At 41.9% G+C, this 72,089-nt stretch overlaps 4 protein-coding genes across 8 annotated transcripts in view; all 4 read left to right on the top strand.

Annotated features, from left to right (window-relative positions):
- The window catches only part of LOC142159811 (uncharacterized), a 316,766-nt gene extending 312,401 nt beyond the window's left edge, over window positions 1-4,365 (top strand). For 4 of the 5 annotated variants that reach the window (XM_075214576.1, XM_075214575.1, XM_075214573.1 and 1 more), the window contains one exon: window positions 2,089-4,365. In XM_075214576.1, coding sequence (XP_075070677.1) covers window positions 2,095-3,867 — 1,773 coding nt within the window. In that variant the 5' untranslated portion in view covers window positions 2,089-2,094 and the 3' untranslated portion in view covers window positions 3,868-4,365. The remainder of the gene's footprint in view (window positions 1-2,088) is intronic. The other variant, XM_075214577.1, reaches the window with a different exon arrangement.
- A 7,735-nt stretch (window positions 4,366-12,100) lies between these two features.
- Window positions 12,101-14,018, top strand: CENPM (centromere protein M). Its single transcript, XM_075214894.1, has one exon. The coding sequence runs from the start codon at window positions 12,332-12,334 to the stop codon at window positions 12,860-12,862; it is 531 nt and encodes a 176-aa protein (XP_075070995.1). The 5' UTR covers window positions 12,101-12,331; the 3' UTR covers window positions 12,863-14,018.
- Window positions 14,019-32,073: 18,055 nt separating this feature from the next.
- On the top strand, window positions 32,074-71,626 carry LOC142095471 (uncharacterized). Its single transcript, XM_075178415.1, has 12 exons — window positions 32,074-32,181; window positions 35,368-35,525; window positions 35,703-35,894; window positions 36,019-36,091; window positions 42,796-43,008; window positions 45,811-47,045; window positions 57,615-57,750; window positions 58,027-59,708; window positions 61,167-61,295; window positions 62,698-62,770; window positions 68,336-70,468; window positions 70,648-71,626. The coding sequence occupies exons 2-11, from the start codon at window positions 35,457-35,459 to the stop codon at window positions 70,063-70,065; spliced, it is 5,532 nt and encodes a 1,843-aa protein (XP_075034516.1). The 5' UTR covers window positions 32,074-32,181; window positions 35,368-35,456; the 3' UTR covers window positions 70,066-70,468; window positions 70,648-71,626.
- Window positions 53,683-57,614, top strand: LOC142160011 (oocyte zinc finger protein XlCOF29-like). Its single transcript, XM_075214929.1, has 4 exons — window positions 53,683-53,725; window positions 55,297-55,451; window positions 55,570-55,718; window positions 57,356-57,614. Exons 3-4 carry the CDS (start codon window positions 55,641-55,643, stop codon window positions 57,572-57,574), a joined length of 297 nt encoding a protein of 98 aa, XP_075071030.1. The 5' UTR covers window positions 53,683-53,725; window positions 55,297-55,451; window positions 55,570-55,640; the 3' UTR covers window positions 57,575-57,614.
- Window positions 71,627-72,089: the final 463 nt, after the last annotated feature.

The following is a 72,089-nucleotide window of genomic DNA, read 5'->3' as shown; positions in this document are numbered from 1 at the left end:
TCCTCCTACACTCCAAAAACATACTAGTAGGTTGTCAGCTACCAAATTGACTCTAGTGTGTCTGTGTGTGTGTGTGTTAGGGAATTTAGGACTGTAGGCTCTAATGGGGCGGGAACTGATGTGAGTGACTTCTCTGTACAGCCTTGCGGAATTAGTGGCGCTATATAGATTGTCCTTAACATAACAAAGGGGACCAGCTCGAGCTGCCTGTTATCGTCCTTTAGTTTTTGCAGTGGTTATCGAGCCCCTGGCAAGTCACATAAGGCTTGCATGGTGCTAGTAGTTGCAGGGAAGAATAAGAAATAACACTTTTTTCAGACAAAGTCTTGCTGACCTTGACTTCTCCCTGCACCTCACTTCCCAGTATACAAAAATCAAATAGGTATGCTTAATCTCAGAGTAAGATCCAAAAGGTAGGCTCTCCCCCTCCCGTCCTTATTAGCATCTTATAGTCTTGGAATTTACATCACAAGTTCTTATGAGACCCTCTACAAGGAAAGCTATCCTCAAGTCCCTGGAGGAAATTGATAATATGGTATGGGAAGATTACGAAGAAAACGTCCTTGCTCCCATAACTTGTTTTTTTCCAACTGAAGTTCTACAATGGGTTGACCTGGAAGCATTGAACTATGGGGTAGTTTCATGGTCTCCGTTCTGGAAACCTAACACCTTGTGAGGTGATCTATTCTAGTGGTTCTTTAAATAAAAACATATCTCTGCTTTAATTGTGTCATTCTGACTGCAACATAATCCCAGACAACTAAACATGATGATAAATGGTATGCCAATTTGGGCATGCCACCGTATGAAGAGGCCTGATCCACAATTGGGGTCTTTAAATCTTCAATCTTAATCCTAATAAAAGATAATTCTTATAAAATCAACCATAGATGATAAAGTCTATGGCTTGGCCTCCCTGGAAATAAATAGCTTATATGCATTCCTCTAACAGCTTAAGCTTCAGCTGCAGTGTGTATAGTGTACTTGGTAGAACAGGATGGAGGGAAGAGTAGTAGCCTAAGATCACATAACAGCACCCTGGGGCCGGTGCTAGGGTCCACGGCGCCCTAGGCATTTTTAAAAATGCGGCGCCCCCCCGCAAAACCCGCCTCCCTCCTCCCTCCTCTCCTTACCTTGTCTCACCACCGCCGCCTCTCTGCTCCGTCTCCTCCCCTCCACTCACTGACACTAGTAAGTGGAGGGGCGGAGACGGAGCAGAGAGGCGGCGGTGACAAAATAGCCTCTTCTCCCCCCCCCCCCCCCCCCCCCCCCCCTCCCCGTGCATCTGAATGCTGTGCGGCGACCGTGACAGGTATGGTCAGCGGTCGCCGCACAGTTTTAAAGTCTTTTAGTATTCTGTGGCGCCCGGCGCCCTAGGCAAGTGCCTAACCTTGCCTAATGGGAGCACCGGGCCTGCCTGTAGAGCAGTGATGGCTAACCTGTGACACTCCAGGTGTTGTGAAACTACAAGCCCCAGCATGCTTTGCCAGTAGTTAACTAGCTGATAGCTGGCAAAGCATGCTGGGGCTTGTAGTTTCCCAACACCTGGAGTGTCACAGGTTAGCCATCACTGCGTAGAGGAAGAGTGCAGGAGGAGTAAGTGTTATTATTGGGTGTTGGTGGTATTAGGAGAGAACAAAATATATAGATGTTTTTTTCTTGACATTATAGAATAGTGATGCAGGCACATGAAAAGAAAAATGCAAACAGGGCCACCACATAGCATAGAGCCTTGGGGTTGATGCAAGTTGCAATATTGAATTAGGTTGATAGTCCTATTTAATGTTTAATTACCATTTGCAGCTCATACGTACTGGTCAGCAGTATTTAATTGGAACTAGATAAGAACAGCATGCAGCAATTAGATGATTTGTAGTACAAAGTCAATCTATTTGTTATAGACATATATAACACAGTTTTCCCTGTATATTATCTGCTTCTTCAGCTATGCTGTATTAGTGCACCAGCAAAACTTCTACGTCTGTATTTCGTATAATTGGCAGTTTCTGTAGTTTGTGATAGTTTTTAATAATACTAGGTTATCTCAGCATTTATATCGTCTAACCACAATGTATTTCTCTCCCTCAGATTTCAATGAGGATACAAAAAATGTCTGGAGGATCTCACACCTCCATTTCTTCACCGTATTGTATGACTGAGGATCAAAGTATTGCCATAAATATCCATACTGGAAATTCTTCACCCACAGATGAACAAAACCTGATCAACTCTCTGGAGAATGTTATTGAGAAACCAACTTCATGTGAAGAAGGAAATCACAGAGACGCCGACAGTTATAGACCCACAGAGAGTACACAGTATACATCTACTCATATTAAGGAGGAACCCGTCTTGTGTGAAGGAGGAACTCTCACTAAAACTGACATTTATACACCCACAGATTATACATCTACTCATATTAAGGAGGAACCAGTCGTATATGAAGAAGGAAATCTCACACACACTGACAATTATATACCCACAGACCATACACCGTATACATCTACTCATATTAAGGAGGAATCGGTCTTGTGTGATGGAAGAAACTTTATTGACACCAGCATTTATACAAGCGCTAACTATACACAATACTTATCTACTCAGATTAAAGAGGAACCAGTCTCATGTGAAGAAGGAAATCTTACCGATACTGACCTTTATACACCGACAGATCATACGCAATATACATCTATTCATATTAAGGAGGAATCAACTTCGTGTGACGAAGACAATCTCACTGACACCGACATTTATACACCCACAGATCATACACAATATACATATACTCATATTAAAGAGGAATCGGTCTCGTGTGAAGAAGGTAATTTCCAGCACACTGACATTTATACACCTACAGATTATACACCATATACATTTACTTATATTAAAGAGAATTCAGTCACATGTGAAGATGGAAATCCTACGGACACTGATATTTATACACCCACAGATCATACACAGTATACTACTCTATCTACATATACTGAGGAGTATGGTAGAAATGATCAAAACCATCAGACGGTAGAGGAACCGTTGTTATGTTCTGCATGCGGCGAATGTTTTAAAACAGTGACACTTCTTACTAGACATCATCAAATTCACACTGGAAAACCCCCATATTCTTGCCCTGAATGTGACAAATGTTTTACCAATAGCTCAAATCTTGTTGCACATAAAAGGATTCACACAGGAGAGAAACCGTATTCTTGTCCTAAATGTGGGAAATGTTTCAGTACTAACTCAAATCTTGTTGCACATCAGAAAATTCACACAGGAGAGAAACAATATCCCTGCTATGAATGTGGGAAATGTTTTAGCAGCAATTCATATCTTGTTATACATCATAGGATTCACACAGGAGAGAAACCGTATTCTTGCTCTGAATGTGGGAAATGTTTTACCAGTTTCTCAGAACGTAATAGACATCAGAGAATTCACACAGGAGAGAAGCCATATTCTTGCTCTGTATGCGGCAAATGTTTTCTTAGTAGTTCAGAGCGTAATAGTCATCAGAGAATTCATACAGAAGAGAAACCATTTTCTTGCTTTGAATGTGGAAAATGTTTTATTAGGAATTCAGATTTTATTAAACATCAGAGAATACACACAGGAGAGAGACCATATCCTTGCTCTGAATGTGGGAAATGTTTTCGCAGTTCATCTGAGCTTAATAGGCATCACAGATTGCACACGGGTGAGAAACCATATTCTTGCCCTGAATGTGAGAAATGTTTTCTCAATAACTCAAAACTTATTAGGCATCAAAGAAGTCACACAGGGGAGAAACCATATTCTTGTTCTGAATGTGGGAAATGTTTTACCAGTAACTCACATCTTGTTAGACACCAGAGAATTCACACAAGGTAGAAAGCATGCTAAAATTAATCTTGTTTTATATTAAATTAAATTTTCACTTTTGGAGAGGTTTTGACAAAACTCAACCCCCTTGCTAGCAACTTGTCAAAGGTGCAAAGAAAGGGTGGGCAAAAATACATTACATAATTGCCCATGATGTTAAAATATATGTACTGGTGTACACTAAACAGAGAGCATGTATGTCACCCTGAAAACACATAAACCAACATAATGTTGAACAATAGCCATTACACTTATGTCAAAATTTAATGTATGAGTAATCTGTTTGTAGATGTGATGATAGATGGGTGTTATATACAGGCTGACGTCAGTTTTACAAACTCAGATTTGGCAAACTGGGGCTGTCATATATGTGTCTTTCAAAGCTGCCTGTACTGTGCTGTATAAAATGAGATGAAATATAAAGTTTATTGCTACAGAATGGTTTCCTGTGTATGTCTATATTAAATGAGTGTGATATGTTATCAGCATTAAAGGTGAATAGTAAAAGTCTGCTGTAGCTTTACTTTATTCATGAATGGATGTTGTGAATGTGTCAGTCTTCTGTGCTTCATGTTTTCGAAAGAGCAGAAGTTGGGGGAGCGAGGGCGTTCCCTCTAAAGTAGACACACCGGTTCACCTTCTTATGTGGAGCAGTGCAGAGATGAGATTTCCTTTTGCAGAGTCAAATTATTGAAAAGAGATAATGGGACCTGTTCACTGCCTTCATGATGCACTGAATAGGTCATTGGTACGGCCTCGTCTAGAATAATGTGCTCAGTTCTGGAGGCCATATCTCCAGAAGGATATAAATACATTAGAGACTGTACAAAGAATGGCAACTAAAATGGTGCATGGCCTACAGCACAAAACTTACTTGGAAAGACTAAAAGATCTTAATATGTATAATTTGGAGCAGAGAAGGGAAAAGGAGGACATGATAGAAACTTTTAAATATATCAAGGCTTTGAACAAGGTACAGGAGGGAAACATTCTTAAAAGGAAGAGAAGTATTAGAACATGAGGACTTGCATTGAAACTGGAGGGAAGTAGGTTCAGAGGAAATTTGAGGAAAAAGTACTTCACAGAAAGGGTAGTGGATAAGTGGAATAGCCTCTCATCAGAAGTGGTAGAGGCTAATACAGTAGAGCAATTTAAACCTGCTTGGGAGAGACATAAGGATATCCTTACAACAAACTAAGTATCAAATGTGATTTGAGGTTACCATAAGTTAAAAAAATGGGCAGACTGGATGGGCCAAGTGGTTCTTATCTGCCGTCACAGTCTATGGGGTAAATTTATCAAGCTGCGAGTTTGAAAAAGTGGAGCTGTTGCCTATAGCAACCAATCAGATTCTAGCTGTCATTGTGTAGAATGTACTAAATAAATGATAATTAGAATCTAAATGGTTGCTATAGGCAACATCTCCACTTTTTCAAACCCGCCCCTTGATAAATTTATCCCTATGTTTCTATACACATTACAAGCAATGTAATAAAGAGCTCCACACGCACAAAATTACCGCGTAATAAACATGGTCTTGGTGTTCCCTCACTCCCATGATTAATTTAAGCCATAAATAAGAATAAGACAGCAGTGTTTTAAGTGAAAAACAGAAAAGTGTATTTTAATGCAATGCATTTTGCAGTGAAAATCAAGTATTCTAAATGACCACTGCGGGTAAACCATACTTGCCAACATTTTGTTTTCTTTTTCCGGGAGATGCCGGCTGGGACGTGGGCGTGCAGGGGGCGGGGCTGCGAAATCGCGTCATTTTGGCCCCGCCCCCGTGACGAAATGACGCAAATCGCGTCATTTTACAGTGGGGGCGGGGCTAAACGCCGCGATTCCGGGTGAATCGCGGCGTTTAAACTAAATTTTTCCCCCTTCCTATCAGGGAGATTGCCACACTCGTCCGGGAGACTCTCGCAAAATGCGGGAGTCTCCCGGACAATCCGGGAGAGTTGGCAAGTATGGGGTAAACACATATCTGACCAGTCAGTTCATCAACCAACTTTAACATAGAATGACCATATTTAACAATGATAGAATTCTTGAGTAAATTCAATTTGTATTGTGTTTTTCAAACAGTTTTAAAAGGGGGTGAGTAATCTGAAAATTAAACATGTATGCTTCTCCAAATGGTATGGTTCACACTATAGTCCCACATCCATGGGTGGTGCTATGTGAAAAAGTGGACAATGGGTAGAGGTAGTAGAGTAGAGGAATGGGGAGACTTGAAATTGTCCACCTTGTTGTCCACTCATCTTACAAGGATTAAGGCTGAAAAAATGAAGAAGGAACGATTGAAGAAGGAAGAAAATGACAGCTAAAAAGAAGCCACATTTATGGAACCCAAATTAACCTCATGTATTCCAGCGAGAACAAGAAGCTTACAGTAGTTAAGGAGTCATTCAATGGTATTGGACACGTGTATATAATCCAAGTTCTCCATACCATCAGAAGTTTATTATAGGAGTTGTTCGGAATGCTTGTTAACATTTCCTTAGCCATTAATTAAATCTTGGTTTTCCAGTGTCCGCTATAGATGACTTCCCAGCTCTAAGAATGGTTTGGGTAATTGGCAGGAAAATAAATATCAACTGTTTGTAATTATTTGTTCTCAGAATCTTTATTGTCTATCATATATCAAACCCCAACACAAGGGGTTTGATACTCTCACCTGCCAAATGTGGGGATCCCCGCCGGCGCCAGCCGTCTTGTGCGTCCGATGCCATTGGCCATCTTGATTCCAGGTCTGCACCTGCGCAGACCCGTCCTGTCAGATAGAACTCCTCCTCTCTGCTCCCATTCGGCCAGCCTATCATCACCTCACTATTTAAGACACCTGGGCCAACACCCAGTTGCCTGTTCTTTGTTTGTCTACCCTGACTGTGTGAAGACTTGGTTCCCTGGCTCCAGCTTACCTGTTCCTGTATCTCTGCATGACTGCCTGAGCCCTGCTCATTCCTGGATATCTACTCACAGAGTTACCATCATTTCCAGCACCTCAGCTCAGCTCTGCTCATTCCTGGATATCAACTCACAGAGTTACCATCCTCTCCGGCACTTCAGCTCAGCTGCACCTGTGTGTCTAACCTACAGTTCTCAGCTCACAGAGCTCTCCTAAAGGTTCCTGTATTTCTGCACGTCTGATTCAGCTCTACTCATTCCTGGATATCAGCTCACAGACTTTACCATCCTTTCCAGCATCTCAGCTCTGCTGTTCAGTGTGACTAATCTACAAGATCTCTGCTCACTGAGTCCCCCTACCTGTACCTGTATTTCTGCATGACAAACCCAGGAACCATATTCCCTGCCGTGAATCGTGACATTGTCGATTAGGTCCTCCTAAGGATTGTGTCAAACATTTAAGCTAAAAATGGAGTAAGTAGATGATTGCTACATTTATGGTAGGGATGGTAGTGAGTGACCTTCAGCTAAGGTACCTGGTACATTCATTGCATGGGAAATAGCACACCCTTTCTACCCTAGAGTGCTGAGGTAATTTTGAGTGATGGGAATTAGCCAGCTTAGACAGAAATGACTATTTCCTTACTTCCAGAGTGACCTTTTCCATTTATATTTTATCTATTTTACACCAGAGTGCTGATGTCATTTTGTGTTAAAAGAATTTAGCCAGCCAATATTAAAATGGCTATTTTATTACCTCCATAATCATCATCACCATTTATATAGCACCACTAGTTCTGCAGCGCTGTACAGAGAACTCATTCACATCAGTCCCTGCCCCATTGGAGCTTACAGTCTAAATTCCCTAACACACACAGACACAGACACAGACAGAGAGACTAGAGTCAATTTTGTTAGCAGCCAAAATTAACCTACTAGTATGTTTTTTGGGTTTTTTTGGGAGTGCGGGAGGAAATCAGAGCACCCGGAGGAAACCCACACAAACACGGGGAAAACATACAAACTCCTCACAGATAAGGCCATGGTCGGGAATTGAACTCATGACCCCAGCGCTATAAGGCAGAAGTGCTAACCACTTAGCCACCGTGCTGCCCATTATGACCTTTCCCATTATAATTGCACTATTTTACAACAGAGAGCTGAGGCCTTTCTTTCAATGCCACAGCTTTTGTCTCTCGGGACTTAATTGTGGTGGGCACCGCGTGCAATGAAAATTAGAATGCACCATATTTGTGTACCGCAAATTTAGAATCAGACACACACCTAACTTAAAATTACCTGCACTGAAAAAAGATGTAGTTAGTGGCACACTGTACAATAAAGTGCCAGTGGGATTATTATGGATCGATTGAAATTTGCATTACAAGTTACTTCTTCTTGATATAGGTGAAAAATTAAGTTTATTATGCAGTGACCCTTCTTATAATCAGATGTGCTGTAATAGATGTGGTGCTAGGTGCATTTTTTTCCCCAATTTGGACATTTTTTAATCATAACTGTGATTATGTAATAAATGTCACGCTAAAAGAAATGTAGGCATTCAATAAAACAATCCTAATATGTGGTACATGGTTCTCATAATATATTGGCAAATTATGTTATTAAAAAAAAAAAAAAAAAAGATAATTAAGCAGATAGAAGTATATTATTTGTTTTACAATGCTTGGTTAAGTGGAGGCACCTTGGTTGGCATAGCAATTACAGTACAGGCTTGATATACTAAAAATTGAGATGTTTTTAAGAAAGTATAGCAGGCAAAACAACAATAAAGATGTAGTAATTTTAATGGTGAAAAAAAGAACTAGTTTATAACAACCCTTACCTCTCAAATATACAAAAAAAGCTGCTTTCAGTAGGTTTTGTTTATATCACATTATATATTTCTTACAAAATATTCAAATATAGAGTATATTACAAAGTTCAGCTGTCTGTATATGTAACAGCACACACAAATGTCTGATAACGTCCATTTACAATATTCGATAATATATTCCACTTGCTGGTCCTCATCATAACAAGCAACAACATAACTATCACTCTTCGCTTTAAATTCATCAGGCATTATCTGGTGGGCTAACAACATGAAGTTCGAGAGTAGAAATAAAATAATTAATAAACTGTCTATATTAAGTTTCTTGCTTTCTCCTTCGTTAATATCGCTTGATCAACGGACACTGTAAAAAAGAAAACCCATAACAGTCCGCTCCAGAACATGTCCTTTTACCCTCTGGAGCGCAGCTCTGGGATAAGTAAGTCACAAGCACTATTTGTACTGTTCGTTAAACCGGTGAGCTTTCAGCAGGATCCTGCAGTTAGAGACGATACTTGACAGACAGACAGACAGACATACTGTTGAAGATTTCCAGGGGCAGCATTCAAGAAGGGTCATAGTCTTGAGAGCGGAGGTAACCTGGGAAAAATAAAAAAGTGTCAGCGTGAGCAGAGGGTTGGTATGTACAGAGATTGTGATAATAGATATAAGAGGAAAATGATTGGACAGCATTGTAGTGAAGATAATTAAAATGCAAGACAAGATGATTTCAGTAGAAGAACAGTAATTAATGATGGAGAGTAGAGAGGTTATTCTTACAGCAGCTATTTGAATGGATTGTAGGGGACCAAGATATCACTGCAGCAAAATGAAGATTGCAACAGTTTGGACAGTATGTAACAAAAATTGCTTTGTAGTACAAGAAAAAATATTATACTTCTGAAAGAGTAATCAGGGAAAGAAAACACAGAAGAACGAATGGATTTTTATACATCCGATAAATCCTTTTATCTTAGTCCACTGGGAAACATTGGGGTATAGACCAGTGAAGTTAGAGACCAGTCAAGCATGCACTTTAAGACATCCTAGAAGGTCACCGTAGCTCTAGCCCCTCTATACCACTCACCTGATAGGCCTTCAACTTATGTTTAACCCTGGAGAAGAGTAGAGAGGCTCAAAAGTCAGCTTTTGTGGGTGGGCAGAACACCATCATGCCAATTTCTTATCAGCAGACTTGGCGCCTAGTAGATCAGACTTGCAGTCCACACTGCAAACTACGCCTGGGTGCAGACAAGAGAAACAAAAAGGACAGAAACCTGGGCACCTTAGCTTTTGGTACATTAACAGGAAGGAAAGCACATTTTTCCTCATGTCGCCTAACTATTAATATTGTCGAGCTACGGCCCAAACAGGACACCCGCAGAAAATCAATGTGACTCAAAAGTCTTCTTAGACTCCATATCAGCCTCCCAGTTCTAAAGCCAGAGAGTCCAACAAGCCAAAATCACAGAGGCAGATATCCATGTTCCAATCAATCCATTGTCCAGGTCCAGCTCTCCCAAACACTCCGTAGCTCTCTGAATCTGCTCCACCAACAGGAGCAGATTCACATCACAATTCAGATCACAGATTGCTAGCTAAGAAGCCCTCAGTAAGCGGCTCGGACCAGCATTTTACAATCTTGGTTACCCAAATAGAGGCCAAAGTCGGCCTAAAGGAGGCTCCTACTGTCCCAAAAAATGAGACTGCTATCTCTGGGATGTCCAACACCTGGTGCACACCACGTATCAGCTCCTCCACCCCTGACGGTAAGTGGTGACTTCCTGCCCAAAGCAGGAGTCCTCCATATCTAGCACTGTACCCTACTCCAGGGAAGAATAGCCAGAGTCGCATTCATTCTCAAGTTGGGGTGGTACCGCCCTCCTGCAATTACAACATCCACTCCAAAAAGGAGGAAATCAAAACCAGGCTCCCGCCACAAGACCCGCAGGACCTTGACCCAACAAACGAACAAGCGAACAAGCCAAAACTGCCTGAAGAGCCAAAGGGAACTGACTGAGTAATCTAAGCCATAGAGTTGGCTGGTGACCTATCCCAGGCATTTTGTTTCAGCTAGGACAGGTAAACTTTGTCATATAAGTTAACCCAGCCATAGCCCTTGAGGATCAACCCCCAATCTCAAATGATAAGCACAGATAGAAGAAAAAATACAAGAACAGACAGTAGCAGCACACAATCACTAAAAAGAAAAGAAAAGTGAGCCTGCAAGGTAGCCCTAGAGTCCAATAAATCTTTGGGTTTGGGGCACCACAGTGACTTAGTGGTTAGCACTTCTGCCTTACAGCACTGAGGTCATGAATTCTCGACCATGGACTTATGTGTGTGGAGTTTGTATATTCTCCCCGTGTTTGCGTGGGTTTCCTCTGGGTGCTCCGGTTCCTTCCACACTCCAAAAACATACTGGTAGGTTAATGGCAGCAGAGGGAGAGATGAAGACGACGGCAGCAGAGGAGAAGATCACAGAAAGGTATGTAAAGAACGGAGGGCACAGTAATAAAGAGGAAGCAGTGTGATTATGAAGGAGCAAAGTGTAATGATGAAGGGGCTGTGGGTACAGTGTGAACAATTTCTTAGCTTTAAATGCCTTATATCAGACAAATTGCAAACGTATCATTGTTTGCACTTCGTCTGATATAAGGCATTTAAAGCTAAGCAATAATTGTGTACAACCCATGAGGTCTAAATCCGGATCTGGGGCAGGGGGCTTGTGATGGAAAACATAATGAGCACGTGTCATGGGGAATATCAGAGAAAAGCTGGTGAGTGTTGTCAGGGTATTGTTGGTTGAGGAGGGGCCGTGTGGAGAAGAGGCTTCTCCCTCACATGTCCCCCTCTCTGCCCACATGCTTTACTGACACATGCCTCCCTCTACCCACATGCTTTACTGATACGTGCCTCCCTCTACCCACATGCTTTACTGACCCTTTCCCCCCTCTACCCACATGCTTTACTGACACGTGCCTCCCTCTACCCACATGCTTTACTCACACATGTCACCCCTCTGCCTACATGCTTTACTGACACATGCCCCCCTCTGCCCACATGCTTTACTCACACATGTCCCCCCTCTACCCACATGCTTTACTCACACATGTCCCCCCTCTACCCACATGCTTTATTGACCCTTTCCCCCCCTCTACCCACATGCTTTACTGACCCTTTCCCCCCTCTACCCACATGCTTTACTGACACGTGCCTCCCTCTACCCACATGCTTTACATGTCCCTCTCTGCCCAGCTGTTTTAAAAACACATGTCCCCTTCTGCCCAGCAGCTTTAATCACACATTCCCCCATCTGTCCAGCCGCTTTAAAAACGCATGTCCCCTCTCTGCCCAGCACCTTTAGCCACACATGCTCCCTCTTCAACATCCCTTCTACTTATCTTATTCTCCACTGAACAGGAAGATTTCCAATAGTCTGCTTGCACTGTGACCTGCTGATGTCACCGTGACATCTGAAGGTACCGTACCTGAAAGGGATTTAGCCACTACCCATTTATGGCTAAAGACTAGGAAAGCCGCCATATTTCCTAAGACCAACAATTCCAATGGCTCCAGCAAAATGTCTCCTGTGCCGGAGACGTCACAGTACAACATCACTCTCTTCCCTTGCACACGGAGGATACAGAAGACGTACGTCGTGTTTACGTTCAGGGTTTGAATGTTCCTGGGATTATTTGGCGCGCAGGTCCGCGGTGTTCCAGGCTGGATATGGCGACACTGCGGCCGTACGACAAGATGCCCATGGTGAACGCTGCCGCCATCTTGTTGGTGGGCTCGGAGGAGAGCCACCTGGAGCTGATGGCCGGTGCGATGCTGAAGGAACCGAAGACTTTCGAGGTGAAGATCCACACGGCCCCGGCCCTGCCTCTGCCGTATGAGAGGGACCCCGTCCGGCCACGGTTTGACATGGTTGTCTTCATCATCAACCGGCACAGCCAGCGCAGCCTGGCCAGAGCGCTGTCCTCCATCACCCATCTGGATGCCCATTACTTCCACGGGAGAGTGTGTTTTGTGGCCACTAAAGGTGGACAGGGGCAGATGCAGCACTGTGTGGTGGATACCAGCACCGTCAGAGACCTGGCAGACAGTCACCTCAGTGTCCTGGTCCACTCCGAGCTGGACCATGCAGAGGATGTGGTCTATACAGCTCGTCGGCTGCTGAACATGCTGAAGGTCTGTGCAGGGCTGGTGCCTGGCTTCTCCTCACTCTATATGGGGACAATAGCCAAAAGATTTTAGCACTTGGAACTCAATGACTGTTACATTAAATTCACTGCTGCTTAAGGGCATATCCTTGGTTTGTGTCTAAAGCAAACAGTGAATTATACTTATTCCATAAAGGTGTGGATGGGGACATTTTTAATCCTAATTTATGAGTGTATAAAATGGAGGAAAGAGATGGATTTGTTTTATGTGCAACTTTTTTTTTTTTGCTTGGTTGTGCAACAGATATTGCTCCAAAATGCAAAAAAAGATTTTGTTTTGCAGGACAAGACAAATGAAATAATCCTAAAAGGCAGTAGTACATCTTGACATGAATATGTCCTCAGAGGTTCAGAGACTGCTTTTACTTCCAGTGGGATGCATGCTAATAAATAGCCCTTCCAGCTATTAACTGGTTGTCTACCAGCAAAGCATGCTGGGATTTGTAGTTTCACAACACCTGGAGGGCCGCAGGTTGGACAGGCCTGGCCTAAACTATCCTGTATAGGTAGTGTCAAAAATGATGCTCCTGTAACCCTAGCTGAAATGACACCACAGGGGCCAGTGACTGTGGGAAATGGAATCCTGTCCTTGATGTGATTGGAGGAATGTTGATTGAATCGGCGCAAAAAAGCCAGTTCATGGATATATGTATTCAATAAATGAATTATGATTTTATTAGAATAAAAGCAGTAAATAAGTGGAATAAGTAATTTGATAAATGTGAGACCTAAACCTTGGGAGACTATCAAATGACAACCAAGTATCCTAAAACTAAAATCTGAACAGTACTATGTAGGCTGAACCAACACCAGTATAGTAATTGAATATTTAGCAGTTTACATCAAAATTTTGATAAAAACCCTTTTCTTCTGCAAAAGATTGCACCAACAGCAGTTGTCATGTTATTTGCTACATATCAACAGGCTAAAATGGTACTGATAGCTGCTGGTCCGATACAATAGCATCGTTCCCAAGGCATGCCGTTTGGATCGAAGCAGCAGCTGTCAATATCATTTCATCCTGTTGGTATGTAACAAATAAGTGCTGGTTGCTCCTATTACAAGTATATACTTTTTGTCTCTCTCCCGTGCACCAGATTCCAGCTATAAGTGAGTGTATATGTATGTATATATAGTGTGTGTGTGTGTGTGTGTGTATGTGTATGTGTATATATATATATATATATATATATATATATATATATATATATATATATGAGCATAAATCTGATATGATGAAATAGAATATTAACTGTCAGGGCCCAAATAAATATTGCATTGATACATAGAAGTGAAACCTGATTTTTAAAATGTTTTTTTAAAAGGAAACAATTTGCCCAATAGGGGGTAATTATGTTGAGCAAACCATTTTGTGAGGAGACCTGCTTAAGATATGCAGATCACAGACATACATTGTTTTTAATCATGTATTCCACTTCCTAATTGACTTCCTTTCAATAGGTAGTGTAAACAAAAAGAACCACTGAATGTAAATGAGAGCCAGATGCCTAGGTGAGAATCTTGGCGACAAATGCCACATTTGAAAGTCTATACAGGTATATAGAAATATGGGCTTCAAAGGAAAATGTCTTCATAGTTCATATTTTGGGAAATCTGGGTGGCACTCTATACTGAGGAGCAGATATCACACCAGGGTTGTGAATGACAGGTACGGGCGCTATCCGGAAACAGCTATAATCACATACCTGTGGGAAAGGTATGTCATAATCACATCGTATTTGGTATTTATTGACAAAGTTATTGAAGGGGAAGTTATGTCTCTGGGATATATCTGAGAGAAGTTACCAAAGGTCAAAACTTTAGGAATCGTTTTAAACAAATCCTAAGTGACTTCCAGGGGACATCCCCCTCCCCCATTAGCATTTAACACTGCTCCTGTGAAGACCATCCCATTTCATTTTGCTTAAAAACCTGTGTTGTGAAAGGACAAGTTGTTAAGAGTTTTTGGGAAATCAATTCACATTGTTAAGCTGTCCATCTTCCAAGCCAATTTCCCTTGGCCAGAATTTGCAACTCACGTAAGTGCTACTCTGAATATAACCCCTTTTATTTTAAACTGCTTTGCTTGTGTATGTCCATCTATTAATTGTTCATTATTTTTCTTTATATCTGAATGCCCTGTACTTTTGTATATTAAATCTATAATTTAATATGTGGCGTCCTTGATACTCTAATGAATCCATTAGTCTGTTAAGAATATAGCTCAACCAAGTTAACTATTTGAATGCCAGTGTGTGATTTGTTGATATATTTGATTAACAAGCTTAGTGTCTGCTTGCATTTACATTTGTGTAACAGTCTGGAGGTGTGAAGAGTTAACCCTTTGCTCATGTGGTTCTTCCTAGTCTGAGCAGCTAGAAGCTGTGTGGGACAGTATATTGGGGGTCTTATTGCCCGTATTCAATAGATGGTGGCTGTACTTGAAGTGTCTGGGGGTGTGAGAGCGTGTGTTTGGGGGGCGATTCAGTAGCTCTATAACCTGTGTGATGGGTAGAGAGGGACTGCGGGCTGGAATCGTGTGTGACCTCATACAGCAATCACCCCAAAGTCACGGCAGCTGGGAGTGTGTTTGTGACAATATATATACACACAAACACGCACACTATGAGCCTGATTCATTAAGGAAAGTAAAGCAAAAAAATTTGTTACTTTGCAAAACCATATTGCACTGGAGGGGGAGGTAAATTTAAAATGTGATGGCAGATTTATAGTTGGGGTAAGGAATGTTTTAGATCAACATTAAATTTAATTGTACAAATAACGCTAACAAGTATTGTGTGCTACATGAAGAAACAGCCAGGGTTTATCTTATGTGCAAAATAATAAACTCATTTGCACCACTTGCATTGGAACATGGTTTTGTCCAGGAGAAAATTTACTTTTTTTTTTTTGCTTTCCTTTCCTTAATTAGTCAGGCCCTATATGGACAAAAGTATTCAGACGCTTGACCATTACACCAGCAGGGACTGTAATGAAATTGAATTCAAATACATGTACTTTAATATGGAGTTGGTCCCCCAGTTGCAGTGATAACAGCTTCCATTCTTCTTGGAAGGATTTCCACAAGATGTTGGTGTTTCTGTGGGAATTTGTGCCTATTCATTTCGTAGAGCATTTATGAGGTCAGGCACTGATATTGGACGAGAAGGCCTGGCTCAAATTCTCTGTTCCAGTTCATCCCAAAGGTGTTTTATGAGGTCAGGGCTCTGTGCGAGCCAATCAAGTTCTTCTACACCAAATTCATTAAACCATGTTTTGTGCACTGTGGCACAGTCATGGTGGAATAGAAAAGGGCTTCCCCAAAATGTTGTCACAAAGTTGGAAGCATAGCATTGTCCAAAATGAGTTGGTATGCTGAAACATTAAGATTGCAATTCACTGGAGATTAGGGGCATAGCCCAAACCCTGAAAGACAGCCCCATGCCATTATCCCTTGTCCACCAAACTTCACAGTTGCCATAATGCAGTCAGACAGGTAACATTCTTCCAACATCCTCCAAACCCAGACTTGCCCATCTGACTGCCAAACAGAGAAGCATGATTCGTCACTCCACAGAACACGTTTCCACTGCTCCACAGTCCAGTGTCTGTGTGCTTTACACCTCTCCATCCAATGCTTGGCATTGGTCTTGGTGTTGTGAGGCTTGCATGCAGCAGCTCAGCCATATAAACCCATTCCATTAAGCTCCCACTACACAGTTTGTGTGCTTATATTAATGCCAGTGGAAGTTCAGAACTCTTTAGCGATGGCATCAGCAGAGCGTTGGCTACTTTTACGCACCATGCACCTTAGCAGTTGTTGACCCCGCTCTGTGATTTTACGTGGTCATCCGCTTCGTGGCTGAGTTGCTGCTGTTCCTAAACGCTTCCACTTTCTAGTAATATGTTGACCGCGGAATATCCAGCAGTGATGAAATTTCACGAACCATCTTATTTCAATGCTGGCATTATATTACAGTACCACGCGTTAAGTCACAGTTCTTCAGAACGACCCATTTTGTATCACAAATATTTGCAAATGGAGACGGCACGGCTAGGTGCTTAACTTTATACACCGCTGGCAAAGGGTCTTATTGAAACACCTCAATTCAATAATTAACAGGTGTGGCCAAATACTTTTGTCCATATATTGTGTGTGTGTATAAAATATATAAATATGCCATTTTTTTAAAAAAAAATTACGAACAAATTAGAAGGACTAGTAGTAAGTGGACCACACTCTTGATTTCACGACAAGCACCAGTGAGGATGTATGGATTTACAGAATGTCCCCACACAATGGCCTCAAGTATAGAACAAGATAAATTGTAATTCAGGCACCAGCAAAGTGGGCACACTTTGTGAATAAAATAAGCATGTTCTCGATTTAATCTAATATTATAAATGGTACCAGATACAAGCCAATATCATTGACATATGTATATATGCGCTGTCAACTGTCTTTTTGTTTTGTATGCCTATAGGGCATTTATATTGCCATGCAGCTGGAACCATGTGTAATATGTGACTTACTGAGCCTCAGTTTATGTCTTCTCTGGTTTTGTTTCAAAATATTGTCTTGTGTTGTCTTAGCAGCAGTCTATCAGGACTATTTAAGGCTCTTTAGGGTGTGGCTCACAAGCCAGCCCTTGCTAGATGTAAACTCCTATCCCTGGGAGGTGAGTGCATCACATTTTTACTGCATTTTAAGTGTGTTTGAAACATACAGGTCAGAATAGGACCTGCCTACACTGAAGGTACCCTTGGTGCTGGGATCCTGGCTTAAAAGTTTTGATCAAACTATGAACCAATACCTCACATTTATATTTTGCTAGTTACACACAGATATGCAGTGTTAAAGACAAGCGCCAACAACAATTGTCTTTTTGTTTTATATACACCTTGTAAATCCCTGTCTGTGCCAAAATAGGTTGGAAAGCACCCAATATGGTGCCAGATCCAGGGCAGAGTTTGTCCCCAAAACAGCTTAGCAGTACATAACAGATATTCCTGTTATCCAGAATGCATTGCCTTCTGTAAAATAATAAAAGGAGTATGATAGATTTGTTATATTTTTCTAATGCATATACAGTCTGTTTACTTGACCCAGGGTCTAATTTTAACCCTGCTTGAATCAACCCATATGTTACTGTTAATCAAGGAACTGAGGGCAATGTTTACTAGCCAAGATATTTGCCAGGAATTTGACTTCCATATGGAAAATCCACTCCACATGGACTTCAGAGTAATGCCTTTTATGTGCCCGTCCTTTGAGTCAATGATTTGCCCACAGGGAAAAACATTTACTGAAAAGGCTGACATGTAAATGCCATTACCCAGAACCTTATTCTTTTGGAGAAGCATATTTGCATTGCAGAGTATGCCTAGGGAGTGTAGCATGCATAATGGGTACTTTTAAACAAAATAAATGTATTCTCATCTTATATCCCACAGTGGGCCATTGGATCTTCCTTCTCCCAATTCACAGAGGACTGTTCATTTCAAACCTCTTTTGAGGGACACACAGGAATACTTCTCTGTAAAGGGCTTAGACCAAATTCAAAGTTCTGTGGCTGTCAGGCAAACCACATACACAGAAGTCACTGCTCCTTGCCAAATTCTAAGCACTTTCTAGTATAACCTGTGTTTTCGAAAGTTGGTGGTACATAGACAAATCCTGCAGCTTGGCCTGAGCACTGAATGAGAAGGTCACTTTCCAATTTGGACACACAAGGGTGAATAAGACTCCTCAGATCTACAAACTTTCAAGCATTCTCTGAAAACCCACCTCTTCAGACAATCTTATAATCAACCACCCTCTTAACCTCACTACATTACCCTATTACCACCCGTTACACAATTTCACACAAGACAACTATCCCTTGACCAACATTGTTGTGTGACAGAATAATTTAGATTGAGTCACTTTTACCTTTACAGCCTGGATGGGCCGAAATGCAAAATGTAGACTTAGCCTTAGCCTCATGTGTCAAACTCCCATTGTCCCATAGATTGTAAGCTTGAGAGCAGGGCCTTCTCACCTCTTTGTCTGTGTCACGAACAGCACTCACCTGAATCTGCGTGATGCAGGTTTGACACAGGGTTAACCAAACAACAACCACCTGGTCTGTCTAAAATGATTAAATCCTTCCATATCTATGCCACACACTAGCTTTGCGATACTAATTACCACCACCAAGGTTTTTCGGACAAGAGCTGACACTCTTATTTAGGAAGCCTTCGGTTCTCCCTAGCATTAATCTAGCACAAGTTACTTTAATCAGAGTTCACATAAACCACAAGGTTTGCACAGTTTCAATTAGGTAGCGTCTGGACCAAACTCGCGTGAATTCGTAAGAACACAGAGACTTGAACTTATTAAGTGTAATTTAATATGGAAAATACATCCACAATGCTTAAGATAAAAAGATAATAAAAGACAGACAAATATAGTGCAATTGTTTCTTATAAAATAAAAAGGATAAAACAGAATTGATACCTCACTTAGAATCAAGGTTCTGTTGCTGGGAGAAGCAGGAAAAATGTGACCTCTTCAATATCGAATTGACTCCCTCAGAGTGCACACGAGTTACATTTTCAATACAGTTTTAAAACCAAACTACAGGGCCCACAGCTTCCTGTGACCTTATTCAGCTTGAATCTGTCATTACCATACAACCCTGTCTCTGCAGTCGGCATGTCTGGGGCCTCCCAAACGTGTCAGATTTCATTGTCTTGCAAGAGATATTCTCAAAGGCTTTCACATTTGCTTCCTGCCATAAATGGTATAAGGTGCTACTCTTATCTCCCAGCCCCCTCTGGGTGGTTTAACGTACACAAAACCCCTTGATCTAACAGCTTCTAAGAGAACCATGTCACACTAACTTATCAATGGATTCATTTGATACAACCTATTTACACTGCAGTTATGAATTATCCCTTATAAATAACTGCAAGCTCTCTATGTTCACGACAGTCTGTTTTACCCAGTTTGTTTATTAGTTTACTAGGTTTGTCCCCAATTGTAAAGCGCTACGAAGTATGTTGGCGCTATTTAAATAAATGATGATGAAGTAGGACCCAAATCTGGCTGGGTGTTGAGGGGCTCACAGAGCACAGAATAGATGTCCAGTGATGTCCAGCAACAGAAATGTTCAAGAGAGAAAGCACAGAATCAGAGTACAGCAATGTAAAAAGGTCAGAGTAGGCAGCACAGAATCAGTGTCTAGAAATGTAGAAGGGGTCAGCACATGATATGTCCTGTAATGTAGGAGTGGTCAGAGTAGGCAGAAAATAATAGGTGTCCTGTAATGTATGAAGGGTTAGGGAAGGGAGCGTAGAATCACTGTCCAATAATTTAGTAGTGGTTAGGTCAGAGAAGTTAACGCATAATAGGGGTCTAGTAATGTAAAAAGGATCCGAGTAGGCAGCACAGAATCTGTTCCCAGCAATGTAAATGGGGTCAGTATAAGAAGCACAGAATAGGTGTCCAATATTTGGAGTCAGACTATGCACTACAGAATCAGAGACCTGTAATGTACAAGAGGTCAGAGTAAGAAGCACAGTATCAGTCTGCAGAAATATATGTGATTATGAGAAGCAGCACAAAATCAGTGCCCAGCAATGTAGGAAGGGTCAGAGTAGACAGCACAGAATAGATGTCCACTAATGTAGGAGAGTTCAGACTAGGCAGCACACAGTATGTGTCCAGTATAGTAGGAGAGTTATCAGGAGGAAGCACAGTATCAGTCTAGCAACATAGAAGGGGTCAGAGTAAGTAGCACATAATCACTGTCCAGTAATGTAAGATTGTAAGCTAATACAGAATCCCTGTCTAATAATGTAATAAGGGTCAGTTTAGGTAGCACAAAATAGGTAACCTGAAATGTCAGTGGAGACAGAGTCCTTCAATGTAAGAATCGTCAGCGGATGGTCAGGGAAAAAGTTGGCAGCACATAACCAATGTGTAATGTTATGTAGTAGTGGTCAGAGTAGGAAAACAGAGAAACAATAGGCATAATTTAATGTAGGAGGGGTCAGGGCAGGGAGCCTAGGACCACTGTCCTGTAAGGTGGTAGTAGTTAAGGCAAGCAGCACACAATGAGTGAGTCCATCAATGTAAGGGAGGTCAGAGTAGGCAGCACAGAATCAATGCCCAGTAATGGAAGAGGCAGCAGAGAATCAGTGTCCAGGAACATAAGGTGGGTCAAAGTAGGCAGCACAGAATAGGTGTCCAGGAACATAAGGTGGGTCAGAGTAGGCAGCAGAGAATAGGTGTCCAGGAACATAAGGTGGGTCAAAGTAGGCAGCACAGAATAGGTGTCCAGGAACATAAGGTGGGTCAGAGTAGGCAGCAGAGAATCGGTGTCCAGGAACATAAGGTGGGTCAGAGTAGGCAGCAGAGAATCGGTGTCCAGGAACATAAGGTGGGTCAGAGTAGGCAGCAGAGAATCGGTGTCCAGGAACATAAGGTGGGTCAGAGTAGGCAGCAGAGAATCAGTGTCCAGGAACATAAGGTGGGTCAGAGTAGGCAGCACAGAATAGGTGTACGTTAATGTAGGAAGTTTCAAGGGAGATAAAACAGAACAAGAGTGCAATATAGGAGTGGTCAGATTAGGTAGTACAGAACCAGGGTCAGTAATGTAGGAACTGTGAGTGTAGGCATTACAGAAGCAGTGTAAGAAGGGTTAGAGTAAGCAGCATAAAATAAGTAACTGTAAATTAGGAGGGCCTAGAGTATGCAGAACAGAATCAGAACCCAGAAATGTAAGAGGGATCAGAATAGTTAGTACAAAATTACTGTTTAGTAATGTTGAAGGTTCAGCATAGGTAGCACCTAATAGGAATGGTCATGGGAGTCAAGACAGGATCAAAGTCCAGCAATGTAGGAAGAGTCAGAGAAGGCAGTACGGAATCAGTGTCCAGTAATGTAGATAAGATAGTTAGTAGAGAAGTCAGAATCTACCAATTATTAAAATACAAAGCCTATCTGTCACACACCAGGCTCTCCGGTTCTGTAAATTACCTCTTCGCTGCTTTTCCAAGTTGTCCCTGAGGTCCTCAGGCTCTGCTGGTTTCAGACCTCTCTGTAAGATGCTGTCCAGTCTGTCTCCATTCCAGAGATCCCTCCAGAATCAGAATATGGGTGCGGCCATCTTGCATTCGGTCACATGATTCCTCTCAGCCAATCAGGTGACAACAGATAGAAGAGTAATACTAATCTTACCTACTGAACAGTCAAATCCAGCTCTGAGACATCTTGAGGAATAGAAACTGGATAACTACCTAAGTGCTTATAAGCAAGCCTGCCAATTCAGTTATCATATGATATGACAAAGTTACTTTTGGAAAGATACACAATATTCACTGGTACACCCTATGTGTGAACTGTGGAGACATAATAAGCACAGAGGTAATGATTGTACTATGTACATAATGTTACAACTTGCTCTTTTGTGTCCAAAAATATATTTGAAAAATAAACACTTTCTCATGATAAATGGAAATATAAATTGTGAGCACTCCCTCTATGTTTACTGAACTTGCTGACCATTATTTTGGAGCTTCGTGTTTAATATTTCAATAAAAGGATATAATAAAATTCCAAGGTGTGGAATTTGCAGATCTAGCAAAATGACTGCTGAAACCCCATTTTGACATTTGTACTTTCATGTGTGTATTACTTTAAATCAGGGGTGTCCAACCTTTTAGCTTCCCTGGGCCACATTGGAAGATGACGAGTTGGTTTGGGCCGCACATAAAATACACTAACCCTAACGATAGCTGATCATCGGAAAAAACCATAGAAAACATAGTTAACATATTAAACTTACTTGGAAATGAAGTTAGTAAGAGTTAGGAAACCTGTTGCAGAATCATGATTAAAGCAGTAGTCCCATTACCAGCTACAATTTTACTTACCTGCATCTGTCCCTTAATGGGGTTCGGGGAATTAAATGCCAAAAACTTTTTTTTCCTCTCTTTCTGCACCCATGAATCATTTTTTTTATTGACCAGTTTGAAATGGTCACCGATATAGGTAGCATCAGGAGGACGAATAGAAATCTACAGAGATTTAAAGATAGGGTGGTGGAAAAAATGGCTCATGGAGCAGCCTCCGATGAGGGTAACAGTGGCTGATATTTTCACTCTACTCAGCACTGCACATTTAAAATGGTTTAAAATATTAAAAATACAATCATCTCTTAATATTTATATTAGATACATACAGAGAACACAGTGGGTTCATAATTGCATGGTGCAGAAAGTCCAAATTCAGAGTAACAACAATAAGATACTGGATAATCTTTCATTGCTGCTGATAGTTCGCGCGGGTGACTCCCCTGGGCTGTGCTACGCAATGGATGTCGGGGGTGATGATGTCACCCCCGACATTCACTGCGAGCACCAGACGGAGGAGGTGACCAGGGAGGGAGCCGGAGCGCCAGCTGACGGGACCGCAAGGTAAGTATTTTCTTTTTTTTTTTTTTTTCAGTGCTGCCCCCTTGCCACAACCAAAACGCCTGCTGGGCCACATTTACAGGCATGCTGGGCCGCATGCGGCCCGCGGGCCGCGGGTTGGACAACCATGCTTATATAACCAAGGAAATCTCCACATAGCACATATCTAGTTAGGGTGGTTGCTTGTGCTTACTGCACATGTGCAAACTTCTTATCAGTAGAAACCCAATAGAAGGTCTAAAAAAATCATGTTTGTACCTTATATGTAAGTGATTTCTGGTTAATAAAAGCTAAAGTAACTGTGACATAACCTCGCTTCAGCTTGGACTACTGCAGGAGAGTCAGAAACCAGAAAGAGGTGAAAAATTGGGGCATCATCATCATTTATTTATATAGCACCACTAATTCCGCAGTGCTGTACAGAGAACTCACTCACATCAGTCTGGGAAGTAAATAAAAATTATCTTTATTGAGTATATTAAAAATAAGAATCCTGAACACAGAAAAGCCAGTGAAATGTTAAAAACAAGTGGAAGATGTGAAATTAAAATTGCCAATCAACTGGCCCTGTTGTCACATATAATAAATTATATGACAGAATGGTGGGGGGAGGATACACTGGACAAATCTCAATGCAGTATGGGCTGCAGTAGGACGGGGGTAACCAATCCCCTATAGTAACATAGAGTGTGTGGTCCAATTGCACTCTAATACTGATGTCAGTATGGGGGTATGGTACAGCCCAAAGAAGGGGGAAATGTAACTGTTAATGCTGATGGTAAATAGAGATACCAGATAGAACAATGAAATTCAAGGAAATATAATGGCATATGAATGATACAATAGTATTGGATAACATGGAGACAAGGCAGTGAAAGTCTGAAGTCTGTGATCGGTGTGCCACACAATAAGTGGGGCGATGTATTGTGGTAATGGCTTGATTGTAGATCGCTCAATGTTCAGACTGCTATAGATGTGTAATTACCTTAAGGCGCTGTGATAAGCGCATGGAAGATGGCTTTGTAGTGTGTCCTGTTGTATGGTCCCGCCGTTCCTCATCAAGGGTCTGCGGTCAGGTGAGTGTGTTGCCGGAGAGGTGTGAGTATCGTTGATACAACGCTGCAAAACCGCTGTGTTGGTCTGCTGGTGTTCACCGGGAGCGCGAGCGTGTTGGAGACTGGCGCTGCGTGAGTGACGGTATTGGGGGTAACCCGGGAGCCCGTGCGACGCTGTCTACCGCGCATGCGCGGCTCGTGTCAGGGTGGAAATACGAAAGTACATGGTGAAGTATATCAAGGCAGTTTAATACATAAATGTAGATTGCACTTACATCAAGGTAGTTTGATAACAGGCAGTAGGTTATACATGTACAATAGATAACTCCGACGCGTTTCGTCCTATGGACTTGTTCAAGGAGTGGACGTGTCGGTGTGTGGGACGGCATTTAAGGCGATAGGGATCTCCTGATTGGATGGAGGTTCCGTGTGGTGATTGGTGGTAAGGATGTGGTGGTGGTTAATGCACTGATTGACATGTGATGCCGATAAACATTATAATTATTACCTCTCATTATAAGATAATAGATGCTTCTGCATCGCAGTAATGGTTACAATAGTCGTGCACAGGTGGTCACAGATAACATATGTGAAAGAATGATACCATTCTAAGGGGTGCCAGATCGTGTGCCCAAATGGAAAGGGAGAGAAGGGTATTTATTTGCATGGATGTGAGCAGACATGGGGGGATATGCACGGGATACATAAATTGGGGGGATACATGGGGGGATACATAAATTATATGTAGACATATGTGATCTATTTTAGCCAATGCGTTATTATACGCTCCCGGGGTAAACATTTTTTACCCTACATCTTTGTAACCTCAGGCTTCCTATTTGTCATGCTTCAAAGTAAATCACAGCTATCCGGGATGTGATGAAGCATGATGTGTTTATTGCTAGAAAATACAAATAAATAGTACGAACCAAATATAATTGAAACTGCACAGGGATTTCTGATAAGGCTGAATTCTGGTTGCAAGGAATACTACAGACACAGGTAGCAAAGTAAGTGGAGAGAGATTCAGAGAAGTGGTGTTAGCAGCAAAATGTGAGGGTCCGAGGGCACAGGAGCAGCAGGAGAACAAAACCATAGGAAGGGCAACAAAACAACAATGACCAGCACAGAAGAGGTCATAACAAAGGAAAATGCACAATAGCAGTGTAACGCCCCCTGCGGGGAAAACAGGGACAGACGCAACACAAAAGAACTTACCTTGAAAACGATGGTCACCTCCAGTCCGCTTCCGATTTCCCAGCTGCGATCCAATCCCAGCAGATCCGCAGCCGCAGTCACCTCCAATCACGTCCCTCTAAGATAGAGACAGAGGTTACGGCCGTGCCTACCAGGTAAGGGCTGTCCGAGAATACGGCAAAGAACGAGGACACGGTCAGTCCAAGCTCACTTGCCGCCCCCTCACTTTGTTCTTGCCAAGACGCGGGGGACTACAGGCACTTAAGACCAAGACTAGTCCGAGGACTAATCCCGCCTCAAGTACCTCACACACCTGCCGGTGAGGGCCTAACCGAAAGGGGGAATCGAGCGTGATACTCACCGGGACACTCCCACTTCCGATCCGGTTCCTCTGCGCCTTCCCGACTCCTGCGGATGACAAGAACACACAGCCTCCCTCTACGCTCTCAGTGAGACGAAGATGGCACCCACAAAACTGGACTGACTACAACAGCGACCCGACCCTAACAACGTTCTAATGGTCGGCAACGCAACTAAGTCAAACCACTATGACTAACTAGGTGTGGTGCACTAACGGAACTACTCACTTACACCCTATGGGGAACACCAGCCGGTGTTCACGGACTAAACCGGAGGGCGGTTCCTAACCCCCTCACCCAGGTCGTACCAAGAAGCTGCCTTCTTGCTATGGGGTCACCCACAGACCCTAAGGACCGGTTCTTTAAGCCCGGCTGAGGCTCAGTAGAACAGCACACTAACCCGCGGGCCGACTGCCGCACGGAACAGCCGATCGAACTGAACCGCCCGACTGCCTGTACACGGGTATCTCACACGTGTCCCTACGTCCGGAACCACAGGTCCACCTGCACGGAACCGGCCTTGAGGACCCTTGATCAGAACCACGGCCGCCCCTGGAACTGCCTCAAGGTGTGCTGCACTGCCACCAACTCACTCAGCCACCCCCTCTGGGTACCAGTGTGACCCCGGGGACCTAAGGGACAGGAAAACTACGTGTGTTCTCCCCTGACTATGTGTATGCTGGTAACTACACTTGTCCCCACAGCACGGGTTAGCACAGGAAACCACAGGAACAAGAGCCTACCTTTAATGGGGGCCTGACGTCTTGCCCCTGGACACAATTACATAGCACACCCAAAATACTGTAATTCAGCGATACCCGCCTCACAGACAGAATACAATATACAGTACTTTGTAGGCTACTTACCAGAGCACACCGCTGTTAGCCAACCAGCAGGTTGCTACAGCACCGCAGGAGCCTCCGCTCTACTGTACCTCCTAACTACGTGTGCTCATCTCACACAGGACCGCGCCTACACTCACGAGGCTCCCACGCCTCTACCTCACCACCTCCAGGGCCTTCTGCCCTTCACACCATCACCAGGGCCTTCTGCCCTTCACACCATGGGCCTCTGCCCAGCTACACACAGAGCCTTGTGCTCTGATTAATGGGCCTCAGCCCCCTCTCTACCTCAGGGCTCTGAGCCCACTAACTAGGGCCTTGTGCCCTGCTACCTAGGGGTCCTAGCCCCTGCCTACCGAGGCCTGTGGCCTCCCTAGCTACCTACTAGGGCCTTGTGCCCTTTATAGCTTACGGGCTACCAGCCCCTATGGCCTTCCTAGGGCCACTAATTGCCTAAGGGCCTTGTGCCCTTGTACCTGGGGCTCTGAGTCCCCCTACCTCACTAACAGGGGCTTGTCCCCTTTATCAAAATGGCCTACTGGCCCACTAACTTTATCGGGGCCTAGTGCCCAGGTCCCTGGGCCTTGTGCCCCTAATTCACTGTGCCAACGGGCCTTGTGCCCGACCGTGGCCCCGGGCCTAGTACCCGAATTTAACGTTGAATATACTTACCTGCTCTGCGCAGAATACTCAACTTGCCACGCCGTCTTCCGCTTCTTTCTCCGGGTCTTCCAGACCCTCCAGCCGGCGGCGCCTTTTCTCCGGTTCGGCGCTGGATCTCCTGTTGCTGCTGGGGCGGGGGCTCTCTCAGCCCTGACAAGGGCTCCCCGCCGGCGGTCACTGCTTGATTGTAGTCTTCGGGCGGCAGGGTAGCTCACGGCCCTTACAAGGGCCCCCTGCCGCCGCTGCCGCTGATCCTGTTGCTGGACGTCGTGAAGAGACGTCCTCCCTCTTCTCCGCCAACGGACTTCTGTCAAAATGGCGCCACCCGGCGACTTATATAGTCGCCGGCGTGACGTCATCAGCCGGCGCGAGCGCTGATTGGCTCGCGTCGGCGCCAATCTTTTGAATGGCCGGGCGCAAGCCGCGATTGGCTCGCGCATCCGGCCGCTGATTGGCCAGCGGGGAAAGATGAGCCCTGATTGGCTCATCCTTCCCCCGCGCACAAGACCTGCAGGAAAGAAGCCACGATACTCACCGCTGGATAGCTGGACGGGTGAGTACTTCTCCTCTTCTTTCTTCCTGCTGGGCACCATCGGGGACCTCTTCAGCCCCTCCAGGGGCACAGCGCTGGCGAACATCTTCGCCCTCTTCACGGGCACCGGCTCCAGCATCTTCTGTCCCTCCAGGGACACAGCGCTGGCGGGGGTCTTCACCGGAGACACCCCCACAGCAGCACCTCTGGTGAACAGAGGTAGTCAGATAAACATAATAAAACAAGCCCAAGGTCATGGAGGCATGAGCTGCCAATAAGCAGCATGCGATGCACAGGGCTGCAGGCAGATCCTGACACTGGGCCTGATTCATTAAGGATCTTAACTTGAGAAACTTCTTATTTCAGTCAACCATGTTACAATGCAAGGGGTGCAAATTAGTATTCTGTTTTGCACATAAGTTAAATACTGCCTGTTTTTTCATGTAGCACACAAATACTTGATAGCTTATTTGTACACTGAAATTTAAAGTTGATATTTGTGTACTACATGAAAAAACAGTCAGTATTTAACTTATGTGCAAAACAGGATACTAATTTGCACCCCTTGCATTGTAACATGGTTTTGTCCAGGAGACTGAAATAAGAAATTTCTCAAGATAAGATCCTTAATGAATCAGGCCCACTATTCTTAACCTACCTCAGAAACATTATTTCATGGAGGAGAAGAATCCGATTATGAGATAACATGCTATTGTTACTAACGTGGGCAAATACCACTCTGGCCCCTAGTAACCCCTAGTAATTGCAAAGGAAAGGCACAATAGCAGCACCTCTGGTGAATAGAGGTACTGCCAGATAATACATTTAATGTAACAAGTCCAAGGTCCTGGAGGCAGGAGCTGCCAATACAAAGCAGCATGCAAATGCAGAGAGCTGCAGGCAGATTGTAACAGTAAGGAGATTTGCAATTTCATGCAATTTTTTTCCTCTGTTTCAAAATAACTACCATTCAATACCACCGTTTTATGTTGAATATGTCATATTGCATAATATATAGTCATTATACGGGTGACCAGCCTAACCTGAAGCTGAAAGATCAATCTAAAACTATATAAAAAACAATATGGCGTTTAAAATATCTGTGTAAAAGGATAAACAGGATGTTGCAGACATGTAAGGCCTGGTAACTCCCAACCTAATTATATACTGTATTGTATATTAAGCGTTATAACTTAGTTATATATGTGTGTTAGTGTTCTCCCCAGCATTTATTTCCCGGATGCTTCACCCAGCTTCTTTTACTTGCCATCCGGCTCTTGGAGTCCTATTATAATAGAATACACCTTTGTTTCCCCTATTAGGGCAGAAACTATGTGAGCACTACAGCCAGCAGTGTATGTTACACCACTGTCCAACAGTCTGACCAATCCTGGCAGGTGTGGGCAATAACCTCCAATATTTGTAAAAAAATTATTGCAAAGTATTACACTGTCCCCACCCGGCTACTTCTTAATGCCACCCGGCTGACAAAATGTTCTGAGGAGAACACTATGCATGTTAAGTGTCCTAATATAATTATGTATGTATGCATGAGCTAAGCTCAGATCTTTTAAGCTGTCAAACTTTTATAGCTGATGTCTTTCAGGGCTAAAATGTATAGAACAATAATCTATTACATAACCTAAGTGTATTAACCCCTAGCTTTATTGTGAAATCTATATAAACCTGTGTGCGACCCTCATTAGGGGCTTGATTCACCAAGGAACGCAAATGCCTATAAGCAGGCTCCCATTAGGCAAGGTTAGGCAATTGCCTAGGGCGCCGGGCTCTGCAGGGCGCCTCAGAATAAAAAAAAAATGACTATGGTCATTTAAAACTGCAGAAATCCACGGGGAGGAGAGGGGGGAAGGGGCTATGAATCTTACCTGCATGAAGCTGCTCCTCTCTGCTCTGTCTCCTCCCCTCCGCTCACTGACAGTGACAGGCCGTGATGATGACATCATCACGGTCCGACAGTGTCTGTGAGGGGAGGGGAGAAGACAGAGCAGAGAGGAGCAGCTTCATGCAGGTAAGATAAAGAAAGACATGGGGAGGGGAGCTGAGGGGAGGGAAGCGCAGCGCCAATTTAGACAGGGTACCCACGGAGGGGGGCGCCGATTTAAAGGGGGGGGGGGCGCCGATTTTCACACTGTGCCTAGGGCGCCAAGGACCCTAGCACCGGCGCTGCCTATAAGTGCTGTATTTTGTGTTAAATGACCCTGCGCATTGCGCAGAAGCAGACTATATGCCAGAGGACGCAAGTGTATCCAATTAATCTTCAATCGCAAAGGACCCTTACTGCAGCCTACGATTCCATGGGCGGAAAGGGGAGGGTACTGTGCATATTTACTAGTCAATGTACAGCAATGGCGTGCCAAGCTCAAGCGCATGAATCAACATCCGACTCAAGCTTTTGGCCATGCTTGAACCTATGTTTGCAATCAGGAACAAATGTAAAAATGCATTTTCTGTACAGTAGACAATCATGTAACATCCTAATAAATGTATTTTATGGAAAGAAGAAAGAAAGAAACTTTTATTTTTTAATATTTTGACATTAATGACTATATTATTAACAGGTGACATTAATAGATTTTGTTTTTCTCTGCATTCTTTTGGGACATTATATACCACATATGTATGGGACGTGTGCTGTATGTTAGAGCAGAGCGCACCTAGACCTGTATGCAACAACAGACGTATCTTTACACTGTGCATATGCCCGATTTCTGTGCATATAAAATAAAAGCGACACAATTTACGTTTGGTTTGCGTACCTTAATGATTCAGGCCCTAGGTGTCTCTGCTTGTCATAAGTTTAAAGACCAATGCTGCATATTTAAAATAAAACCAACTTGTTCTTGTCTGATCTTTGTGAAGATAAACTAATTGCCATAACACCAGTTATTAGTTTAAATGTATTCCCCAATAGGTAATATCTTACAGGGGGCTGTTCTCAAAAGTTCAGAGTAAAATACTCCAAAACAACAAAAAAAGCCATTTTTTTAAAGAATTTCCCCAAAATGAATGCAAAGTATATTGTTAATTTTGCTATTCTCTGCCATGGAAGAAGTATGTTATAAAATGGACACTGAAAGTGAAAAATATTTTTACCTTTGTCATTTTCCGACATCACCTGACAACAAGAAAGGCAGTAACATATTTTACAGTTGTTTAAGCAATAAGCATACTTGCCTACTGTCCTGAAATGTCAGAGAGGCTCCTGCATTTTGGGGACTCCTCCCAGACTCCCGTAAGAGCAGGCACTCTCCCGGATCCTGGAACGAGGTGGGGCTTAGTGATGTGATTCCTGCTGTTGAACTCTATGCAGGTTGCACAATGCTGCAAATCGTGGCTGGGATGATGCAATGGCGTCATCATTGCCCCTCTGACACTTGCAGCATGACAACAAACGTTGGCAAGTATGGCCTTAAATGATTATACTTATACACACCTCCAAACTATCCCAAATTAGTCAGGACTGATTTTAGGGCCTGATCCACAGAACTTTTGACCCAATTTGGATGTTTGTTAGGCATGTCCCACTATGTGACGCCATTTAAGTGCTGCAGGTGCCTGCGTGTGTGCATACCATTGGAGGGGTGTTTTAAGGAGAGGGGAGCTGGGGGTGCCTCAGCACCTCTGAAGAGTTGGACTATACCCCAGGGGATGCACACACTGCCCCAAATTGTGATTCACAAATGTTATGAGGTATGCTTATATAATAGTATCTGTAAGCAAGGAATTATGTATTTATATGTATACCCGTGTGTATATTTGATCTATATTGAAGAGTGTTGTTGGATGACTGGGGCTTTCTGTGCCCAAATTATATTAGCCACAGCAACCCAGTGTTTTAACAACTCTTTTGCATACAGTGTTCACATTATTAACACAACAATATAAGAACCCCATGGGATCTAATGTGAATACAGGACATTCAGATGCAGGTAACCTCTCCTCTATAGACTGACTATAGTATTTATAGGAGAGAATACCATGCGGAGAATGTACTTGTATTCCAACATTCTATGATCTCAAATAACGACACTTCCTGTTAAAACTACAACTCCCACAATCCACTTCGCCAACTCCCGGAGAGCGAATGTAATCTAGCTAACTGTGAACCGGAAGTAGGAAGTAAGGACAGAGTCCGGTGGAACGCACAGACCGGAAGTGCTTCATACAGACAGAAGCAGCAGAAATCAGAGAGACGTTAATGGTTTAACTGTGAGAAGCACCAGGTAATGTTATTTATTATTGGCTGTTATATGTCTGTGTCTTGTTATTTAATGAGCATAGTACAGATGGAGCAGACTCTTCATCTATGTATCCTACCCCAGATAACAATAGCACAGGGTGAGAGTCTTACCCTCTCTGATTGTACCTGTGGTAATAATGCACCTTGTAGGTGTATTATGGGGAATTACCTTATTAACAATACATTCATTCATTTGTTCATTTAGAGTGTTTAATAATAAATAGAATAATATTATGGCATTTATACTGGTTTATGAGCCATGGCAAACCATCCACAATACGGTAGCTCTCCTATAGAGCAGTGGTTCCCAAACTTTTGCAGTTCGTGGCACCCTTAGAGGCTCCAAATTTTTTCAAGGCACCCCTCCAAAATAATTACTGAGCAGTCCTGTTTTAGAAGTAGTTGGGTCAAAAAATTGTAATAAGTATTTAGGTCACGACAGAAATACTTATTTAGTTGTATGCAAAAATGCCCCTCTGAATCCGCCCCCCCTGCATCCAGACACTCTACCCCCTCTGCATCCAGGCACACTGCCCTCTCTGACGTTGCCCCCTCTGTCACGCTGTCCACTCCTCTGTCCCCCTCCTCTGCCCTCTGTCCCCCTCCTCTGCCCTCTGTCCCCCTCCTCTGCCCTCTGTCCCCCTCCTCTGCCCTCTGTCCCCCTCTCTGACGTTGCCCCCTCTGTCACGCTGTCCACTCCTCTGTCCCCCTCCTCTGCCCTCTGTCCCCCTCCTCTGCCCTCTGTCCCCCTCCTCTGCCCTCTGTCCCCCTCCTCTGCCCTCTGTCCCCCTCCTCTGCTCTCTGTCCCCCTCCTCTGCTCTCTGTCCCCCTCCTCTGCTCTCTGTCCCCCTCCTCTGCTCTCTGTCCCCCTCCTCTGCCCTCTGTCCCCCTCCTCTGCCCTCTGTCCACCTCCTCTGCCCTCTGTCCCCCTCCTCTGCTCTCTGTCCCCGTCCTCTGCCATATGTCCCCCTCCTCTGCCATATGTCCCTCTCCTCTGCCCTCTGTCCCCCTCCTCTGCCCTCTGTCCCCCTCCTCTGCCCTCTGTCCCCCTCCTCTGCCCTCTGTCCCCCTCCTCTGCTCTCTGTCCCCCTCCTCTGCCATATGTCCCTCTCCTCTGCCCTCTGTCCCCCTCCTCTGCCCTCTGTCCCCCTCCTCTGCCCTCTGTCCCCCTCCTCTGCCCTCTGTCCCCCTCCTCTGCTCTCTGTCCCCCTCCTCTGCCATCTGTCCTCCTCCTCTGCCATCTGTCCACCTCCTCTGCCATCTGTCCACCTCCTCTGCTCTCTGTCCCCCTCCTCTGCCCTCCTTCCCCCTCCTCTGCCCTCTGTCCACCTCCTCTGCTCTCTGTCCACCTCCTCTGCTCTCTGTCCACCTCCTCTGCTCTCTGCCCCCCTCCTCTGCTCTCTGTCCCCCTCCTCTGCTCTCCTCCTCTGCTACAATCCCTCTCACTCTGCCCCGCGCCAGGCGCCAGCCCTATAAAAAAGAAAGAAAACAGAAACTTACCAATCCGCGCGGCGCCGGGACCCAGCAGCCTCCTCTCTCCCGCAGCTGTCACTGACGTCATTCAGTGACGGCTGCGGGAGAGAGGAGGCTGCTGGGTCCCGGCGCACAGTTTGGGAACCGCCGCTATAGAGTATGTATTGTGTAATGGTGTTTAATCTTGTTTTTTCAGATCAGCCTAAACCCATCCCGTACCTCCTGCCCTTTCACCTTTTCCTAATCCCAATAACCATGTCCATAGTTTTCACCACTACCCACTTTCCCAAGCCATAAGCCTCTGACTGTACTATTCATTCATATGCTGTTCCCAGCAGAATTTGTGACCTTACTGCCGTGGGAAATTTGTGATTTTGGGAATTCAACAGCTTTAGCATGGACAATAAATTATTTATGTATTGGTTCTTACTGTTTTGTAATTGACTCTATGTAATACTCTCTTGATTGATCAATTCCATACAAAACGTATAGGTTCATTCCACCTTTTAGAGTGGAAATTTTGAAAAACATATCCCCTATATCACATTCCCCATTTTCTGATTTATCGGGGGGCCCTTCTTGTGCACTGTTGGGGGTCTATGATTCTAATGTCCTTAGCTGGCTCATCCCCCACTCTCATAATCACAGAGGATAAGGCCTATGACCTTTGAGGTCCTAGCATGATGTAAATGCTGTCATGCTAGTACGTCATCAGAAGTTGCGTGATGATGAGAGTAGGAGGTGCCAAAGACATAGGGTTCATTTAACAGAATACTTGCACATTTCTCTCATTTGTGTTGACCGGTAGAATTATGGACCCCAACACTGCAGTGCTGACAGTACCCTGTACTTCATGTAAGGGTGTGTGGGTAACTTTTTTACATGTTCAAAATAAGGGACATATTCAGTTAAGTCTACCCATCGCGGATACTCGCTCCCACTGACAACACGTAACATTGCGGATTTCCGTGCATATCCCATAGGGTTGGGAAGGGCAATCCGCGACTGGGTTTAGGCAGATCTCTATAGAGTTTACTGAGTCACAATCTTTTCAGCAGATGGTTGTGAGAGCTGAAGATCACTGATCTGAAGGTAAATTGTGTAGCTGTGTACAAGTAAATTTACTTTCAGTCATTGGTAAAACCGTTACAGAAATTGCAACTGCATTAATTTTCTGTAGTGTGTACCCAGCTTATGTAGGCAGAGAGCAGTGTCACCTTTGCATGCTTGCTTTGCAAAACTACTATGTACGGAATGGGTGGATTCATAGGCAGGGCCAATGATGTCACAGTGCCTCAAATGCATTTACACTTTTATTTATTTACTCTGTATGAGATCCCATCAGACAACTGTCCTAAAGACGCACGAGTAGCAGAGCTGCCGTGGAATGTCGGATTAACACTGAACAATTTATTTTACCTTATGTGTCATATTAAAAAAAAACAAAAAAAACCAAAACTGTCCAGTGCTGCTCTGCTACTACTACTACTACTGCTAATCTGTTTCAAACAAGCAGCTGTGTTATTGATGCCACCATTGAAGGCTTCTGGGAACCATGGTGGATAGGATTGTGCAACCCAGTTGAATAAGACTCTGCATTTTATCTTAAAATACAGAATTCAAAACATTTTAAGGTTTGGGGTTTGTTTAAGACTTTTCTTATTATGTTTGTATCAAATTTATTTTCTACTTCTAGACTGAGCTGTGAGGTCATGCGCAGGTGAATCCTATCTATTGGGTGGGGGGAGATGGTCCTGTATAGATTATCTGACTGACTCACTGAGGATGAACAAGGACAAAGGTCACAAGATATTAAATCTCACCCTGGAGATCATCTACCTGCTGACTGGAGAGGTGAGGGATTATGGGAGTGTCACAGTGATTGCATTTATATTACTATAAAAAATAAACCTGGGATCTGACTGGAGAGGTGAGGAGTTCTGGGAACTTATATTCTGTTTAGTACTATAGGCAATAGTATTGGAAGTTCAGTGTATATGTAGTTATTTTAATTAGTGTCTTAATACACAGGATTACACAGTAGTTAAGAAGACATCTGGTGAGTATGTGACACCCAACAGCCGTCCACGTGTGTCAGGAGGATGGAGCAGGACCCAGAGCCCCATCACGGAGCCTCCACCTCACTCACTGATACATGAGAGAAACAATGACCAGAGGATTCTAGAACTCACCAACAAGATCATTCAGCTGCTGACTGGAGAGGTGACTGCTGGGAATGGGACATTATACAATAACACCAGGGGGATGTGTCTGGGTGACGACTATATCATTGTGTGTGTCAGGTTATTTTGAAGTGTTAAGATATTATTGTTTTTTTCCTAAACAGAAGTGTTTAGACGGACATGAGGATCTCTACAAGGACGTGATGTTGAAGAATCACCGGCCCCTCACATCACCGGGTAAGAAGAGGGTTAATCACAGTCCTGTGTATATAGGAGATGTGATCACTGTGTGTATAAATACATTGTTACATGTGTACAGTGTGAGGATGATGGATCTGGGAGTCACATACACTGACCGATAAAGGACTATGTATAAGTGTGTGTGTGTGTGTGTATATATATATATATATATACATATATATATATATATATATATATATATATATATATGTATATATATATACGTGCTATATTGATATATTATGTGAGTTATTTATTATTGTACATAGATAGGAAAAGTGGGGGGGGGGGGGGTAGCCATTCAGTGTGGAGGCTGAATTGGAAGACTCTGTGAGCCAAATACTGGAATCTCATTTCATTGGGATTCCCTCTATACAGAACTGACCAGTCCTGTTCTCCTACCGCTGAACATCACTTTGGTACCTTTAGACTCCTGTTTGTGCGTGATTCAGGACTACATTTAATCCATCCTCTTGTCCACAAGACCTGGGCCTGCTGGTGGGGCAGCCTGTGGCCAAGCCCGGTGCTTCTCCGTTGACCCGATTGGGCTTACTATGCTCTGGAGCGCTCCGGCGGGAAGCGGAGGCCCTCCTGAGGACCAGGCCGGAGTTGGCCTAGCTCCAGCAGTGGCTATTGTCAGACTTCCAGCTAAACAAGCAGTATCGCCGACCACATTGCTTCCGCAGGAGCCACCACCTTGAGAGTGCCCACTGGACGGTCAGCTTCTGTAGCCAAGTACATCTGCACTTGCGACGAGGACAACTAAAGGTACTTACAGGAGTGTCGGGGCCCCTGATCCACACCAGCTAGGTAACTGTGTCACAGAGCACTGAAACGCCCCATTGTATTCCCTGCAGCTGCTACCTACACACTTCTGCCTGCCCCCTGTATTTAAGAGCTTCCTGCAAATCGGAGCCTAGAGAGTGTGTCCCTGCAACAGCCCAACCAGGTCCCTACCACATTGGCACACTGGGTTGAACTCTGTAAAAACTCTATATCTCTCATTACCATGCCAATGTTCCTTATTTAGATTGTTGTTTTTCACATTCTCTTTTTACAGTGTAGCTACTGCAAACCAGAGGACTTGTTTGTATGTTTATACATCCTTTTTTGCATTTAATACTATGTTGGTCACCTCTATTCTTAAAACATATCTTTGGATATCTACCTTCACACTTTTTTCCTGCACTTCTATCGCGAAACTCCCCACACTAACTCCCCTCTATTGTATTCATAACCCTATGCCTCACGGGCCTTAGGCCCCCTGCCCGCCCAGGAGAGCACTGAGTTTGTGTTTTTTCCTTATAAACTGGACCTATAGCTTCTACTATGCATAGGTCCACCTTTCTCCTCAAGTGATCTTTCTCCCTTTACTTCCCTGCTTACCCCGCTCTCCCTCAGAGTTTCGCTCTACGGAGCTATCTGGCTCTACTCACCCGGATTCTAAATACTCCATGACATTAAAGATAATATCACTTGATGTAAACGGCCTCAATTCCCCAACCAAACACACTTTGGTGGTTCAATATTTTAAATGTCAAAACCCTGACATAATCATGTTGCAAGAAACTCATTTTAAAAAATCCTCATCCTACTTTAGCTAATAGACATTATCCTTTTGCCTTTTACTCTACATCAGGGGCTAAATGTAGAGTCACTGCTGTTCTCCCCTCCATCACAGAGTCCCTTTATCTGTGGAGAACACAATCCTTGATGATCGGGTTGGGTACGCTATGAAGGTTTTACGTCATTACGATCTCTATGAATGTTAATTTAAAGCGGCAATGTCGGGACCCTGCAGGTTAAGTGTTTAAACACTTAACCTGACATTGCCGCTTTAAATTAACATTCATAGAGGTCACGATGACGTAAAAGTGTAGTGTCGGAGAGCTGTCCATTTGGAATAACTTGCGGTCAACATACTGATGCGATCGGAGATCTGCAGCGTCGCTTTTCAGGTAAGTCTGTTTATATTGAATTCGTTTTTTCATAAAATCGGATTTTAGTTGTAGGTCTCCTCAGTATTGGAATTGTGGTAATCGTTTTCACAATTACCAACGTGATGATCAAGGTAGATATGTTATTCTGGTGGGTTCAATTAACTAAGTTCCCATTACTCTTGCTTCGGTCTGTGCCCCCAATGTGCAGCAGAGTACATTCTATGACGACTTCTTTCGTCATCTATATTTAGTCTAGAGAGGTATGCTCATCATTGGCCCTGGATCTCTCCCTAGATCACGCCCTCTACAAACTTGACCCCTGAATTCCAGACGCGTATCAGCTGAAATGATCTGTACTGGTTCAATGCATTCTGTGTCATAGAAGCTGATAAGCATCAAATGTAGTTTCTGTATTCTTTACTCTGGATTTTTCCACACCTCTAATAAAGCTGCAACTCTACTCCCAACAGTGCAATTTATGGGATTGAGTTACTCGTCTGTATGAGTTGCGGTCCCAATATCCTCTTTTGTCCCTGTTGAAGAACAATCCCACTTTCATACCAGGTCAGGATAATCTATGCGTTCGCAATTGGACTAATCACCATCTTCTTTTCACCCTTGCCCTTGCCCCCACTCGCTTTTTCCTGCAGTTGGTTGATCTCCAGAATATACTCAGACTCCCTCACACTGCTTTTTACCAGTATCTTCAATTGCAACATTTTTTCCATTTGTTTTTCATTCTACCACCAGATCTCCAATGGTTTCCCTTGGAGTCTCTATGCTGGAATAGTCCTACGTCTAAAGGGTTTATTTCAGCTTTATATCAATTACTATTGGCTCACAGGCAACCACTGAAAGAACTCCACAAACTAGCTTGAGAGAGAGATGCAGGGTAGATTCTGGACTCCAAAGAGTGGACTAAAATTAAGACTAATCTCTACAAGACTTACCCTGACATCTTCACACCGAAGGGCTCCTTCCCGACGAGGCTCCAGGACGACTGATGTGCCAAGCGACTGGAAGCAATCGCGATGAATGCAGAAGCCGCCGTGACTTGATGACATCACTGCCAACCGCAACGCTGTTATCGGTGCTGTTAAGGGGGTAATGTATATATGTGGGTATGGACAATGTACAACATTTTGTAAAGTACATTGTCCATGCCTGCATACTTACATTACCCCCTTAACAGCACATATAACCGCGTCGTGGGTGGCAGTGGTGTCATCAAGTCGCGACGGCTTCATTCATCGCGATTGCTTCCAGTCGCTTGGCACATCACTCGTCCTGGAGCCTCGTCGGGGTAAGTCCTGTCAGAATAATCAGCATCATTATTCCGTACCCCACCCTACAAAACATCCATTGCAGTAAGTAACTTTTTATAGATGGTATTGGGTACTCAATAAATGGTCCATTTTTCCCAACTTGTCGGATTTATGTTGGAGGTCTGCGGACAGAGGGCTACCCTGCTGCACATCTGGTAGTCATGTCCTTAAATAAGAGATTATTGGGGAGAGATTAAAAATCTGATTAAGTCAATACTACCTTTGCTTTCTTTGCAAAACAAACTGCTGCTCAGTGGTTCACAGTTCACTGGTTTCTTGCTTTTTTACTGCCTCCCCACAGACAATAACGTTGGATTTTTGTGCAACAAAGCAATTTTTTCCCACTTTAACTGTCAGCTTTATAACATTTTGTTACTTGATAGTGGTTTTTAGCATATTTTACTCAACACCATTGCATCTGGTTGTTTGGGCAGTCAGCGATACTTTGACTGACCTTTGTAATCCCACAATGACAGCAGTGTGATGCTGACACCCGGCAGATGACAGACACAATAACGTCTTCCTTGAATAAACAGTACTTTTATTGTGTTCATCACCAATGAGACAGCACACTTTCATCAGGCTAACCTAGCTCTGGCTAGACGCAGTCCTTCTGCCTAGTCACCAGCCAATTTGCTGTCATTGATCGCCCTGCACAATATCACAACACAGGTTTAAATACTTCATTAAACCTTGTCCTCCACCTGTGCATATTCCACCTAGGAGTCTTAATCTCCAGGCAGTTAACCCAGTCCATTGGCGCTCCCCTGTCCCTATGCAGATGAGGTGTGGCTAATAACCCTATTTGCCTCAATTCTTATTTCTTTATTTACTTATCAATTTTCAAAATGAAAGAGTTTTTGAAATACAATATAAATAAAACTCAACAGCCATTAATATAACACACATCAGCTCAAGTGAACATAATCAATTCTACAGTACATTTCTCAAAATGTGTAGAAAATGTAATGCTGACCATAGCGGCCAATAAGGTTCTAGTGCAGTTTAGAAAATAAACGCAAACGTCCAATTCATTTCTAGGGACAACACCACATTTCTTTATAGAACAGTTTCACAAATGTCCTAAATGGCCTTCAAAAGTCACTTAGACAATGCTAGTGTTCACTTGTGATTTTGTTCTGTCCTTCCATTGTCACATTCAAGCACTATTCACCTTAAAAACATCTCCCACATCCATCCTTATCCATCCGTAGCAGTGCTGGGAAACAGGTGGCACTAGGGCCGTATGTGGCCCTCCTTGCCTGCACCTGTGGCAGCAGCCCATCCTGTTTTATGGTTGTTTTGTTTGTTGTAGCTTGTAACTTTTGTTTAAATACTTGATATGCCATTACTCATCATCATCATCATTTATTTATATAGCGCCAACATATTCCGTAGCGCTTTACAATTGGGGACAAACATAATAAACTAATAAACAAACTGGGTAAAACAGACAAAGAGGTGAGAAGGCCCTGCTCGCTCATTACTGATAATTTACTTTTTTGACTGTTCTATAGTAATTTCTGACATTTATTATCTCCTGCTTTGCATTATCTATGCTTAAATCAGCTTTGAATGTAACTGCGATAATCCTTATCAATCCTCCACCACTTCATCAGTGTTGCGACCCTCTATCAGTCATTCCATCAGCTGCCTCTTTCAGCTCAGATGCACCATTCTGACCCTTACCTCTAAAGCAAGTGTATGACCTGCCTTTATCTTGTCTCCTATCACCCCATCCGTGCTTGTTGTTACATTTTACATCATCACTTACTACCACCTCCCATTCTCACCCTTCAAGACTTCTCATGTGCTGCACTTATTCTTTGGAACTCTCGCTATGCCTATCACACTGTACTCTAATCTTCAGAGTTTTGAGACCCGTGAAAATGCACCTCTCCCACCTCTGCAAACAATACTAATGGTGGGTACACACTAGAGAAAGTTTCTCCCGATATAGTTAACAATTTTACCAACGACTGAAAAAAAAAACCCAAACCCAATCAGCATGCGGATTCCTGTGCACACACCGAACACGTTTTACAAGATTTACCTTCAGATCTGTGCTCTTCATCTTTCATAACTGACTCTGCACACTCCATAGAGATCTATGGACGCTGCCGGTCCTGAGTGCTTACACACTGCAGAATTGGAACGTCGTTCCATCGTTGAACGAGATTTTTATTTCTGTTTAAAAATCAAAACAAATGATAGGATGTGCTTTGGGACGATAATCATTCAACATTGAAGCATACACACTAATGCGATATTGGACCGAACGGTTGTTTATCGTGTGATTGGCTCGATAACCGGCTTAACACCCTGTAGCGTGAACCCAGTCATAGACTATTATTTACCTTACTAAATGCCTTCAATATCCATCCCTAAAGCACTTAGTTCTGCGCCAAGATAGAAATTAGCTGTGCGACTAGTCCATTCAGTACTCCCAAGCACTTCACAGTCTTGCATCCCTGTACATTATAAGCATGGTCCATTGCTAAATATGTGTAGTTTTATCAGTTCTCTGATTAAGTTACATTTAACCAGAGGATGACTTTTTTTAAATTTGTTTTTCATTCTTCATCTCCTACTTGTCAGTGTGCATCCGGTTTTAAAGCGGATACAAAGTGAACAACTTGTAACTAATCAGATCATCTCAACAGCACAGAGTATTTCAGGAGACGAGTCTGCCGATCTTGTGGGATGCAGTGATCAGTCCATTCATGCGATTGTTCGTGAGGACACAGTTGCATATTAACAGGGTCAAGGTCATGATGTGAGGAGGGAATTGGAGACCGAGTCTCCCAACAGCACAGCCTGGTGTTTTGAGTGTCCTGTCAAACAGTTGCTGGTAGATTCTGGCAGTCCACCTCTATATGAAATGAAAGTCATAGATCAAGTATGCATAATATTGCCTATATTTAGAGCTTATAGGTCTTTGAAAGACAGGCTCAGGTGGACTGTACAGTATTTGGTTCAACACCCTGTCCACACGAGTCTCTCTTTTTTTTTGCAAAAAAGAGCATGAACTCATTTGAAAGTACCTATGTGTTTTCACATCATGATTTTTTTTTCCATTTAATAACATTGAAATGTTAGATTTCACAGACATACAGAATGCTCCATGTATTATTAATATGTGTAAGTGTGTTGCTGTGCTGTGGGAGTAAGGGGAATGTGGTTGGGGTGGGAGGGGGGTGATAGGACAGTAGAGCAGGAGATCACCTTGTGAAGATGGGCACAGTCAGAGTGTTGGCAGGTGTCCTTCTCCTGCCATAGAATACACCCCCTCCTCCCTCACCCTATAGCATCTGCAGCCGGTGGAACCACAGACTGCAAACTGTTCTGTGCAGGACTGTCACTCCTAGGAGCCTTTTCTCCTCTTTATTATCTCTGTGTTTATATAATCAAACCACAATGTATTTCTCTCCAACAGCTCTCAATGAGGATACACAAATATCTGGAGGCTACCACACATCTATTTCTTCACCAGATTGTATGAAGGAAGATCACAGTATTGTTATAAATATCCAGACTGCGAAATACTCAGGAACAGAAGAACAAAACAGGATCAATTGGCTGGAGAATGTTACTGAGAAACCAACGTCATCTGAGAGAGGAAACCTCAACACCATTTATACACCCACAGGTCATACACAATATACATCTACTCATATTAAGGAAGAATCGGTTTCATATAAAGGAGGATACCTCACAGACACTGACATCTGTACACCCACAGACCATACACACAATGCATCTAACCATATTAAGGATGACTCCGCCTCATGTGAAGAAGGAAATCTCCCACACACTGACAATTGTACAGTCACAAATCATACCCAATATACATCTATTCATATTAAGGAGGAATCTGTCTCATGTGAAGACAGCAGGCTCACAGACACTGACATGTGTGCACCCACAGATCATACACAATATACACCTACTCATATTAAGAAGGAACCAGTCACTTATGAAGAAAGTAATCTCACATACCCTGACGTTTATACACCTATAGAGCATATACAACACCAAACTACTCATATTAAAGGTCAATTCATCTCATGTGAAGGAGATGGTATCACAGACAATGACATTTATACATCCAGAGGTCATAGACCATGTACTTATATTCATACTGAGGAGCATGACCGAAATATCCAGAGGGATCAATTAAATGAAAAACCCTTTTTATGTTCTGAATGTGGAAAGTGCTTTAAACGCAACATTTATCTTTCTATACATCGTAGAATTCATACTGGAGACAAACCATATTCCTGCGCTGAATGTGGCAAATGTTTTAGTAACAGCTCAAATTTTATTTCACATCGGAAGATTCACACAGGACAAAAAACACATGTTTGTAGTGACTGTGGGAAATGTTTTTACAGTAAATCTAAAGTTGTAATACATCAGAGGATTCACACAGGTGAGAAACCATATTCCTGCCCTGAATGTGGGAAATGTTTTATCTGTAGATCAGATCTTAATAGGCATCAGAGAATTCACACAGGTGAGAAACCTTATTCTTGCTCAGAATGTGGGAAATGTTTTGCTAGCATGGGAGAGCGCAGCAGACATCAGACTGTTCATACAGGAGAGAAACCATATTCTTGCTCTGAATGTGGGAAATGTTTTAGCAGAAAATCAAGTCTTGTTACACATCATAGGACTCATACAGGAGAAAAACCATATTCCTGCTCTGAATGTGGGAAAAGTTTTACCACTAACTCACAACTTTTTATACATCACAGACTTCACACTGGGTAGAAACTATATTCTTGTTCTCAATGTGGGAGGTGTTTAATGAGCAGCTCAGAACATAATAGTCATCAGAAAACTGACACAGGAGAAATATATCTCTCTGAATGTGTAAAATGTCCAGCTATCAACATGTCTTATTAAACATCAGTGCAGTTACATAGAATATAGAAGAGGGAGATCATCACTAGTGTTAAGATAACATGAGATGATTGGACTAGAAAGGGCATTCTAACCTTTAAAAGTGGCTATAAATGACATGCATTGTTGATGAGGTAACAGATACTGTAAACTTGTTTCTGTCTCTGAGCTTTCCACATTACCTATAGTAAGGCTGGGAGAAGAATTGCACGAACAGAGACATGAGTAGAAATAAAAATACTTTATATTGAAACATTTCCAATGTATTTTGAGGGTCTTCCTTCTTCAGCATTGCTAATACACATTACACTTAAACACTTATTCCGAGGCATTAAACTAAAGGGTAAAGTAACAGAAGAAGGCTATTTAGTCTTGACCTGCAATATAAGCAATATAGTAACTTGTGTTCCGCAAATGCAATCAAAAAAGAAAGTGACATGAATAGAAATGTGAAAATGAAGAATAAAAATGTAAGTTAATAAATCTTGAGACAATTTTTAAAATCTAATCTAAATTAACCTTATTTGTAAAAAACACTTATTTATTTCATGAGACTTTGTCTTGCGAACTGCTGTACTATTTTTACAATTTCCAACAGTATGAAACTATACAATTATAATTGTTATCAATAAGTCATTGACAAGACAACAAAAAAGGAACAGAAGTCATTGCCGTGTGTCATTGGTCACATTGAGGCCAACAGGTGCCAATGTTTCTAACAGACTTTCTAATAGACTTCATAATGGCAGACCTATTCTATAGGGGAGACAATCGTTAGTAAAGTATCCCTAATATGATGCATTACACTAATCTTCAGAGACATTGATAACAAAATTTAAAACCAGGATTGGCGCTGGTAATTTGGTGTGTTATCTATATCGGAGGCTAGCAAAACTCTTTTTTCATGCTACCGCCTTGTTTTAAAATACTTTGAGTGTCCAGTTTTTTGTTTATATATTCAGTGACATTGATATTGTGGTTATATTAATTTTTCCTCCAACCAGGTATACGACCAACTTACTGCAGTATACATGGACCATCCAAAAGATATACTATACAATAAATCTCAACTAGGCTACACAGCATTCAATTGCAACCTCTTCCCCCCCCCCCTCACGAGTCTCATTTTTTTGCAGAATTGGGCATGGCTTGATTGGAAAGAAGTTCGGCCTATGTGTTGCCAATGTTGTACCAATTATTTTTTACATTTAGGAATACTGGAATGTTAGGTTTCACAGACATTAATAACAAAGGGAGCAATCTGTATATGTGTTACTGGACTGTTGGTGTGAGGGGAATTCAGATGAGATGAGAGAGTAGAGCAGGAGATCACCTTGTGAAGATATTCACGGTCGGAGAACTGGCAGTTGTCCTTGTCCTACCATAGATTACACGTCCTCCTCCTCCTCAGTCTGTAGCATCGGCAGCCAGTGGAGCCACAGACTACAAACTGTCCTGTGCAGAAATGTTACTTCCAGGAGCTTTTTCTCCTCTTTAATATCTCAGTGTTTATATCTTCTAACCACAATGCATTTCTTTCCAACAGATCTCACTGAGGATACAAAATTATCTGGAGGATCCCACACTCTTATTTCTTCACCGGATTGTATGAACCAGGATCAAAGTAGAGGTTTAAATATCCAAACTGCAAAATCCTTATCAACAGATGAACAAATCATGATCAGATCACTGGAGAATGTTACTGAGAAACCAACTTCATGTGACGGACGGAATCTTGCCGACATTTATACACTCTCAGAGCAAACAAAATATACATCTACTCATATTAAGGAGGAATCAGGCTCAAGTGAAGGAAATCTCGCCAATACTGACGTTTATATACCCACAGATCATACACAATATACATCTGTTCATATTAAGGAGGAATCTGTCGCTTGTGAAGAAGTAAATCTTTCACACCCTGCCATTTATATCCCCAGATATCACACACAATATACATCTAATCATATTAAGGCATCTAATCATATTAAGGAGCAAGCCACCTCATGTGAAGGAGGAAGCGTCACAGACAGCGACATTTATACATCCACAGGTCATAGACAATCTACTTATATTCATACTGAGGAGATTTACAGAAATAGCCAGAAGCATCATTTAAATGAAAAACCTTTTTCATGCTCTGAATGTGGAAAGTGCTTTAAACGCAACACTCAACTTTCTCTTCATTCTAGAATTCATACAGGAGACAAACCATATTCCTGCTCTGAATGTGGCAAATGTTTTAGTAATAGCTCAAATTTCCTTAAACATCGGAGGATTCACATAGGAGAAAAAACACATTTTTGCAATGATTGTGGGAAATGTTTTTACTATAAATCAAAATTAGTAATACATCAGAGAATTCACACAGGAGAGAAACCATATTCCTGCTCTGAATGTGGGAAATGTTTCTTCTGTAGATCAGATCTTATTAAACATCTGAAAAATCATACAGAATTGAAACCCTACTCTTGCTCTGAATGTAGGAAATGTTTTTTCTTTAATTCAGCTCTTGTTTTACATCAAAGAATTCACACCGGAGAGAAACCATTTTCTTGCTCAGAATGTGGAAAATGTTTTGTCAGTAAGGCAGCGCTTGGTAGACATCAGACTGTTCATACTGGAGAGAAACCATATTCTTGTTCTGAATGCGGGAAAAGCTTTACCAGAAAATTAAGTCTTGTCACACATCAAAGGACTCACACAGGAGAAAAACCATATGCTTGCTCTGAATGTGGGAAGCGTTTTATGAGAAGCGCAGACCGTAATAATCATCAGAAAGTTCACGCATGAGAAAAGCTGAATATTTAATATGTTCAGTTAGAACATGTTTTATTAAACATCAGTTCACTTGTATAGGAGAGAGAAGGAGAGCATCACTAGTGTAGAAGTAACGAGATGATTGGTCATGCATTGTTAATGAGCTAACAGACACTTTAAACCATATATACTCAGTCTCTGAGATTTCCACATTATAGTAAGACTGAGAAAAATTGCATGCAGACACGAGTAGAAATAAAAATACTTTATGGAAACAGTATTTTGAGGGGTTCCATTTCTGTTAATTACAACTAAAACACATTTAAATACAAATATGTAAAATTACATTGATCAATTAATCTTTCCATGAAATATAAACAATGTATCAATATTTGTTCAAATGCAATCAAAAAAGTGATGAAAAGAAATGTAAAACTGAAAATAAAAATATATATTAAAAATAAATGTTGAGACAATATTTACAATATTATCTAAATTAACATTAATTGTAAGTAGACACGGCCCTATGTAGAGTTGGATGCAAATTGTTGGTGTAAATTGCATCCGTGAACAGTACACAATTTGCATAGTATGCAGAGCTGCCAGTATCTAAAAATACTTGTTAGTCTGCATAATACACAAATTGGGTACCATTTGGAGGAGACAACAGGCATTATCAGCAATGTGCGTAAGGTGTGTCGAATGCCATTACTGTACTCTGGCTAAGTTAGCCCCGCCCCTTCTCTGCCCCGTTCTGTCTCTAAACGTAGAGAGGCATAAAGGACAGGTCTGTCCAAGTATACATACAGACTTAGCCGTTCACTGTTTCACTGCACATGCACAGTTCGGATAAGCACATTTTGACTTAGGATTTTGACTTCAACCAACTCTATATGAGCCTCATAGTCTCTTCTCCAATAAAAAGAAATAATGAACAATATTGAAAACTGATATACTATTATTACACTTTGTAGTCATTTCTCTATGAAACTATAAAATTATAACTTAACAATAATAAGACAAGAAAAAAAGTGGGGATGCTTATTGCAGTGTATCAGTGGTTACAATGATGCCATCAGGTGCTAACCCTTCTAATATATATGGATAAAAGCACTATCCACAGTTTTGGAAATATATTATTCTATAGGGGTGACAGTCATTTGATTGTATCTATGATATCCTCAAAAGTTGTATTGTACAACCATTATTGCAGTTTAAATGGACTATCCAACAGATACACTATACAGTGTGTTCTACAGGTTATGCGTCCAAAAATTGGTCAAGAGAACCCAAGGAGGAAAAAAGGGGGTAGTACTGTCCTGTATATTGTGACTGCAGAGGCATCTAACTAATGAGCAAGAAGAACATAGAAACTCATTGTAAAACTGTTTTTTCATAAAAGTGTTTTTTTCCTATCATGTCTCCTGGCTGTACAATTGTCCTTCAAGCCTTCCACTTACTTGGGGTGATGGGACAGCTTCTAAGTGTATCTTGCCTGTTTGCTGATAAATGATGCACATTGTGCTCAGCCACTTATACCACTTTCATACTGCGCCCCCCCGGCAATATCCCGGGTTTTTCAAGCCGGGTTTTTGCCGGGGCTCGGAGCGTCCCAGCACAGAAACACCATTCATACTGCACCTCGGACCCAGGAATTTCCCGGGTTGACCCCATTCATACTGCACAAGTCTGTGCCCTGGCAATTTGTGGGAGTCATCACCAGAGCACTTTTCATTGGCTGAAAGCTTGAATATGAAAAAATAAAATCTCTCTCTCTCTCCCCCCTATGGACTCTCTCTCTCTCCCCCCCCCCCCCCCCTATGGAAACCCGGCTTGCAGGCAACCCGGGTCCGACCCGGGAATTACCCCTCGATAAATCCCGGGTTCAAGACCTGGGTTTTTAGACCAGGGATTTTTCATTTGTACCATTCATACTGCACCAAGACCCGGGTCGTTTGAGTTCGCCCCGGCAAAAACCCGGGATTTTGGTGCAGTATGAATGGGGTATAACTAAGGTAGTTATCCCCTCTGCTTTGAGTGTCCTGACACTGCTCAATAATCATAAATTGAGATTCATGGATGATGCACATTGGATGAGGACCGTCACATCCTAGTGGTACAACAGGACCAGTGAGTACCCACTTTTCTAAGGACACCTCCTCGATCTGGATTTAGGTTCTTCCAACACTTTTGTACTGCCTGTTTCTACTGTTTATTTAAGAAAAAAAAACAATCCATGCAACCATGAAAATATTCTTGCTATGAGTGAGAGAGCTAAATTAAATGTTTCTGCTAGTTTTTTCATGTTCTCTAGTTTATATCAGTCATTCATATGCCCCTTTCATCCTGTGGGTCACCCACTGCAATAGGAACCAAACAAATAGGGTATTTGCATGTGAATTAAGGTACCTAGAATGGTTGACTGTACAAACAAAAAAGGTAATTGCACTTATAAACAGAAGGGAAAGTAGGGGCAAGTTACCTTGTATGAATAGCTTACAGTGGTACTGTAAATGTGCAGACATTAAATTACAATGTATCTTTCCAGAATGAGGTAAAGAAAAACAAGGACAATAGATACTACTTTGTTATTGGCTGCCTATGATAATGTGATCACTGAATAGATTAATGGGAGACAGATTTGTGACTGGTTGCTTAAGATCACATGATCACCACTGGTTGGTATAAACAGTGCTCTAAAGTATATTTGTACTCTTTTGCCTCTGAAGAAACCGCCAGTTATCCTAAAGTAGGCTGAGAAATGCGTCAGTTGACGCTGGCGTTCTGATATTGAAGTCTTTGTACACTTAAACCCCGGGGACCAGTTTCTTCTGATGAGACAAGACTGGTTCTTTATACAGCTTACGTTCATTCATTATTTGCATTGGAGAGGCTGATTAATTGCTGTTTCCACGTCACATTGGGTCACTCAGCCCTAGTTTCATCTGAGGGAATCGTGAACTTTTCATTTCCTCATGAGATATAATATTAAGGAACATTTGTGCAATATCTGTGCTGATGGATCAGCTAATTTATGGTTTACTGTGACAGCTATGAACTGTGATTTATCAAATTAACGAGGTTTCTTACTCCATAACAGACCGTTACAGCGAATGTAATGTTTTTATTTTATTATTTAATAAATGTAATAATATTTTATTTATACAGGTTTCAGATTCCTATTTTTGAGAGCTGCAGTTTATAACAGCACTGTTTCTTTTAGTGGATTTCAGCACCAGAGATTTGTTTATTGTTGTCACACTTCAAAGTAAATCACAGCAGTGAAGTCCGGTATGTGATGAAGCATAAAAAGTGTTTATTGCTCAGAAGATACATGTAAATGGTACGAACCCAATATAGCTGAAACTGCACAGGGAAAACGGCAGACACTGGAAGAAAGGTAGGTGCAGAGAGATCCGGAGAAGTGGTGCAGCAGCAGAATGTGAAATCCGAGGCACAGGAGCAGCAGGGAAAGCAAACTGTAAGGAAGGCACTGAAACAACAATGTCCAGCCCAAGAAATAGAGGCAGATAAGTAGGGAACCACCAGATACAAGAGTTGATTAGTCCAACAGGTTAACCCCTAATAGTGAGAAGGATAAAGGCACAATAGCAGCACTGCTGGTGAATTAGAGATCCTGCCATAATATATACTATGAAACACAAATAAAATCCAATCCCAGAGGCAGGAGCTACCAATACAAAGCAGCGTGCAATTGCAGAAGTTGAAGGCAGATCATAACAATTGTAACTTAAGAAAATGACTGGTCTATATCCTTTACATGATTTATACCAGGTTACTCAACTATACCATGACTTAGACAATAACACATTGACTGTTTTGCCACCAACACCATCCTGTAACCCAGGGTAATCATTTGGTTGGTAGAGGTGTAGCAAGTGTCATATATATTTTTGAATGAAGACAATATATTAGCATGAAATATAATTACGTTGTTTTATCTTATTTTAGTTGTATCATTTATTTGATGTGGCAATTGTGAACTGAGGGGAGAGATGTGGGCAGTAGTGGAAGAGTTAATTCTAAGAACAGATGTTGCCAATTAACTCCTGGTGAACATCGCAATCTTGGAAGCTCAAGAGAATATGGAACACCTACACACTACTTCAACCAATTGTAATATGACATTTGAATTGTAACACAGCCTACTGTTCAGTGTTTATGAAAAGAACTGCTTCGTCTCCAGAAGGCAGAGTTTCAGGCTTGAAATTTGATTATAATATTATCACCGCAAGCTTTTATTTTGTTAATAAACCTTTATACTTTTTCTTAAAGTTTTGCTGCTGTAGAAATTCAATTATTGATTTAACTCAAGCTTATATCGCACTAGAGACTAATGTAATTTATTTGCTTCCTTTTTTAGTTGGGATTAGGAATTATATTTTGTAAGGGGGGGTTAAATTGCCATGCACCAGGGACATTCATGTGCTACCCCGTAGCTGCAGTGCATCACAATTGTGGACATGGTCAGCATGAAAGTTCATGGCTTTCTCTGTTCTAGTCAGGCCCCCAATACTTCCCCTTGGAACATACCGCCAATGGTGCACATACAACTGTTCTGCTACCTGTCTGAATTCTGCAATTTTGGAGCCTAAATTTAAAGATAAAGATACTATTTACCACTTGGATTGCTGAGCAAAGAGTGAACACTCTTGACCTCCCCACTACCAACCAACCCGACATTAACTCAATAGCTCCAACATTAATTAGTCTTACTTCCCCCATATAAAATTAATAGTGTTCACAATTAATAGTCTTTCTTTCCCCCATCCACACCCAAAATAAAATGAATGGAATATAGATTTAATAAACACTAACCACTGTGGCACCATCAGAGCTTCCTTGAGCAAAAGAACTGGACTAAGCCCTTACAAAATTATTATTGGTCACTCCATGCCAACTTAGGGATCACCAACTCTAGACCTAAAGGGGGTCATTATGCCCCACCTCTCGGGAAGCATAATTCATTATTATTAACTTACCAACCTGTCATCATGGCCCTGTTTTGATCCATGAACGGGCGCCATGAATTTCCAAATGAAAATCTTTTCCCTCACCAGAAAATGTGATGTGGACCCCAACAATGACTACCTGTGGAAAAACTCCTGCACTGGACTGCAAATTGCTAATCCCCAGGTGCAACCTGGTGAGATAGGTCCTTGATATGTCAATGACCGTATATGATATTTACTTTGGCTAATATGGTCATTAAGAAATGGGGTGGAGCACTGTAATATTTTGGGTAGCAGGCTGGTACAGTAGTTAGCCTTCCTGCCTCACAGCACAAGGATCATGGGCTCAGTTCCAACCATAGCATGATCTGTGTTGAGTTTGTGTGTTCTCCCCATGTTTGAGTGGGTTTCTTCCAGGGTGCTCCGGTTTCCTCCAACAGTCCAAAAATATACTGGCATGTTGGTCCAGCCTGATTGCAAAGTGCATAATGGGCTGTATGATCAATCACACAACAATGTTGGCCACAGGGTTGTTGTCTTGTGTGTACTGTGTAGAGGGTGGTAATAGGGTACCTGAGGGAGATTATAAGCTTGCCTGAAGTGGGTTTTCAGAGAAATCCCATGTTTCCCTATTTCCCCAGCACAGTGTCCTTATTTGCCAACCAAAATCTTTAACCCACAATTTTTTCTTTCCATTACCTTAAACTCCTGATGCACCAGAGTAACATGGCCAGCTGGAAGACGTTCATATAACTGTTTTACTTTCTTTGTCACCTTAAAGCAAGTAAGAGATGGATTTTATGGCCTGAGCAAACTTAAGGTCACATAGGTGTCTCGATTTCTCATATAAAAATGATGGGAGCTCTATCTTTATTCTATAACGATACATCACCCTTTTTTCTCCCTCTTCTTTAGCTAGTCAATAAAAAATGAAAGTGTCACTTGTGTAGGATACATGTAATGTAGTAGTTTACCTGCTCTTTTCTACTAAATCACCAATCCACATTAATAAAATAGGAAATAATCTTGTTCGAAAAGAATAAAAAACTACTATAAGATTAAATCTATTTGCTAAAGAAAACAAGGAAAACTACTTTTGTAAAATAAAGTAGACAGCATTTTTCTTTTCAGAATATTTGTCACCCATTGTAAATATTGCTGACACATTTTCTGTAATAAAATACCAGCCTTCTTTCCTTATTATGTTTCTGCACTATTAATACAGTTGCTAAAGAGTCCCATTTTACCAGCCAGATGGTTAACTTTCTTTTATATAATATCCTTTTGTCAAAAGTAATTTTGTGTATAATGTTAATATTTTTTAGTGGGGAATAGTGTCTTTTCTAAAACACTAGTGGTAGCATCACTATAACACTACTGGAAGACACCGCGAGATGGCGCTGCATTGCTGGAGAAGCGTTTAATAGAGGCGCTGTCACTGTACAGCAATGCATCATGGGAGCTGTAGTCCACAGTGTCTTTCGTAAGATTTTAGTTCTGTGTGGTTTTTTTTATCTAAATCACCAGCCATTAAAGAAAACGAGGAAAAATAGATGAACTCCGGTTATCATATTGACCCTGAAACGACGAGAAAATAGAGCCGATGATGAAGAGAACAGAAACGCGGAAGTCAGCTGGAACGCACATACAGGAAGTTGTTCATCTTCCTTTCAGACAGAAGTAATCGAGAAAAGGAGACACTTCTGATGTCACTGGGAATAGCACCAGGTAATTCCTCTTACTATGAAGAACTGCTATATTACATGTCTGTGTTGTGTTATCTTTAAAGATACCCTGCTTAACCCTCCCACATCCTCCTTCCCACTGTCACCCCTCTCTCTGTATCCCCACTACCTTCCTTCAGCCCTCCCTCATTATCATCCTTTACCCATTCCTCATCATGCTTACCATGCTTTCACACCTCCCTCATCATCCACACTATCACCCCTCCTCCTTACCATCATCCCCACTATAACCCCTCCCTCATTATACCCCCTTTCACACCTCTTCTTATTTATCCAAACTATCACCCTCCTCCTTGCAATTATAATAACCAATAACCCTGTCTCTTTATACTCAATGTCCTTCTACACCCCTCCCCCCATCTTCCATTGAATCTCTTTAAAAGAAAAAAAATGTTTTGTTTTTTTAAAAAGTGTAATTAGCACTTAAAGGCCTGGAAGTATAATACATCAGCATGCTTCAAAACATTCTGGAAAAAAAATATGGTGCATTCAGAAAGGTGAGGATCCAAGAACTGCCCAGACAGTCTTCATTCTGGATTTTTTTGCCAGGATAGTTTAGACCATGTTTTCTCCTTGCTTTAGCACAGGTGTATTCATTACTGACTGACACATTGTAACAGATGCACAGGTGGTATAATTATTTCCCTTGTCACCTGGTAAACATGCACTGTTAGGGGTCCCGAGGACTGGGTTTGAGATGGACTGGTCCTCAATACATTCAAAGTCCAGTTGGCACCAATGAGCTCTTTTCTGGATGTTCGTCGGCCAGAGGATATGTTCAGAGCATGGTTTTTACAAGCAGTCAAATGCATCAACATTAGGTAATGCCGTAATTGCAGTATCATGGCACTTGAACGTAGTCCTTCAGAACCCTTTGAGCGGTTTCGGGAAATTTACCTACAATGGGCAACTTTGAAGATATTTTCTCCGACAGCAATTACTTTGGTTACAAGATAGGAGAACCACATGTACTATGGTCGCTAGAAACCTTATAGGAACATTTTCCAGGATAATGCCGTCCTGAGGACTAACCCTTAGTTCCTGCATCAAGTAATTTCAAAATGTGATGCTTCTGTCCTTTTGTTCCAATCCTTAAAGTTTGAAGGAACAGACCTTGCATACACTGGGCCCAGTTAGAGATATCACTAGCAGAGATTACTAGAAAAAAACAGTGTTTGTTTTGCAATAGGACGTTTGCTAAGGTCAATCTCTACCTAAAGATCCTTTGGCAAGGTAGTATTGTATTCAGAGTTATTGAGAAAAAAGCTCAAAGTATTCTTAATGTCCATTCAACCAGAGTCATCGCCACTTCAGATAAAGTGCAAGTCACAGAAGACCTGTGCAAGGTAGCAGTAGGAAACACTCTACATATACTTACCAAACATTACAAAAATGATGTCAGCATCTCGGCAAAAGCAGAATTAACCAGGAAAGAAAGACTGGCTGTAGTTATTCTTGTTAAAGAGTAACTTAATTTCCTTGATTCCCTCCGTATCATACTAATTTGCTGCCCTTTATGTACTGTTATATTTCTTATTTATATGTTTGTTATAGTGTGGAAGAGTCAGGAGACACTGGAGGAAGGTATGAGCTGACCTTATATACTTCCTATGTGACTCTTTTCTTTCCTGTCTGCCCTGCGGTTGACCAAGGGAATTATTCATTAGTGTTGGCTGTCATGGCGGGAATCAAGGATATGGAATTAACAGGTAATCATCATAATTTTTCTGCCACATCCGGCTCTCCACAGCCATGAAGCTGTGTGGATATTCAAATGATTTTTATATTCATAAACTGTTTCTAGAATTAATTATTCTGTGTCTATAGATTGAGCCATAAAGTCACATGGGTGTACGACCTGTCTACAGCTGATAGATCATCTGACTGACTCACTGAGGATGGACAAGGACAGGAGTCACATGACTGAGAGGATATTAAATGTCACTCTGGAGATCATCTACCTGCTGACTGGAGAGGTGAGGGATTCTGGGAGTGTCACAGTGATATCACTCTTATCTCTATAAGTAAAACAGGAATCCGTTTGGAGATGTGAGGGATTCATGGCAGCACGGTGGCTAAGTGGTTAGCACTTCTGCCTCACAGCACTGGGGTCATGAGTTCAATTCCCAAACATGGCCTTATCTGTGAGGAGTTTGTATGTTCTCCCCGTGTTTGCATGGGTTTCCTCTGGGTGCTCCGGTTTCCTCCCACACTCCAAAAACATACTAGTAGGTGAATTGACTGCTAACAAAATTGACCCTAGTCTGTGTGTCTATATTAGGGAGTTTAGACTGTAAGCTCCAATGGGGCAGGGACTGATGTGAGTGAATTCTCTGTACAGCGCTGCGGAATTAGTGGCGCTATATAAATAAATGATGATGATGGTGATGATGATTCTGTGAATAGCACAGTGATATCATTCATCGTTATTAATTAAACGGAGACCTGATTTGGAAAGGTGAAGGATTCTGGGGATGACGTTGACATAACTGTTATCATATTAACTAAAATTGTGACCACATAGATGAAAGGAACACATTGGTGTAGCTCCGTTATCTGGTGATTCTATTATCCTTGTCACATGATGACTGAAGAGGTGATTTTTCCAATTTTTTTAATATGTTCAGCTCAGGATACCATAGTCTAGCACAGGTGGTTCCAGAATGCTGCTGGGAATTTTACCAGGTATTTTCCGAAATCAAGTACTAAGACAATATGCATATTTGTTACGGAGACTGCTCTTGGAATTTGGTCAGTTTCTGCATTGGCTTCTGTCATGATACCAAGGCAACCACAGGCTATTTACCCTCAGTATTGCGGACCTGGGAACATCCTTTTACACCCAAGCAAATATCTGGATAAAAACATGCACAAGGTTTCTTAATAAAATGGATCGAAAGGGCCATCAACTGTGGGAAAGGCCACAACAATTATACCAGTCTTAAGCAGGGGTTAACTTGAACACACTACACCTATTGTGACACTAACACATAAGGATTATATGAATAGTACTGTACTGTATCATTGGCCACCTCCAGGTATCCGATCCAGGCTTGTAGCAGTACTGTGGAGGCTTAGTTCCCTGGCTCTGCCAGCAAGTTAGAGGCCCTGATGAAGGGATTCCAGATGAACTCGCTGATCCTAGCAATCCTTCCGTAGTGTCCAATCAGTCAGTCATTCAGTCCAGCAGAACTGTAATTTCCCAGGCATTCCAGGTTACTCTGTCCCCTCTGGCCACCACACACAGCCTTTTATTCAGTCTTCTGTCCTCATCCTTCAGGACCGAGTTTTCCTCCTTTGCCTACTTGATTGGAGGGAGGGTCTTATGTCCTGTAGCTGGATCTCAAGCAAAGAAAAGTAATGACTGGTGATGTGATTAGTAAGGCATTGTCCTGGAAGGAGTCTAATTACTAGAGATGTAATTAACAAATTTCTTCTAAATGCAAGTGATTACCACATTTTTCTGAACACCTAAGTGTAAAAAGGTTTACTGGAAGTGAATGTGCTCCCAGGATATACTGTTAAAAATCATGATTCAATGAAGGATGTATACTTATCTTCTGATTTTATTTTTGTTTGTTTTTTTGATCAATTGTTGTTTTTCTATACATAGGATTATACAATTGTGAAGAAGACATCTGGTGAGTGTGAGACACCCAGCACCAGTACCCATGGGTCAGAAGTATTGAGCAGGACCCAGAGCCCCATCACGGTGCCTCCACCTCACTCACTGATACATGAGAGAAACAATGACCAGAGGATTCTAGAACTCACCAACAAGATCATACAGCTGCTGACTGGAGAGGTGACTGCTGGGAATGGGACATTATAAAGTAACACCTGGGGATGTGTCTGGGTGATGACTGTATCATTGTGTGTGTCAGGTTCCTATAAGGTGTCAGGATGTCACTGTCTATTTCTCCATGGAGGAGTGGGAGTATTTAGAGGGACACAAGGATCTGTACAAGGACGTCATGATGGAGAATCACCGGCCCCTCACATCACTGGGTAAGAGGAGGGTTAATCTAAGTTTTGTCTGTGTATATAGGAGATCTAACAGAATACCGCCATAGCCCCTGCTACCAGACCTGTGCTGAAAAATACAGGATTTGGACCCCTGGACCCCTTGTCCTCCTCTTCCCTTACCTTCCTTTAGCATTGACAACCAGTAGAACCAAAGACAAAAAACTGTCCTGTACAGGAATGTCATTCCCAGGAGTCTTTTCTCCAAATTTATATAGCAGTGTTTATATAAACTAACCCCAATATATTTATCTCCAACAGATTTCACTAAGGATACAAACATTTCTGGAGGACCCCACTCCTCTATTTCTTCACCAGGTTGTATGAATGAGGATCAAAGTATTGTTATAAATATTCAGACTGCAAAATACTCATCAACAGATGGAGAAAACACAGTCAACTGTCTGGAGAATGTTACAGAGTATATTACTGAGAAACCAACTGATACCAACACTTATACACCCACAGATCATACACAGAATACATCTACTCATATTAAGGAGGAATCAGTCTCATGCGAAGAAGGAAATATGACAAACACTGACATATATACACCCACAGATCACAGACAATATACAGTTCCTCATATTAAAGAGGAATCCATCTCATGCGAAGAAGAAAATCTCACACACTCTGACATTTATACACCCACAGATAATACACAATATACATCTACTCATATTAAGGAGGAACCAATTTCCTGTAAAGAAGGCATTGTCCCAAACACTGACATTTGTACACTTACTTATCACACACAATATACATCTGCTCATATTAAGGAGGAAGCTGTCTCATGTGAAAGAAGAAGCCTTTCACTCACTGACATTTATACGTCCAGAGATCATACACAGTATACCTCTACTTTTATTACGGAGGAATCAATCCCATGTGAAGAAGGGAACCTCACAGACACTGACATTTACACTCCCGCAGATTATACACAATATACATCTACTCATATTAAGGAGGAATTTGTCCCATGTGAACAAGGAAATCTCCCACCCACTGACATTTATACATCTACAGAAGATACAGTATCTATTTCTGCTCGTACGGTGGAGCACCGTAAAAACAAAATTAATTGTCAATTGGTAGAGAAAGCCTTTTTGTGTCTTGAATGTGGGAAGTGTTTTAAATGTAACTCACATCTCGCTAGCCATCAAAGAATACACACTGGAGAGAGACCATATCCTTGTGCAGAATGTGGGAAATGTTTTATCAGCAACTCAGATCTTATTATACATCAGAGAATTCACTCATGTGATAAACCATATTCATGCTCTATATGTCGCACCTGTTTTAACAATAACTCAGATCTTGCCAGCCATCAAAGAATACACACTGGAGAGAAACCATATTCTTGCTGTGAATGTGGCAAATGTTTTACAAGGAAAACACACCTTGTTATACATCAAAGAAGTCATACAGGAGAAAAACCATATTCTTGCTCTGAATGTGGGAAGTGTTTCATCAGTAACTCGCATCTCCTCAGCCATCAGAGGATTCACAGTGGTGAAAAACCATATTCTTGTTCTGAATGCGGAAAATGTTTTATTAGTAAATCACGTCTTGTTGAACATCAGAGAACTCACACAGGAGAGAAACCATATTCTTGTTTTGAATGTGGAAAGTATTTTATCAGTAACTCTAATCTTTCTACACATCAAAGAATTCATACAGGAGAGAAACCGTATTCCTGCTCTGAATGTGGGAAATGTTTTAGCAGAAAATCACATCTTGTTAGACATCAGGGAATTCACACAGGAGAAAAACAGTATATTTGTTCTAAATGTGGGAAATGTTTTAGCAGTAACTCAGAGCTTGTTATACATCAGCGCATGCACACAGAAGATAAATCAAATTGTTGCTCTGACTGTGGGAAATGTTTTATTTCTTATCAAAATCTTCTTAAACATCAGAGAATTCACATAAGTTTGAAAACTGTATAAGGAAGCTATAACAATTATTTGAAGCAGAGTATTATGCTAAAATCTCCATATTGTTCCATTGCTGGAAATTCATAGACTAAACTGTTTTATCTGATACTTACAGGTCCAGCATAGAGCTGTAAGCAATATTTTTAAGGCATTCTTTAACTGAGAGTTGGACCTTCATGTGGTTTCAGTATATGACCTAAATTGTGATTTGTTTTCTATTTCTAGTGAATGGTGATCACATCATTAAACATTGTGTCAGTGGTTCTACCAAGTACATTTTAGCTGCACAGTAGTGATTATTACACTTTAATGCTAATGTTTCTAAATCTGTGCTCATGTCTCTGTTTTGTTTTCTTGTATCTATGTGTAAAGAGTAGGAGGTATATTTAATAAACCACAGGTTTGAAAAATTGGAGATGTTGCCTATAGCAACTGATTAGACTCTGGTTAACAGTTATTTAATACATTCTACAAAATGACAGCTAGGATCCGATTGGTTGCTATAGGCACCATCTCTACTCTTTCAAACTCGCAGTTTAGTAAATATACCCCTAGGATATCATCATTTAATAATATGGTGTACAACAGGATATAAAAGACTACTCAGTGCTGCTGTTGGCATTTAGATGTTCTGATTGGCTACTTGTTGTACTAGGCACTCCCACTTCAAATTTGCCTATTAATGGTCATGCAGGATATTACTGAGCTGAAAAAACTCTTTCCTGCAGTTAACATTCTAATGCTCTGACAACAGGTTGTTGTCAATTGTCTGTATGTAACCAGTTTTAAAGAATAAATGCAATTGGTGCTGTGGCCTAGTCAAATGCAGGTAAGAAAATTGTAAACTAAACTTAACACACTACAATAGGACATCAAAACAGACTGGTAATAGATAAAAAAGGCACACATATTAAATAAGAGCTAAACAAGAGACCTTGTATGTATGGTCGTATCTTAAGGAAAACTTGTATATGAACTAAACTAAAAACATAGGGCCTGAGTCATTAAGGAGAGCAAAGCATAAAAAAGGAGTAGCTTTGGACCTGGGCAAAACCATGTTGCATTGGAGGGGGGAGGTAAATTACAAATGTGGGGACAGATTTATAGTTGGGGTAGGGCGTGTCCTAGATCAACCTCAAATTTCAGTGTAAAAATAAAGCTATCAAGTATTTGTGTGCTAGATGAAAAAACAGCCAGTATTTAACTTATGTGCAAAATGATAAATTCATTTGCACCCCTTGCATTGTAGCATGGTTTGTCCAAGAGAACATTTACTAATTTTTTTCCCTTACTTTCCTTAATGACTCAGGCCCATAATGTTTACATCTTTGTAGTAGGGTAAATACATTTGGGTAGATGCCAGAGCATTAAAATATGTATGTATGGACAATGTTGGGTGTAAAAGTACATCTATACTTATGATTATGGACAATATGCTGTTAAATTTGTGTTGTAATAAAACAGATATTATTTTATACTCTGTCTCTATTTGGTATCATTGAGCACCTCGCTGTACATAGTGGAGTAGCTTTGCAGGATCTGGCGCAGAGAGTGGAGAGGAGACGTGGGGGAGTGCGCCGGAAAATGGATCTGGTAAATGACAGCTGGACTCCAGATCCAGCCCATGACACAAGATGACATGCCCATTCCATTGAGAGGTGAGTCCTTCCTTCTCTTTTACTTGCATTGCCATCGTCCATTGGTTTCTTTGGAGTCCGGATGAAGCAAAACTTTGTCTACTTTCAGCACTGCCATCCCAAATGGACACAAATTGGGTGAAGGTGTTTCCCACTGGTAACCTCTAGGGTGGATCTCCTACATTATGTGGTGGCATGCACTTTTCCTTATTCTCACAAATATAAAGCATTGGATATTTTTGAATACTTTTGGCAAATGTCACAGTAGTGCTGAGGATCGATTTCACACCAGAAATAAATGTCTTTTAGGATCTACTGAACTACCATCTCTGTTCAGCTGCTGGAGCCACCGATCTCAACTGGAGCCAACTGATCTCAAATTGCTATTTCAACATCTGTTCAGCTGCCCATGGAGCTCAATTGTGATTGCTGTTGCTGTCTGTTTGGCTGCTGGACCATCTGCACCAATCCGTCAGCATCCTGGACCTCGTTGTGTCAGAGCTGAAAAGTATACACTTTTCTATTTTATCCTCTCCGCCTTGGTGTTGTCCAATTCCTTGACAACTATGCTGCCTAGCTCACTTATCTCCTATGCTGTGACCTGCTTACTGTCATACTAGGTGATTCCCATTGATAATCCCACTGTTTCTTCTCCCACTAAACTTTTTTCATTTACTTCCTCCATTGGTTTCTCCAAGTGGACCTCATGTCCCGCTACTGCTACATCTGTAGTTTCTCCAACTTAGCCTTCGTACTATTTGATCACCTCCTTTCCTTCAACCACAACTTACGTCCCCCACTTGTACTCAAATCTACATGAACACAGCAATACCTAAGTACTTTAAACCCAATCCACTTCTCATTTTCACTAAAACGACTAATTTCTCCTATAAGTACATTGTCCTGCCTTAGTCAGGATGCTTCGTTCTACAACAAAGCACTCACTTCAGCCCTAGGCAATGCTGCAGCTATCAAATACAGTCTCCCAACAATCCAAAATCCAACCATGGCAAACCAAACAGACCTTCAAAAGTTCTCCCTCACTGCAGACCACTGGAGGAAATCTCGTACCTATCCCGATTTTGCCACCTACTTCAAAAGACAAAATTGACACCATTCGACAAGATATTTCCTCACGCCAAATTCCACCCACTCCACCCACTCTCCCCACCTTCACCTACACTCCCCAATTCACCCTTAATTAATTATTTCCAGTAATTGAAGACTGTTATGGCCTTCGACCACCTAGATGAGCTTTTAGAACAGATAGGGTAGAGATCTTCACCTATAGCAGCTGCCTTTCCCGTAGAGCTTTATATGCTCACAGGTACTCAGATGTCCCCAGGTCTTAGGCTCAGAGTAGTAAAAGCTCATCAAAGACGGCCGCAGTGCAGGTGGAATCGGGAGCGCTGGTCCAGGCTGGAGCGGAAGGTCAGAGGCAAATAGCAGAGTCCAGTATACAAGCCACACAGTCAGGGCAACTAGCGATGGTTCAGAGTCCAGGTACAGGCAGAAGGTCAGGGCAACCAGTGATGGTTCAGAGTCCAGGTAACAGGCAGAGGGTCATACATAGAAAAGCAATCCAAAGCCAAAGGTATACACCAACACAGCACAGGAGCAGGTAAGCAAACTGAGTACCAGGATGTTATAAGGCCAAGCCCTCCATGCCTTAAATACTGATACTGGCCAATCAGGGATTTGCGCTATAAACACCCCCAGGCAGTGGTGATTAAATAAACTGAAGCTTAATTAGCCCGCAGGCTTGGAGATGCGCGCCCGGCTGCCCTGTATTGCCATGGCACAAGCGCAGTCATTTCAGCGTCCGCCCATTGTTCTGACAACGATCGGGCCGAATCCAGGAAGTGACGCCCCGTTGTCATGGAGACGGATAGGACGCCCCGAGGAGGCAGAAGACAGTTGCTGCGGTGCATGTGGCCGCTGTGGCTCCTAACAAAGACAAAGTCTCTGCACTCATCTTATCATCTCACCCTACAGCCTGTCCACTCGACCCTATTCCCTCCCAACTACTCCGCTCCCTCCCCTCCACTGCATGCCCACCTCTAACTCACCTCTTCAACCTGTCTCTCTCCACTGGCACATTTCCATCCTCCTTTAAGCCTGTGCTCATCTCGCCAATTCTAAAGAAACCATCACTTTTGCCTCCAAACTACTTGTGCGATTAGTATACAAACGCTTGTCTCACTTTCTCTCCTCTCATTCCATTCTCGACTCTTTGTAATCAGGCTTCCGTCCCTAGCATTCCATTGAAACTGCTCTCACAAAAGTGATCAATGATCTACTTACTGCAAAGTCTAAGGGTCATTTCTCCATACTCATTCACTTGGACCTCTGATGATCACCCTCTGCACTCCATTAGCCTTTGTGTCACAGTTCTTCCCTGGTTCACTTCCTATCAAACCTCTCCTTTAGTGTGTATAGCTGTGGCACATCCTCACCTCCATTCCCTATCAATTGGGGTCCTACAAGGCTCTGTTCTTGTCCCTTTTACTTTTTTCACTGTACACCTCTTCCATTGAGGAACTAATTAGTTAATTTGGCCTCCAGTACCACCTCTATACTGATGAAACTCAAATCTATATCTCACCCCCTGACCTCTCCCCTTCTGTACTATCTCATGTAACCAACTGTCTTTCTGCTATCTCCACATGGATGTCACAACACTGCCTAAAGATCAAGAGGTCTAAAACAGAAGGTATCTTCTCTCTTCCCAGAGTCACCACCTCTCCTCAAATCTATCTCACTGCCAATAACACCACAGTTTCCTCAGTCTCCTAAGCATGTTGCATTGGTGTCACATTTGGCTCCACACTCTACTTTATTCTTCACATCCAGTCTCTCTCCCAGTCTTGTCCACTCCACCTTAGAAACACTGCCAGAATACACCCTTTTTATACCCTACATGACATCAAAACTCTTATCCATTCTCTCATCATCTCTTGTCATTACTACTTCAAACTCCTGCTATCCAGCGTTACCAACACCCATATATCCCTATTTCAATCCATCCCAAATGCTGCTGCCAGACTGATCTTCCTCTCTCATTGCTCCACATCTGCTGCACCACTTTGCTAATTTCTACACTGGCTCCCTGTGTCCTCCAGAATCAAATTCAAATAACTCACCCTTACCTACAAATTCATCAACACCACCACCCCTTCATGTATCTCATATCAAAATACTCTCCCTCCTGCCCTCTTAGATATAACTCAAACATGTGCCTTGTCTCATCTCTGGTAGCCATCTCTCACTCCCACCTACAAGACTTCTCCCATACTGCTACCCACTTACGGAATTAATTATTATGGTCAATCAGGCTTTCCCAAAGCATTGAAATCTCTAGATGCTCTCAGAAAACCCATCTCTTTTTTAGTTTCTTACCTTATTCCTGTTGATACTACTCACACTAGTACACCCTCACAACTGTCCCAATCTCCACTCTAAGCCTCATTGGTCCTCTTGTACCAGCTGTGCCCTCTTCCATCTAGAATGCAGGCTGTCTCATTAGTAGGACCCTTTGTTTTCATGTGTGCATTTATTTTGTCTACCTTGTGTGTCTGTTTTATGTATGTTCAGTTTTTCCTGCTGTAGGACTCTGCAGAGCACTGTGGTGCCTTACAAACCTATGATAATAATACATTACACAGATGGATGGGAACTCTTCCCTATGTGACATTGGCCACTGTTCATGCTACATATAGTCCACAGTCCAAGTCCAGGGAAATCATTGGTTCTAAAAGACTTCCCTGCCTATCAGTTTCTGCACTTCCAGGTATGTCACACCCAGACATGAAGTGCTACCTCCAACAATTGTCTATTATTGGTCTTGATGAGTCCCAGGGGTCTGGGGATGTCTCTTGTTGGCCTAACCCCACTCCACTGCATGACTTTCCGAAGTGCCTGCTAGACCGACTGCTGCACCTCAAGACTTTTCAGTAACAAGGACCCTTCTCCACAAACAAGACTTGGTCCAAGCTGCAGATGATATTCATTCTAATGATGACTATTCACATTGAAGCTCAGGGCCGCTGACCACAATGATCCCTTAGCTATTTATATTTTAAAGTGCCTGTGTGGATTTGAACATGTACAACTGGATGAAAGAGGTGGTAATCACCGTGTACTACTTAGAAGGTGAAAAACACAATTAAATTTTCAATTAATCATAATTTAGCTACATGGGTTTAATGTTATTTTTGGTGTAGATTAATCTTCCTGTTAATCATGTACAATAACTTTTTTTTATGAGAAGACTTCCGAACACATTGTACCCAACAAATTGAGGTAGGTAGGATGATGACATGCAGTTATTAGACTGACCACAAGGTGGCAAATGGTGGATGTACAATAACGGTGCGTTAACTTTCCTGTGAAGTCCCAGCAGAAAGTTCAATGGTTGATCCAAATGCAGTTCTCAACACCTGTGTACAGAACGTTCATAAATGACGACAAACTGCTGTTTTCAAGTTGGCCACAAGATGGCAGTACTGATAATAAAATATTAGAACAACATGTAATTATCAAAAATAGCCACAAGATGGCAGTGCGGTACACAGAGTAATTGGCGTAATGAAAGACACGTTGCAGTTCTCAAAATAACCACTTGATGGCAGAGCGGCTGATGATCACCGGCAAGGTGTGGTTGGTCTTGGGGTGATTGTCCTGAGACCAGATGGAACGCAAAAGCCGGAAGTTCAGACAGGAAGTCAGTAGTTACACACTTCCGGAAGTTTGTGCTAAGAGTAAGTATTTATTTGATAGTCCCCTGACCACTAAAGGAAGAGAGCGCCGTGATGCATTTCGGGAACTATAGTTTCAAGTATTCTTATAACCCGTAAATTTCAGCGTTTAGGACTACAATCCCCATAATCCATCTCACCTCCGCTTGTACTAAACATATCCAGGCAGAAGTAAGTGATCACCGATAATGTGTTACGTTTACATCGAATCACCGGGGATAACACAGTGGCTGCAGCTGCAAATTAATATTAAATAACGCATAACTCAATTATTTTATGACATCCAGGGGCGCAGTGATTACTGCTGTTATACAGGAGAGGGGGAGACATTACTGATCTATTATCACAGAGGAGATACCTTTGATGATGTCATTGGTAGAAACACCAGGTAATTATAAACTGTTATTATATGTTTGCCACTTGTTATTTTCATTAAATGGGAATCTAACAGGATAATTTTGTCATGTTTTTCTACTTTACTCTTTAAATCAAAACTAACTATATTTTGACTTTTCTCTTACCAGGCAGTGACCGCATGGGCTCACTCTGTCACCTGGTGTTGGGGTCCTTGGAGAGGGATCTTGCACAGTTTATCTGGGTTTCCTTCTTCCAGTCAGTAACCAGCCGTTACTGACCACTCCTACTGGTGTCAGCTACCACCAGATAACCCTAACCCTGGCTGACTGCAAATGCTAGCGCGTGAATCAGCCTGGAGGGGATCCACACCTGTAATATTGTTGCCAGTGGCATTGGGGAGTGTAATACATCCCTATCAACGAACTGCGTGGGGGAGAGAGGCTCAGCCTCCTCTCCTCTGGGACCACCACGTCTAGGGTGGGAGATTTAGCTGTCTGCTCTGTGTACTATAAAATACCCCCTCCCCCTCCTTCTACCTCTACTGCCTGCACATGGCATGCTGTGTGTCTTACTCTGTGATCTTCAGTGAGATTTTGAATTGGAAATAATGATTTGTAGGAAGACAGCTAAAATAATGATGTAGATGCATGCTTAACGGGTACTTAACTTATCATTTAAATTTAAGCAGGGGAAAACTCTGAGGGTGGGAGGCATTTTCTGGTGGAAACTCAGGTTCTTTCAGGTGTCAAAGTTCAAATATCAATATTTTATTGCAAACAAGTTAATAATAAGGTACTTGGCTTCTAATAGTTTTATTAGCGATATGTTCAATCAGCAGTTATCCAGGGCCCCATTCTCTGCTCGAGCTGGATAGGCAAACGACTGACACTGCTGCAGACGGTCCAGGGTGAGTCACTGTGTATCGCAGCAACCCAGCTTTTATAGATAGGAAACTAAGGGTTCCGGATATCACTAACATTAAAGGTATAATTGATTCAGAACTTCTTATTGGTACAGCTATGAGTATTAAACAGTTTAAAAAACTTCTTCTATGCAGGTGCAATAGCAGTGAAGTTACACAGGACTTTCCATTACTTTGTATATGCGCAGTAAGCTCTGGGACAATGCCTAGCTGATTGATATATATATATATATATATAAATATAAATATTATTGACATGTCCTGGCCTTGCCGTGATTACTTCAGCATTTCATAATACAGACAAAAATAGTACAAGAACAATAAAATGGAGTTCAGTGGTCATTTTGCTTGGCCTGTCACAGCTTTCAAGGGGCTGCCATTTTTGCTATACGACGAAGGCAGACTTTAACAATTATGGTCTTCCAAAAGCAGACAGCCCCTTTGGAAGCCCAAAGGGGCAGTCTATTATAGATGTGCTGTAAAATTGTAGGAAAGTATCTACAATGGTAGTGATCAGTTTGGTTTTTATGCATTTGTCGAGCATTGATTTTTATATGAACACTTCTTTTGACATATATAGTCATCCATGATGCAGTCTTTTAAAATAGGGACCTTTAGAACAGAAGCATTTGGACAGTAGTGGTGTCATATGTATATGTGTGTGTATGTATGTGTATGTGTGTGTATATATATATATATATATATATATATATATATATATATATAGGCATATGAATGCTCCTGTAAGTTACTATCCATTCCTTTTCCATTCCTATTTGTTGGGAGACACTGTTTCTCAATTTAGGTAATTCTATTGGAACCTACATATTACTCAGTATACAGTATACTACTAGTTCTGTATTGTAGAAGAGAAAACAGTCCAAACTTTCATCTCAAAGAGCTTTCAATATATTGTTTTATCCCAGTGTTTATATAATCTAACATATTTATTTCCAGCAGATTTCATCAAGGATATAAGAATGCCTGAAGAATCCCACAACCCTATTCCTTCCCTGGATTGTATGAATGAGGATCATAGTAGTGTTCTAAATATCAAGACTGCGAAATACTCGCTAACTGATGAACAAAAAACGGTAAATTGTCTGGAGAATCTTACTGAGAAACCAACTTCATGTGAAGGAGGAAACCTCACCAACGTTTATCCACCCACAGATCATACATCCACCCATATTAAGAATGAATCTGCCTCATGTGTAGAAGGGAACCAGATTGACATTTATACACCCACAGATCAGGCACAGTATACATCTACTCCTGTTAAGGAGGAATCGGTCTCGTGTGAAGAAGGAAATCTCCCACATACTGACACTTATACACCTACAGGTGATGCAAAATATACATCTACCCATATTAAGGAGGAACCCATCTCATGTAAAGGAAATCTCACAGACCCTGACACTTCTACACACTTCGAACATATACAATATTCATCTATTCAAACTAAAGAGGAATCTGCTACACGTGAAGAGAGAAATCTCACTGACACTTTTATTTATACACCAACAAATCCAAAGCAACTTGTATCCAGTTGTACAGTGGAGCACGAAATAAACAACCAGAAGCATTTGTTAGTAGAGAAACAATTTGTGTGCTCTGAATGTGGGAAGTGTTTCACACGTAACTCAAATCTTTTAAGCCATCAAAAGACTCATACAGGGGTTAAACCGCATGCTTGCTCTGTCTGTGGGAAATGTTTTACCAGAAGAACACACCTCAATAATCATCAGAAAATGCACACTGGAGAGAATGCATTTTCTTGCCTTGAATGTGGGAAATGTTTATTCAGTAGTTCAAATCTTGCTATACATCAGAGAATTCATACAGGAGAGAAACCACATTCTTGCTCTGATTGTGGGAAATGTTTTAGCAATACCTCAAGTCTTATTAAACATCAGAAAAGTCACACTGGAGAGAAGCCCTATTCATGTTCTGTATGTGGGAAATGTTTTAGGGTCAAATCAGAACTGGCAAGACATGAGCGAATTCACAGTGGTGAGAAACCACATTGTTGTGCGGAGTGTGGGAAATGTTTTATCAGCAACTCAGATCTTGTTAATCATCATAGAATTCACACAGGGGAGAAACCATATTCTTGCACTGAATGTGGGAAATGTTTTAGCAGAATCTCTGGTCTTATCGTACATCAGAAGATTCACACTGGAGAGAAGCCCTATCCGTGTTCTGTATGTGGGAAATGTTTTAAGGGCAAATCAGAACTAGTAAGACATGACAGAAGTCACAGTCGTGAGAAACCACATTGTTGTGCGGAGTGTGGAAAATATTTTAGCAACAACTCAGATCTTGTGGATCATCAAAGAATTCACACAGGGGAGAAACCATATTCTTGCACGGAATGTGGGAAATGTTTTATCAGAAAGTCCTATCTTGTTATACATCATAGAATTCACACAGGAGACAAACCACACTTATGCTCTAAATGTGGAAAATGTTTTATCAGTAGATCAGAACTTGTAATACATAAGAAAATTCACACAGGGGAGAAACCATATTCTTGCACTGAATGTGGGAAATGTTTTGTAAGTATGTCAGAACTAATTGTACATCAGCGAAATCACACAGGAGAGACACCGTTTTGTTGTTCTGAATGTGGTAAATGTTTCACAAGTACTTCAAATCTTAGTAGACATAAAAAAATTCACACAAAATGAAAAACATTCTTACTCTGAACAGTATGAAATAACTCACATTTTAGACATATTTCTTGCACCTTTGAAACGTATCCTAATAATTATTTTGAGAGAAATCATAATTTGAAATGCATGCCAAACATTGGGCTGGCCAGTTATTTACTAGTGGTCTATGTCTGTTATCTATCCGGTGTCTATTGTTAGGTTAAATTATTTAGATAAATACATGTTAACTAAGTAGGTGTCCTAGTTGTCTCTAGCTGTGTGTTAGTACTTTTGCTTTAATTTTGGGTAGTCATTTGTACCAAAGTAAAATGGCTGTCAGACCTAATCTACTTTCTTCCACAAATTTTGCATTCAGTGGTAATATTCTGGTTAGAACATTAGAAACAATAAGGGACGTTTATGAGACCTGGAGGTAAATGTATCAAGCTGAGATTTTTCCGGTGGGTTTGAAAAACCAATGGGATTCTAGCTATCATTTATTTAGTATAGTCTACAAAATGATAGCTAGTATTTGATTGGTTGCTATAGGCAACATCTCCACTTTTCAAACCCGCCGGAAAACTCTCAGCTTGATACATTTACCCCCTGGTGTGAAAGAAAAGGTGGTACTGCTCATAGCAACGAAGTATTTGCTTTTATTTTCTAAAGTGATATAAGCAACACCAGCTTTCTATTTTGAACCAGACAACAATATGGTTTTTGGGGGACCCTTGGACATGCTCACTTTTAATGACAGAACTACTTTTCTCTTGTTAACAAACTTAACCTAGTATTATATTTAATTATATTTTTTTGGACATGAGAGGCTTCTATCTTAGCCTCCGAATTGTCGCTCTGAACAGAGCAGGGATCGGAATAGGTGCCTGTAATGCTCATTTTATCGCTAACAATAAACATTGTCCAATGCGATTATTGTGATTTCAACGCACAAAGAGATTTCATGGCAAAAAGATAGCAGGATTTACAGCAAGCCATGATTAAGCATAAAAGTTATAACAATAAACAGGAAAGTTTAAAACCAAATACATTACTATCTTCGCAAGCGCGTCCTGGGCCAAGGTTCAGATACAGTCATGTTGTCTGTTGTCAGGAAGAGAGAAAGCGCTAACTGGCCCAGGGAGCTTATATGTAGTTTCAGTTAACAAAAAACAGTGATGATGTCACAATGTACACAAAGATAAACTAAGGTCTTCTTTGGTCTAGGGGTCAGGTCAGTCCAGTACAATGCAAATCATAGGTCAGTTCAAAGGATTCCTGATAAAGTTTGGGTCAGCTCACTCCAACAGCTGAGTACATGTGCCAAAGATAACCTAATCCAGTTTAAACCAACCTATTTGCATTCCAAACTCTATAATTTTGAGCATTAATCCTTTATCTTCCATAATTAGCGATCACGGGAAGCGATCGCTTTGCCGATACTAGCGGATTTCTGGTGGTAATGTGTAGATCAAAATGACACTAAACATGATACTTTTCCAATATCCTGAGCCTTAGATACCTTTAATATAATATTTATGTATACCTGATCTCTAATACATTTTATTACTTAATAAATGTTGATTAGAACCTTAATAAATGTGTACTATTTACAAATATAAGTGTGAATGTAAATGTGTGTGTAATTAATCTGTGTGATTGCCATTTGGGGTGGACAACGCACTCAACACTTTCCAGCAACTGGTCAACCAACTTCTGGAAGGGTTCTCAGAATGAGTTGATTTTATATTGTCAGGAAGACCATGTTGTGTATGTAGGGCAGGTGTAAGGAAAGATTTATGGGCAGGTCTAACAATCAGGGCAACTAAGTGCCAGATCAGGATGTGCAAAACCTAGGGTATTGTGTAGGGTAGGACAAGTTAGGCCAGACCATGATAAGATAGAGGCAATCTGACCCCAGTGATGAATGGTAGCATTTATGGGGACTGGAGGGTACTACTGATGGCTTGTCCCCAACTTTAGCACCAAAGCCACGCCCAACAGACTTCATTAAGAAATGACTTCCTGAGGTGGTCACTGGACACTCATTCATGAAATAACAT

The sequence above is a fragment of the Mixophyes fleayi genome, chromosome 6 (genome assembly GCF_038048845.1).
Source record: "Mixophyes fleayi isolate aMixFle1 chromosome 6, aMixFle1.hap1, whole genome shotgun sequence".
In the NCBI taxonomy this organism is placed as follows: Eukaryota; Metazoa; Chordata; class Amphibia; order Anura; family Limnodynastidae; genus Mixophyes; species Mixophyes fleayi.
Note: the sequence above shows the minus strand (reverse complement) of the source record. Positions and strands in the feature narration are given on the sequence as shown.

Excerpts from the sequence above, each read along its gene's own strand:
- LOC142160011 (XM_075214929.1), top strand. The coding sequence starts at position 55,641 with ATGGACAAGGACAGGAGTCACATGACTGAGAGGATATTAAATGTCACT. Across the intron at positions 55,719-57,355 it reads TCTACCTGCTGACTGGAGAG|GATTATACAATTGTGAAGAA; the intron begins GTGAGGGATTCT and ends TTCTATACATAG.
- LOC142095471 (XM_075178415.1), top strand. The coding sequence starts at position 35,457 with ATGAACAAGGACAAAGGTCACAAGATATTAAATCTCACCCTGGAGATC. Across the intron at positions 59,709-61,166 it reads TTCACATAAGTTTGAAAACT|ATATTATTTTATACTCTGTC; the intron begins GTATAAGGAAGC and ends GTAATAAAACAG. Across the intron at positions 61,296-62,697 it reads TGCGCCGGAAAATGGATCTG|AGTAGTAAAAGCTCATCAAA; the intron begins GTAAATGACAGC and ends TCTTAGGCTCAG.
- CENPM (XM_075214894.1), top strand. The coding sequence starts at position 12,332 with ATGGCGACACTGCGGCCGTACGACAAGATGCCCATGGTGAACGCTGCC.